Source organism: Lissotriton vulgaris, chromosome 3_1 (genome assembly GCF_964263255.1).
Source record: "Lissotriton vulgaris chromosome 3_1, aLisVul1.2, whole genome shotgun sequence".
NCBI lineage: Eukaryota > Metazoa > Chordata > Amphibia > Caudata > Salamandridae > Lissotriton > Lissotriton vulgaris.
Window position 1 is genome coordinate 276,616,124 of NC_141689.1, and position 72,089 is coordinate 276,688,212.

The window sequence follows — 72,089 nt, forward strand, 5'->3', positions numbered from 1 at the left end:
GTAGAATTGGGTAGGCTACATAATTTGAAAGATGTTTGGCGCATTAAACATCCTACCATAGCAGGATATACATATTATTCGGCCCCCCACAGAGTTTGCTCCAGAATCGATATGGTATGGGCAACAGATAGAATTGTGGATAATTGCAATATAGAACTCTGCCCGAGAGTCACATCAGACCATAATCCCATACTATTAGAATTCAAAACCCTTACCAAAGAGCAATCCCCCGACAGTTTACATTCCCTAGGTATCTATTTACAGACGCCGAATTTATCATGGGTATCAAAGGACATATAAATGAATTTATAACACTTAATATTCACTCAACCTCAGTTAATTTCGTGTGGGACGCATGTAAATGCAGCATCAGAGGCTATGTGCAACAATACATTCTAAGGAAAAATGCTGAAAGACGGAGGGCAGATAAGCTAACTTTATCTAATATTCTTTTAGCTGAACAACAATTGATCGATGCTGCTACAGAAGGGAGGACAAATATAGAAGAACTGAGATAAGGATTGGTCTCATTGAGGTCGGCATTAAAAAAGACTCTCAGGGAGAAATTTAGTTCTAAAATTCATAGATATAAACTAGCCCAATATGAAGGGGGCGATAGAATCGGTAAAATTTTGGCCTACAAGGTAGCTGATAAAAAAGCTAAAACAATTATAAAAACAATAAAAGGGTCAGACTCAACTGAATATAATAAGCCAGAGCAAATCTTAGAGCAATTTGCTAAATACTATAGTCACTTATATACTCCAGATCACCTACCCTCTCAAGAAGAAATTATAAACTATTTAAGTACATTTTTGCCCAATCGATTTCCAATGGAAACAATCGAGCAACTTGGTGTTAAGATCTCCACTACTGAAATAAAAGCTGCCATCCAAGCACTGCCCTCAGGCAAGGCGGCGGGAGAAGACTGTTTGCCTATAGAACTATACAAAATATGCGAGAAAGATCTTATACCGCTATTTCACTTGGTGATAGATTCTGTAGGTCAAACAGGAAGTGCTCCAATATCTTGGAGAACTGCTAAAATAATTTTTTTTCTAAAAAAAGGTAAACCACCAGATGACCGAGGTTCATACAGGCCCATCTCATTAATAAACACCGATGCCAAGATTTTTGCCAAAATTCTCGCTAATCGTCTAGCCCTTATTATGCCTGATTTAGTGAATTGCCAACAACATGGGTTTGTGGTGGGGAGAGACACCACTACTCACATTAATACTGCTGTGACTGCATTTGATGTAGCCTCGACTGCCCCCACCCCACTCGGAATGGTTATGCTAGACGCGGAGAAAGCGTTCAATTCCCCACAAAGGTAGTGTTTGATTGATTATATTGATACCCATGACCCCACTGAGATAGTGTGTGATTATAGACGTGTTCAAGTCCCCACAGAGATAGCATGTCTCCACAGTGATGTTTGTGATTATAGGTATTATGAAGACTTAAACAGATAGTCTTAGTCTGGTGGCTTAGAAAACTAATGTAGCCACTTCAACAGTGGCAGCTGCTCCGCTAAGGCATCATCGGCATCATAAATCTGAAGCACTGGTGCTAAGGTTAAGTGTCAGTAGTTCCACCTGGGGTTTCCATGAGAGGTTGGAAGATAGAGTATCACTTAAATAATTGATGACATCTACCCTCTCGAGTGGTAAACCCCACAGCTCTAATCTGCCTCTGAATGACTTATGTTTTTTAAAGGACAAATAAATAGTCTTAACAGAATTGATCTCTAGATATGAGCAGAGAAAAAATTCCTTGAAACTGAATAGTGTGTGCTGGAGTGTTTCAGAGATCAATAAGGTGGCAAATGGCAGTATAGCTGTCTTTGTACCAGCCAGAGAAGGGGCATCAATTTGTGAACTAGAAAGAAAAATTAACAATATCATTAAGAAATAGAGAAAACAAGGTGGCACCAGAACGCAGCCTTGCAGACTCTTTTATTAATGAGGAGCCAGTCAGATACTTGGCCCTGGCTACCCCTGGGCATAATTTTCCTCATGTATACGAATCAGTAAACTCAGGTGGTTCTTAGGAATACCCATGTCAGCCAGCACTTGCCATAGCTTTTGTGCGTGGGACCAAGTCAAAAGATGATTTAAGATCGACAAAAGCAACATAAATACTTCCCTCACCGATCTCCACAGTCCTCCAATACAGAAGGAGAAAGCAAAAAACCTGGTCCATCATGGATATTTTTTTCGAAAACCTGCCTCGAATTATGATGTCATTTTCTATAGTCCACTCCTGTATTTTGCCCAAAACTAACAAGCAAAAATATTTGTATGCAGTTGATCAGACTGATTGGCCTGTAATTATACTGGAGCGATCTATCACCTTTCTATTGGGATGACCTCCGCTTCTTTTCAGGAGTCAGGTATTGGGGCTCTGTGTGCAATAGAGATTGACAGAGAGAGGCTATACCAGCACCAGTTTGCTCTTTCCTGATGAAATTTGTCTGCAGGAATGCCATCTGGTCCTGCTTCTGGCAACTGCATCCAAAGCAAGGGAAACATCAGCTAGATCAAATCAAAGGTCAGATATGTCTGTACTCACAGTAAAAAACTAAAACTAAAGTAATGTTATTAACTCTAAAAACACTGAAATTCAAACTGAAATAGTTAACTAAAGAAACTGTAACTCACATTTCATCATGCAGAATTTTGGCACCAATTATGTCATTTCACATGTCATCCATCATTGATTTTATCAAGGATGTCACAGAACATTTCATAAGTGATATAATATGTGAGGTACGTAACACATGACGAGGGAACTATTAATTCCAAATTAAGTTGATAGCGATATGAGTTTTTTATATTGCTCTAAATTTAAAAAATATAAATAAATTTAATGTATATTAATTTCTAACATAAAGATATGTTATACATTTTTTTAAACCTTGATAAACTTTTTACATGTTCATTATATACTTTACCACAGGGAGAGCACCACCCCATTTCATCCTCAAACAAAAGTGATGCAGATGTGGTGCAAAGTGTTGTGTTGGAATTTACTTTCCAGTTCAAACCCAATTTCTGTTGAAAAGTTGCCAAAAGTAATGAAAATTAGCGCTCCCTGCCAATTTGCGCTACCTTGTGGTAAGGTAGCATTCCATGGGTGATATAGTGGCATTCCCATGGAACCACCCATGGGTTTTGGTGCAAATCCATATCTAATATCATTTGTAGATAGTGTTTCGGGTGTGTATGAGATAAACATGGACTTTTCCTGCATGTACTGTGAGAGACAGAGAGAAAAGCTTTCTCTGCTGAGTATAACTAAGCTTGCACTGCCACTGCCCAAGCTTTATATTTGTTTTGTGCGTGAAAGAAGTAACACTTCTTTAACCTGTGCTGTACATATTCTGTCTATACAAGAAAGAAGTTTGCAGTTCTACCAATGGTGGTACAACCTTTCAGTGTGTTTGGAGCATGCATTGGTGTAAACTGAATAGTACCTATTGTATATGTGTGAGAGAAATGTACAGTTTATTTACAATCCCCTGTTCTGTACACGAATATATGACATTACAATGCAAACAATTAAAACGCATGCTTTTACAACGCGGTTTTTACAGCAAAACTACCATTTCATCACATGATTGTACAATGCATGCCAATAAACGCATTTTTAAAACTACCATTACAATGAATTCCATTACAACGCATACCTTTACAACGCATACGGTTACAACGCATAATACTTTTAGGGCAACAGTAGGGTAAGTGTTGGATAGTGTGGGGGTAAAAATGTATATTCCCACTCCAGTGAGTGCAACAGTCGGGTAAGTGTTGGATAGTGTCAGGGTAAACATTGCTATTCCCACTCCAGAGTACAACAGTACTGAAAGTGTTAGATAGTGTAGGGGTAAATATTACAATTCCCATCTTCCCCAAAACCTATACCCACCCTAAAACAAAAAAAATCTCCATTACTTACCTTATATTGGGTTGTAATGCATGAGTTGTAGCGACATGCGTTGTAATGGATGTTTCCCGTGAGAGAATACTGCATTGTGTTGTACCTGTCCTGTAAGTGAAGTGACACTTGCAACACTAATGTCTAAAATGTTCTTTCTCTGTATTTTTGGAAGCTTGTTCTATACCTGTTAAAATAACTAAGATTATCTAGGACTCTTGATGATCTATGCTGCACCTATTGTATAGCCCTTAATATAGGTTCAGCAGTGAGGGTAAAATACTGTTCTACCTAATCGTAACTGGCCTCGTGTTCTCAGACTCAGATTTCCTTGCTGCAGGAACACAAGTATAGGAACACAAGACCCAAATGTACCCGTAGTGAATTAACCCACCAGAATGTCTGTCTGGTACAAAGAAAACTGAGGCTGAGCTGCAAGACTATCCTCACCTCACCCCTAAATCCCCACCCAAATTAGCACATCCTATTGTACTTAGGGGGAGCAGGTAATGTTGACAACATATTTGTTCCCTTTCCCTTGCCACATTCCCTTCCCGAATTCCTCACTGGCCCTGCATGCCGCATCAGAGCAGGTGCTAAATGTGAGTATTATTCCACATAGAACTTGAAATTCTATGCAGAATTCCCACCTGACCAAATGGGTTTACAAATTATTCGCCATACTGTAGTCATGAACTTGTAATTGCATGGTATTGGCAGCTTGTAGCTTCACTGTGCTTACAGGTGCAGAGTATCCACTCCATGAGTACAGTGCAATATGTAACCAGGCACTATGTGTTAAAGAAGATTCAGAAAACCCATATAATTCCTTTAAAAGCCAAGAAAACTCACTTTGTCAGTGTTGCATATCTTTGTTTGTACAACAGCATGTGCAGTGTTGAAGGTGGAAAAGACATAGGAACAAACATATTCCTACGAACTATCTATGCATTGGAAAAATATATGTTTATATTTGCATATTTTGTTGTTGTGGATATGCATGAAATTATAACAAAACCATGTGAAAATATCCAAAGTTTTGCATTATATTTTAGCATGTAATGCATCCTTCCATCAATTTTTGGACCAGGATAGATAGCATTTAAACATAAGCTCCGCAAACAACACCCAATTGTGTTCTGCTGTTCTTGTCCTTAGGTAATAGTTTTTTACAACAAATTGCGCCATTTGCAGTAAATGCTTACCACGAACGGTGTATAATTATGCAAAGTGGCTTTTGGCCGCCATAAGTGTGGCAGGGTATGCTCAGACGTGAGTCCCTTGCTCACTTTGCCCCTGGATTCAAGCAAGCCGGGGTGAAGACGGCTGGAATGCCAGAAACCGGTCCTCGGAAGCTTGTTTCCGGTCCATGGCTTGGCAGTTCGGGCTGGACTGTTCCCATGAGGCACAGGGTCAGACTGATTTGCATATAGCCATGTTTGAACTGGGGTGGCAGAGTTGGCTAAAGAACGGTGATGGATTAAACCCAGATCTTTTGACTGGGTGTGAGTGTTTGATTGGCTCAGATGCTCGGTCCATTACCACCCCCTTTTGTACCGCTTTTGGCCGCCATAAGTGTGGCATGGTATGCTCAGACGTGAGTCCCTTGCTCACTTTGCCACTGGATTCAAGCAAGCCGGGCTGAAGACGGCTGGAATGCCAGAGACCGGTCCTCGGAAGCTTGTTTCCGGTCCAGAGAAGGCATGGTTTGGCAGTTCGGGCTGGACTGTTCCCATGAGGCACAGGGTCAGACTGATTTGCATATAGCCATGTCTGAACTGGGGTGCCTGAGTGAGCTAAAGAACGGTGATGGATTAAACCCAGATCTTTTGACTGGGTGTGAGTGTTTGATTGGTTCAGATGCTCCGTCCATTACCACCCCCTTTTGTACCGCAAGTGGCGTAATGGCATCATTTTGGGAATCTCAAGCAAGAAATGTGGCCCGAAATTCCCAAATTTATGTGAATTATGCCAGTGTAATTTAAATTTCACCCTGGTGAATGCTTTATGGCAGAGTAGCTGCATCAAAAAGACACTGTTTTCTCTGTGGAAAAAAAATGGTTTTAGTAATGATAATATTCCTTACCATGACGTGCACAGCCCAAGTTAAACAGATCACGTTCAGGGGCCATCATTACCTAATTACATTGTACGGATCAGGATTTTACCCATCAGTGATCCCCCAGTGTAGTCTGGCTCTCAGCCTAGTAAGTTATCTTTTTGGCCTATCCCCACTGCAGGATAAAGCAAAGCATCATTTCAAACTAATTTGCCTCGTGCTTATATAGAGCTGGTGTTTTAGTTACTGTCATATTTGTGTGTGTGCTATTTTTTCACAGTGTGCCTTTTTGGGAGCTACACTATGCTAGTCCATGAATGAGATACAGACAGTGCTCTGCAGCGATACTCTAGTATCGTGGCCTGCAGACATCAAATAATTTGAATACGATGCACTTGTATCATAATTAAAGTTTTTGCCAGTTTCCCTAGACTTTGGCCCCCAGTGGAATGAATGTGTGCTCAGTGCACTTCATGGGGGTTGAAGGCTGCCCGAGTGCCCCAAACCATGGCGTTTTTTTATTGTCTTTAGATTCTTGTGGTTGTGTCACTTATTTCACACTAAGCACTGTCCCACCCGAACGGAATGCAGCATTCCCCCTTCTATCTCTTCCCGGCTAAAAAATGAGAAAGGCTTTAGCTGCCCAGATCAGAAAAACGTAAAGAAAACATTTCAGAATGTTAGGAACTCCCTCGTTTCTTATTTTGTCTGTAATACGACAAAAAACAAAGCTGTGAGACACGAAGGACAAACAAGTTATTTTTACTAAACAAGGACATAGGCAGGTCCTGCAAGTAGGCTTTTACAAAAGAAAGACATTCAAAGACACACTGCCATCAGTAGCTGTTGGAGCAGAAGCGCCGCATTAACAATACAAAGGTTTCTGTGGAAGCACCTCAAGTGACCGGCGTTCAGGTGTGAATGTATGCAGATTGCATCCTTTGACTTCTCGGCCTGGAGACAGAGGTCACATTCAAAGCGCTGAACTATGAGCTGTGGAATGAAAGGAGCACCTCTCCCCTCCCCCATCCCTTAAAAGCACGTTTTGGTTTTGGACTTGAAAGTGCAACGGAAAGGAACATTCAGCAAAAAAAAAAAAAGAAAGATGGGGTTCTACATATGTTTCACATTATGTCTGCACTGTATTTATTTCAGCGTCCACGGAATGTACATGTATGTGACAATTGTACACACCCAATGATCAGCCAAAACCTACGATTTCAAATTGCAAAGTGCTCATTTCATTGCAACCTGTAAATGAATACATGAAATATGTAACACATTCTACTACCGTTAATTATTGCCATTCTAAGTTGAATATTTTTAAACAAATAGGATTAGGGAAAGAAACCAAACGATTTGGTACAATTAACCAAATCATTTCTTTAAAGTATGTTCTATGAAGAGACACGGCACCAGCATATTACATGTTGCTACATATTTGGGGTGCACTGCAGCTACTTACCAGTGCAGGAAAAGGGTTTCTAGACCGGAATAAGTGTTTCTGATCTCTCTAGAAGAAAATGTAGTAGCTATAGGCAGATTCACACTTGCTGAATATGCTGGCTTGAACTTTACATTGAATATATATATTGGGAACGCAGTGTTTAAAGCAAAATAATTGAACCTTGAGTGTAATGAAGCCAGAAATGTAGTTTATGTTGGCAGTAGAAAGCTTTTTGGATTCTTAAAGAAACACACAGGACTTACTATCAATAATGCAGCAGGTGAAGTGACCTAATGGACCAGGGGCTTACTAGACTCATTGTTACTATTATTCTACCACCATTGCAATGATTGGCAGACCTATTTTCTCTGCTTACATTAGGGCTCAGCACAACCTTGCTACTTTAATTAAACACTATCACTGGTGGGGCCTACAGCTCAAAACAGCACGGAAATCAGGCTAGCTTTGGGCAAAAGTTAAATTACAGTGGCATAATTCCTGTAATTTCTGGATTTTCACATTATGCTTGTTGTGCAAATTTGCCAAAATGACACCATTATTTCACTTTGCATATTTAAACATCATATGTCTATGAATACACATATATATACAAACATATATTTGATGTTTAATAATGTACTTTTACAATGTATATGACTTTACCACACATGCATTTGCGATATAATGGCATTCGTGATATGATCATATGCGTTGTAAAAGTTTTAGAAATTATGTCTTTGCGGAGTAATAGTCCCGCGTTATAAAAATTGTGGAGTGATGGTATGCGGGATGTTGGTTTGCGGAATATCATCACATATTCCCGGGGGAGGGATAGTCCCTTTTTTGCCTTTTCTGTGGAGGCGGGCCTTGTGTACGGATGTGCGTGGCGCGAGGCCTGTGCGCAACAGAAGTGGAAAATCTCCAGTGTGCGCTTCAGGCGTCACCGGAAGCTAAGGCGAGATTACATTTCCTGCACAATGGCCCCTGTTTGTGCTCCTTCTGGCCCTTGGGAATAGCGCCATGCCTGACCTCCATACAGTAAAGCAGGTGCACATCACTGGGAGCGCGGGGAAAGCACATCCAGAGCTGGAATGTACAGAACCTGGGAAGAAAAAACAATATAATATTGGGCACAACGCTCGCTTTTTTTTTCTGTAATCCCGTGCCCCGCACACGCCCACGCCCCCAGCACACGCCCACAGCACACGATATAAGACATGGCATGAAGGGCGGAACGTACCCCACACGCCCCCAGCGTTTGTCACGCCCCCAGCACACGCCCACAGCACAACGCAGACACGCCCACAAGGGACTACTTTGCTGGCACGTTTTTTTTACCTTTTAAATGTATATGGTGGGCGTCTGCATAGCCTATGTCCTTCTGCTGCAACTGCCCTTTCCAACGCTGTATTGGGTGTTGTGATTAGTGCTGTGGTTCCTGAGATTACTTGCCTCAAAGGTTTGGACTCTCTCTTTATTATATTAGTATAGATATAGATAGATACCATACCTTATGTTCTGTTCCTCATCTCCAAACCTAAAACCAGGGCCAACTGACATTTGCATTACCTATCCTATCACAGAACATTTTTATTTTTAACTTCTGGAGCTCTATATAGCAAATGTGTGCAAATGGTTTGCATTTTCAAGTGATTCTTACGCATGTCTTAGTTTCACTTCTTGCACTCTGCTTTTGGAAAAACATTTTTGGTGCCATGTATTTCTAGAGCGCAGCATAGATAGACTGCGTTTGTGCGCTAAATATATTAAGCACTAGTGCAATGTGGAATTGTACTACTGACTAGTTTGTGTGCGGCTATTCCACATTATCTCTGTATGTTAGGGGCAATGGGTTGAATGCTAAATACAAAATAAGTAGTAAAATTGTGGTTCGCTTAGGACCTATGCTTTTAAAGGTTGTGTGTATTTTCTTTTCCTCTCAATGTTTCCGGCATTTTCATTCAAAGAGAATGTGCATCATTACAACAATTAAGAATATTTTCGTTATTTTCGACAGCTTATGGAGCCACAATTAGACATGAACTAGAACCCAGGTGGCCTCTGCGAATTAAAATAATTTCAAACACGGGGGACTGCAATATATCTGCTTAACTGCCATTTCAACGAAACCATCGATTAAACAAATATTTGTCTATAACACAAAGTCATTGCGACATACTGAAGGAGTCACTACGTTTTAAAATTATATTTGCATGATATACAGACCGCATTCCCTAGAGGATGTATATACACCTGCCAGACTTCCCTGTGAAACTCACTTTACACTGCTGCTCCGGAGAGGTCAAAGGCACAGCGCATCTTAAAGTCCTGCTAATGCTTGGAGATTCCAGCCGGGCCGAGGGGGATGGGAGCAGTTGCTCGGCAACTATAGATATGTAAATGAAAGCCTTTAACTCGTGTTTTGTGCTACTGTTGAAGGAAGGGTGTGCCCTGCAGCCTAGCCCAGGTGAAGAGAGGCGCTAATTACCGCTTTGTTAAGCATAGCTGCCTCACGCTGTGGCTCGGGCGCTCATCATCTTGGAGTCACTTTCAAACCAATTCAGTTTCAAGGAATCCTAGCATTTCAAACGTCGCAGCCTCCAAGAAAGGTCAAGCCCCTGCAGGAACATACCTGGGATGTGTAAACGAAATTAAACACATTTCTTTCTGCAGTATATTTCCCTTAAGGGATTAGAACATCTGAACAGCAAAAGATAAAAATAATTCCGTTTTATTTACAAAATATTTGTAAAATGGATTAACAGAATGTTTAACGGCCCCTCATGAAGTCATTCCATTAGTCTTTATATTTTAACTTTTCACAAGCAACAAATCCTGCCATTATAAAGTGGGAGTACCCCGAGGAAGGGAGGTAGCATAATTATATCACATTTCATTAGAAAACTACAGATCATTAAAAAAGTGATCCAATTTTTACCTGTTGAAATAGTGTGTACTGGGCCCTTTTGCAGTCCTATGCATTTATGGAAACCCACTGAACTGCTAACAAGAACAATTTAATTAATTTGACTTTTATCCTGCATCTAATTCTTTATATTGTATAAGCTGATAATCTAACTGAACTAGTGGAGCGTTTTAGATTTTTTCCGAAAAGCAATAAGCTGTATTGTATTTCCTGTTCTTTGTGTTATACTGCATAACACTGAGGTAGCTCTGTCCCTAAAATTACTGTAGCATATGGTATTGGCGATTACCAATATGGTTTTCCCACATAAATAAGAACGAGGGCCATGGTATTAAGTATTTCTGAAATGAGCCTATTTGATTGCATTACATTTGCATTGCTAGACATTTTAGTAGAACAATGAATCAACTGCTCCTTTTGACAAAATACCTTTATTCCCTTTGTCAAAATTGCTCAGTGAGTCAAACGCTAGATGCTGAAAAGTCTGCCAATCTGTGTGTAGGTCATGTATTGGAATCCCAATAAAACATACTCAACCTTCCATTCTCCTACGGTTTATAAACTGACCACCATTAAGGTGGGCAATAAAATCTCTTATTTTACAGATCTTAGATAAGGCAGATTTGCGCTCCGGAAAGAGTACTTATTATTATGCTACTTCTTTCACTGTCATTTTTTTTGGGCAAAAGACACACATTAGCTATGCAGAATCATTTTTTTCAACCTGAATTACAAAACTGGTAAAAAAGAATTTATGCTCGTATTTGCCCTCCCCCGATTACCATTCAAGTGCAAACTGGGCTCACTTGTATTTTGTGCTCGATTATACCACCTGTTTTTGCAGATTGTAACATGGCACATAAATGGTGAAGTGCAAAAACTGATTATATGCATATTAACTTGCACATCTGCTGTAAAGACACACTAAGCACCCAATACAAATGTTATTTGTTCAGGGTGTTTTTGCACCCACTGCTTACAATGAGGTATTATTGCTAGCTAAATTGAAATGTTCCAAATTCCCTCACTGTGAACATGCGCAGAGCAATTCCAATTGTGACAAGAGAGAGAGCAACGGTGCATACAGGCATGTCCCCACTCCCAGAGGGTTTTGTCGACCAGACCAGAACAATATGAAGGCTCAGTGAGCAACAGTGATCATACATACATCATCCTTGTTGTTCTTTTGTGGCATATTGGCGTGACAGCTGGTATTGTACAAATAGACTCCAAAAAAGTATTGGTCGGTTACAGGGCGGAAACAGTTCATTTAAATGTCCGAAAGCATATACTATACACCATATCTTTTTCCCACTCATCCACTGTAGGTAGGGGCCCTCGCATCCATTTCATTGCTAGTCTATGTTTAGCCAGAAGTAAACCAATGGCAATCAATTTGCGAACATTTTTGTGCAGAGGCTTCGTGTATCCCAGCAACGCCATCAGTGGATCTGGCGCGAGTATTAAACCCACAATCTCATTTAACATCTTGAAAATATGGTTCAAAAATTCCGCCACTGGTGGACACTGCCATGCTGGGTGGAAAAAGTCAACACCGGCATATCGCAGCGCTCACAGCTATCCGTATCACACAAACCATATCTATGTAGGCGTTCTGGTGCGTAATGAACCCTATTTAAGAACTTAAAATGTTCTAGGCTATGTTGGCCATTCAGAGAAACCTTTTGAGTGACCTGACAGCAGTAATACCAGATATCGTCCGTGAGTGGCATCCCAATATCTGCTTGCCAGGCCAGCCAAGCCTTTGTGTATGGGGCACCCTAGTCTGTAAAGCCAAGGCATATAGCCTAGAGACTAATTTAATAGGAGACTATGAGCGCAACAGTATGGACAGCGTCGGGATCTCCATGGGTTCAGCGTGCTTGCTCCAAGCACTGCCCGGAGAGCATGTCGAGTTCTAAAAAAGTGAAATTGTGTTAATGCAGAAGGCATCGCCCTTCCAGCCACCGCCCCAGTCCAAGATACCACTCTGCCATTTCTAAAGAGATCTCCCATCTCAGACATACCCAGGTCACTCAGTGAACAAAGTGTGCCTCGCTCTGAGCTAAGAGCAAACCATAGACACCAGTCTATGCGCATACAAGGCGATTACAATTGTGCTCCAGCAAACAGTCCAAGAAGGACGTGCCAAGCAAGGCTCTCCAGGATACCTTCAAGGCTGTTCAGGCACTGTTGGGCTACAGGTTTCGCAACCCAAAAATTATTTGCCAACCCCAACTGACAACTGCAGCAACTCCATCCTTTTCGCAATTCAAACAAGTTTCATCCACACAAATCTATGACCTCATTCTCACCATCAAATCAGGTTCCCCTCCATATCCTTGCCCAGCCTCGGTATCAAAACGTTTTGCCGATCAACTAACCCCTAAACTCACAGACATCTGTAATGCCATGTTCAACACCTGTATCTACTCAGCAACCTGGAAAAAGGCAACCAGCAAACCTCTGCTAAAGAAACAGCATTTCGACCCACCAGACACAAATAATTACAGACCCATCACGAGCCTCCCCTTCCCAGCAGAAACGTTTGAAAAAATAATGAACACACAGCTAGCTCACTTCATGGAAGAAAACAATCTCCTGGATGAAACACAGTTTGGCTTCAGGAAAGGCCAAGGCACAGAAACCGCCCTTATCAAAGCTGCAGACGAGATTAGAGCCACCCGAGACTAAGGTGGAACAGCAGTTCTGATACTGCTGGATTTGTCAGCAGCTTTTGACACGGTTGATCATGTAACCCTGATCGACAGTCTCAATATGGGCATTCAACTCAAAGCCAAAGATTTACTGGAGTCGTTCTTGGCCAACCGCACTCAGCTAATGAGGCTCGACGAATATAACTCCCAGTCTTTTACCCTCCCATGTGGTGTGCCACAAGGATCATCCTTGAGTTCGACATTGTTTAATATCTATGTGTGGGACCTGGCAAAGGTCATCAAAGCCCATGGTATAGGATCAACATCTTACCCTGATGACACACAGCTGGTGCACGCAATTAACAACGATGGAGGAGCAATTGCGGCGTTTTCAGTTTGGTATGCTCGCCATCAGTTCCTGGATGGCCAAAAACTGCCTAAAGTTAAACTCCGAAATAAACGAGGTTATGATCTTTGGCGATCTACACCCAACATGGTCCCCCACTTGGTGGCCTACCGCCCTGGGCCCTCTACCCCCCCCCCCAGTACCGAAAGAAAGAAACCTGGGCATCTGGTTTGATGATAAACTAACTTTCTCAGCTCATGTCAATGCCATCGTCTCATCCTCCTTCTACACTCTTAGAATGATCGAGAAACTGCTACCCTTCCTTCCACCAAGCACAGGAAAAACCCTGATTAGCACCCTTGTTATGTCCAAAATTGACTATTGCAACAGCCTGCTCCTGAATGTCCAGAAAAAGATCACTAACAAACTACAGATGGTACAGAATGCCGCTGCGAGGTTAATTACAGGTACCCCCAAGTACAAATCCATCTCCTTGGAGGTGCGAAACTTGCACTGGCTTCCAATCACAAGTCGCATAAAATTCAAGGCCCTATGCATTGCCTTCAAGGCCATTCTTAACACAGGTCCGGACTTTCTGAAGAAAGCCTTTTGCGCCCACTTACATAGCAGAAACCTACCATCCTCAACTGCCAATCTCATCACGATCCCCGCACAAACAAGGTCTCCTGGGGAGACAAACGATTCACTGTTGCCATGGCCAGACCGTGGAACACCCTCCCTCAGCAAATTAAATCATGTCCATCGCTGTCGGCTTTCAGGAAGCTAATAAATACCTGCCGGCTTTCAGGAAGCTAATAAATAGCAATGAGCAGCACACCACTTCACTACTGCCTCTTCCGTCTACAGCGCCAAGACACCCATGGGTATTTGCGCGCTCTACAAATTGCTTAAATAAATTAATAGATAAATATAAAACTTTATAAATAAATAAATGGTGAAGCAACAGAAGCCACTTCTCATATACTTCTGCAAATGCCTCATTCCCCTAGTGCTGTGCTTGTATCACTCCACTTTGAAGCACTTTACATGAGCACCAGTTAAGTCATGTACAATTTCTTTAGGCACAGGGAAATTAAGTGATTTGACCAGAATGACAGGATGTCAAGCTAACATCAAGAATTGAGTTTGAAGTTTGCAGCTCTAGCATAACGCCACATCCTCTCCACCCTTCTGACTTGAAGACTTTCTCACTCATAAGGCAGGTGGTTGAGCACAGCCTATGATACTGCAGTATGTTGTAGTTAAAGTAGTATGATCTTGGAAGGCAAACTATATTTAAATATGCAGGAAGAGCAAATTGAAGTGGACATCAACATGAAGGTGCCCATTTTACAGCAGAACTCTGCACCTTAGCTGAAGCACTAAGTCCAAACAGTAATAAGCGTGGGTGTCAATGCAGTAGTAAGGGCACTGTGAGCCCAAATGCAAGCCAGGGTTTTGGTCTCCTATCCACCTCCCCTTTTTTTGGCTTTTAAAACATACCCACTATTTAGGGTGAACCAGGACTCTGTGCCTCTGCACCTACTTCACTACGGTTGATATATATATCAGAGTCTGCATTTTATAATTGATTAAGGCTAACAAGGCTCTGACAACTTCTTTATGAACTTTGATCAATAGTGGCAGCGTCAGTGATTTTTCTTTTCCCTACCCACTCCGTTGATAGTGTTGACCCCTCACACGCCCCCACCCTACTGCCAGCAATAAAAAAAATGTCATGATGTGGTCTGTTTTGGCCGCATCATAGTGATTTAAACTTTTTGTATTTTAATGTCATCCATGAGGCAGAGCAGGCATGCTGCTGTACAACAGGGCAAAAAAACTCTGTCAAAGCCAGTAGCTGTCTCGTAGGTAACACCTGTTGGCTTTGCCAATGCTTGTTATATGACTGTTCTTCACCCATCTATGGAAATGAAGCTGATTTAATTTGTAAAAGCATTAGGAACAGTTTGAAAATCAAGCAATTCAATTAAATGCAATTTCAACTTATGGCAATATTTGAAGATATTTTTTAAGAATGTCACTAATGTTCTAAGAACATGCTTTTTCTGTTTAAAATTAAACTTCCCATTCCTGTGGGCATGACATTACTGCAGTTCAGCATCTGAGAGAGCATAGCTGTTAGCACAATGCAACTCTAGGCAGTCACTCATCTAGCCATCATCTTAAGAACGTATTCCAAAGTGCATATTAATATGTAATTAAATTTGTAAAAAACGATCAGATCAGTTTATATTGTATCATGTTTTAATGCACCATCATTCTTTAATTGCAGATAAGGATCATACCACAATAGTGGTGTAATCTGGGATTCAAATCGTATCCAAATTGCTTGTAACAATGTTTAACAATTTTTAAACTCAAATAGTCTGAATTCAAAATGTTCATGTAATTAAAGTTTTACTTTATTAAATGGGGAAAATGTTACTTTGCATGAAAATTATGTTTTAACCCCGGGTTTTGCTGCTATTCCTTTTAAATATCTGTCCTTTCTGCTGCTAATTTGTGTTCCTGGTGAACAAAGTGTGTTTAAATGCAAAGTGTGTTTAAGACTGCAGTACCGCCTCCTGTCTATGGGGGCAGAGGGAGCAAAAATATAAACACACTTTCTGAAACTCAGGTCCCCACAAGACAATTTTTTTAAAAGTTGTAAAAATTGACACAGATGTTCCTGAAGTCATTTTTTATCATTTAAAGGACATTACCTTGTGGGGACCTGAGTTCAGGTCCCCACAGTGCAATCAAGTCCCCACAGCGTGAGTGTGTTATCACACCCAAGTCCCCACAAGGATAGTAACACAAACCCACACACACACACACACACACACACACACACCCGCACACACACACACACACCCGCACACACACACACACACGCACACACACACACACACACCTTCCACATCCACCTGACAATAAGGTCTTCTGATGACAGAAACATTAGCAGAAGCACTCTGAATCTGATTCTCAATGTACAAAATCACACTCTCATCATTAAATTTAGAGGATCTAGAATCACCGACCATACCTACAACTTTGTATGCACTTTTTTTTTCTCCTTCCCCTGGGATTGGATAACTGAAACAATATCGATGTCAAAAATATCGAGATACCAAAATATCGAGTAAAAAATATAGACAGTCAAAATATCGACTTTTTTAAATAGTTAAAAGTAATTTAACATTAATAAAATAATAAATATAACTAAGTAAAAAATACTTAAAATACTTAAATGACATCAAAACTAATAGATAATTAATATATTTAAATCATTAAAAAAACATATATATATATATATATAAACATAGTATTAATAAAAAAAATACAATATATTTACCATAGGATAGCGAGAGGGTTAAATTTACTATTACTACTCCAGTGAGTGCAACAGTAGAAAAAACATTGGATAGCATAGCAGAAAACATTACTATTCCCACTCCAGTGAGTGCAACAGTAGGGAAAACGTTGGATAGCGGGAGGGTAAGAATGACTATTCCCACTTCAGTTAGTGCAACAGTAGGGAAAGCGTTGGATAGCGTAGGGGTAAAAATTACTATTCCCACTCCAGAGAGTGCAACAGTAGGGAAAACGTTGGATAGCGTAGGGGTAAAACTGACTATTCCCACTCCAGTGATTGCAACAGTAAGGAAAGCATTGGATAGTGTAGGGGTAAAAAATTACTGTTCCCACTCCAGAGAGTGCAACAGTAGGGAAAGCGCTGGATAGCGTAGGGGTAAAAATTACTATTCCCACTCCAGTGAGTGCAACAGTAGGAAAAGCGTTGGATAGCGGGAGGGAAGAAATTACTATTCCCATTCCAGTGAGTGCAATAGTAGGGAAAGTGTTGGATAGCATTGGGGTGTAAATTACTATTCCCACTCCAGTGAGTGCAACAGTAGGGACAGCGTTGTATAACGTAGGGGTAAAAATTACTATTCCCACTCCAGAGAGTGCAACAGTAGGGAAAGCGTTGGATAGCGTAGAGGTTTAAATTACTATTCCCACTCCAGTAAGTGCAACAGTAGGGAAAGCGTTGGATAGCGGGAGGGTTCAAATTACTATTCCCACTCCACTGAGTGCAACAGTAGGGAAAGCGTTGGATAGCGGGAGGGTAAAAATTACTATTCCAACTCCAGAGAGTGCAACAGTAGGTAAAACGTTGGCTAGCGTAGGGGTAAAAATTACTATTCCCACTCCAGTGAGTGCAACAGTAGGGAAAGTGTTGGATAGCGTTGGGGTGTAAATTACTATTCCCACTCCAGAGAGTGCAACAGTAGGGAAAGCTTTGGATAGCGTAGGTGTAAAAATTACTATTCCCACTCCAAAGAGTGCAACAGTAGGGAAAGTGTTGGATAGCGTAGGGGTTAAAATTACTATTCTCACTCCAGTAAGTGCAACAGTAGGGAAAGCATTGGATAGTGGGAGGGTAAAAATTACTATTCCCACTCCAGTGAGTGCAACAGTAGGGAAACTAAATACTTCATATACAAATAAAAATAACATAAATATTAATACCAATTACAAATTAATTTAAATAATTAACAATATTATATAATATATCAATTAATCAATTAAAAAAACAAATACAAATTAATTATTATTAATAATTACCTACTAATACACATTATTTACCAATTAACAATAAATTAATTAACAATTTAAAATTAATACAAAATTAGATAAAAAAATAAAAAATTTAAAAATGTAATTACTTACAATTAAATTACTTCCCACCCTATTCCCCTATAAACCCACAACCAGCTACAGAAAATAAATTACAAAAATTTACATATTTATCAATTAATCAATTAAAATTAATTACCAATTATATTTGAATTAATTACCAATTAATTAACAATTTATTCAAAATAAATACCAATAAATAAATTAATATATTTAATTAATTATAATTAAATAACTTCCCACCCTAATCCCCTATAAACCACAACCCGCTACAGAAAATAAATTACTAAAATTAACATATTTATCAATTAATCAATTAAAAATAATTGCAATTATATTTTAATTAATTACCAATTATTAATTAATTAACAGTTAATTAAAAATAAATACCAATAAATAAAATAACATATTTAATTAATTATAATTAAATTACTTCCCACCCTATTCCCCTATAAACCCACAACGCGCTACAGAATTATATTACACAAATATTAAAAATAATATTAACTTACTTACCTCAAATTCGATATTTTTGTTGTCTATATTCTGTCCATTCGATATTTTGTTAATTCTATATTTTTGATTCGACATTTGTGCTATTCTATTCGATATTAATACTATTCTATTCGATATTTTGGTAGTCTATATTCTGTCTATTCGATATTATGCCTATTCTATATTTTTTACTCGATATTATTGCTACTCGATATTAAAAATTTGATATTTATATGTCCTTTCTTTTTACAAATGACACACACCTTATTAATTGAAGGACAAAAACTTGCATTTCCTAAATGATAGACACTCCCACACCTGTAACATCTAAAATCTTAAATTTGACTTTGTTCTTCTTGAGTTTTAGTCTCCGACTCAGCCACAACCTCTTTATGGAAAGATTTGGACACAGGCATTTGCATCATGTAGGACTCACGCACCCTCAGCTAACTCAATGGTGTTATATCATGGTCAAATTGTGAACAGTTAACAACATTTCTTGAACTTTCCTGTTATGTGTGCTCCTTAACTTGATCTCTAATCAATTCATCTTCAAAAGTCTTGTAATTACATATTGCTTCTAAAGTTCTTAGAGCGCCCGCATAACTTTGCACAGATCAGCCAGGTAACTGATAATGTCTGTATAATTTATGCCTCTCCATGACTACCTTTTTATGGGGTTTAAATGGACATCCAACATCTTAAGCACAGATGCGTATTCATCCACTGCATCTCCTTCACCCATCACTGTCTGATGGGGAAGGTGCTGTAATATTTTCCTAGCTTCCAGATCTAGACAATGTTTTAAATGCTCAAACCTTTTCTTGTGCGTAAAATCATCCCCATTGATTGCATCCAAATATGACTCAAAACATTCTTCCTTTCACTAATCCCATACAGTACATGTTCCTATGCATAGCACTTTCCCAATCCCTGAGCCTGGATGCTCAACAACTACAACCCGCCCAGCTCTGCTAGTGTATTTCACACAACCCTGCCTTTCCATCTGATGTATACTTCTCCTGGAGCCATCACAGACAGCCACCTTAGCCTGCCCAACCGGCTCTGCACCTCAGGGTCTCAGCAGCCCCGTACCTTGATTTTATTCTGCACATTACTTTGAAAGTTGTCCAATACTGCACTGAAAATTCTCAGCAGCTCAGCATCTTGAACTCCCAACAGTCATGCAGTATAAATATGTGCCGCGGCCCAACGCCTTGATTCATCAGAATTTCTGTAATGAGGATTGTCAGTGATCCTGCACTTTGCATTGCCAGTTGCTCAACAACCTGGCTTCAAATCAACCTTGTCAGTCAGTCAGTCAAATAACTTTATTCAGTTAATTAAAACCATAAAAGCGATACATAGATCATAATACAATAAAATACAATTAAACAAGTTTTAGACATGATTGCAAATCCTAAGTAAATCCATTAAAAGATATATAAAAGGGAAAAGAAAATTAAAGATAAAAACAGATTTTTAAAAAAAGGTAGATATAGGGAATACACTTTCCAATAGTTTTGGGCGTTCCCCCCCGAATATGTTTTTTACAGAAAGTGTCAGGTTTGGTGATGATTTATAGCAAGAGGTTTTGTTTTGTTTTGTCTGACGGCTGCAACCAAAAAACAAGCTACGCCATATGTAACCTGCACCGAGTTCAACATCTGTAGGTATAGGAGGGCCGGTCGTACCTGGGCAAATTTTAAGTCTTTCAAAATTGGGAAGAGGAATTTTTTGCGGGCCGCCAGGTAATGTTCACAAAGCATGACTAGATGGAGAGTATCCTGTGTGGAAAAGCAGTCACAGGTGCAGGGTGGGGTGTTTTCTGGAGTCCCCCACTTTGTGTATGAGCCAAGTACAAGATGTATCAGGTTGAACCTGAACCTTATTAATAGAAAACGATGGTATGGTTTAGTTACATATTTGAGATAAGGTTCCATAGCCATGGACGATGAAAGTTGGTATAATGACCTTACCATTGGCTTGCAGAGCTCAACCGCTTCCCTCTCTGTCTCCAGCAGATTTCGAAAATGTTGCTTGACCCACTTTACATCCTCTTTCTTGAGGCTCTGCGGTAAAGAGTACATGTCCGGACGCCCCAGCCTGGCACATGCCGCTCTAACATATGCCAGCCAGGGTATGCTATCTGCTTTATCCAGAGCCAAACAGTCTTTGAGAATGCAGTGATTCAATGTGATCTCCTCATTTGTCCATGTTTTAATCCAACATAACAGTGGGGACATTTTTAGGAGATCAGAAACATATCCCAAACCTAATTCATTATGGCTGGAATATATAGGAGCTGATTTCGGAAGTGACAACAAGGCTCTAATAAAGTTATTTTCTACAATTTGAATTCCTGGGGCTGAAACATAGCCTCAAATGTCTGCCCCGTAAGAAGCAATTGCCACACATTTGGATCTATAGATGCGGGTCATGGCCTCCATGGGTCTCGAGCCAAGTCTTTTAGAGAAATGCATGAGGGCTGCGGTAGATCTACTAACTCCATTCTCCTTTAGTTTCAGTTGAGCACCCCAAGTACCTTTTTCGTCAAAGGTGACGCCTAAATAGCAAAAGAAAGGTACCCTCGAGATTGTAGAGTTATTACAACTGAAAGACCTGAGCTTCATGTTTTTCTTCCGTGAGCCTGTAACCATGACATGGGATTTGGCTGTGTTAATCTTTAGGTCCAGGGCTTCCATAAAACCACCAAAGTGATCCAAAAGTCTTTGCAGGCCCGTACCTGTACGAGCTATAAGGACAGCGTTGTCCGGGTATAGGAGGACCGGGATGGGTGACCCCCCCATACGCGGCGTGTCCAAAGTAGCTGAGTTCAGGGATTTCCCCAGGGAGTTCATGTACAGTGTGAAAAGGAGAGGGGCCAGAATACAGCCTTGTCTGACCCCTCTCCCTGACCTAAACTTCGTCGTACATCTTCCTTCCCTTGTTACCCTGACAGAGGCGAACAAATTTAGATGGAGATCGTGCAAAAAATTAACCAAGGTAGTGTCCAGACCCAAGTCTCGTAAAATAATCCACAGTTTTGAACGGTTAACCAAGTCGAAAGCAGAAGATAAATCCATAAAGCCCAAATAAAGTAGCCCCCCCTTCACCACAGTGTATTTGCTGATAATAAGGTGAAGGTTTAAGCATTGATCCATGGTCCCCCGATGTGCTCTAAAACCATACTGCAAATCAGAAAGGATCTCGCTCTCCTCAAGCCAATCCCCAAGTCTCTGCAAGATGACTCTGCCCAAGATTTTAACAGCAGAGTCCAGCAAGGAGATTGGCCTATAGCAGGCAGGGTCCCCCCTGTTCCCCTGCTTGAAAATGGGAACAATAATAGAGGTGGACCAGGAAGAAGGGAAGCCAGCTGTAGGTATCGCATTAAAGACATTAGTTAATATAGTAGACCAAAATTGCGGATACTGGATGTAGAGATCAGCGGGGACCCCATCAGGTCCAGGGGCTTTGTGTTTACTTGTGTTTTTAATCGCCCTTTCTACCTCAATGATGTTGAATTCCATAGCCAGATTGGACAGACCATGGGCACTGACTAGCGAGGTTGATGCCGTGGATTCATAAATATGTTTGAAGTGGGAAAGCCATTTATCATCTTCGATCACACAGTCCGTGTTATTTTTCCCATCCTCAGTGAAAAAAGGCTGATTCACGATGGCCCAAAACTTTTTGCTGTCTCTCAATACATCAATGGCTAATAAACTGTCCCAGGCTTCCTCCTTAATTTGGGTCTTGCGTTTGATAACCGCAGTTTTATATTCTTTTCTTAGGTTAGCCACTAATACCCTGTCTCTAGGTTTATGTTTTAGTGCTTTCAACAGGGCACTGTGTTTTGACGAGCATTCCTTGTTGAACCATTTGTGGGTTTTCTTACAGTCTTGCGCGCCAGTCCTTACCTCCAGGTTCTTAGAGATCCTTGCGCATATATCCACATAGGCGGCCACTACGTCTGCGCCCGAGGCGGTTGGATCTAAGCAAACTGCCATGTTAGCCTCCGACTCTTGTGCTAATGTTTGGAAGAACTGATCAGGGATAATCCTCTCCCATTTTAAACGCCTTCCCTGGTCCTTAGACGTCAGATCTCTTGGGGCTGCCACGCCTGTCGTTCTACCATTCCGGAAGCAGTCTAAGTCCAGCATTAGGAGGACAGGGTGATGGTCACTATGACTAGCGGTTACCACCCTATACTCGTAAGCCTTTTCCAAGACCCCGGTTGATACAAAGATATAGTCTATAACGGTGTTGGCGTCTCTCCTGATAAAAGTAGGCGCTCTAGGCTCGTGTTTGCCCTGGTCTGGTTCAAATAAATTTAAATTCGCAAGGAGAGTCTCCAGACCCTCGCCCTCCTTCGTGTGTTCAAAGTGGGGAATGCCCTCTGTCAGTAGTCCCCCATATCTATTGTTGTAGCAATCCCCCTCACAGGGGTGAATATTAAAATCACCCAGGATAACCATCTCTGGGACGGAAATGCAGTCTTGTCTATAAACTGACAGAAAGTCTGACAGAGAGGTCAGATGCTCATTCACGCAGGAACCCTATTTGGAGTTGTAAAAATTAATAAGCAGAAAAATATGTGAATCCGGTAAGGTCCACTCCACAACTAGCGTATTCGTGGGTGCTGAATCTAGTCTTTTGAAAACCCCCACCAAGTTCAGAGAGCACAATGTAAGTAGGCCACCTTTGGCTCTTCCTCTTACTCCCGAAATAGCTGGGGTAGAAAAACTACAGAAGCCATCCAGAGAAAAGCTCTTAGTAGTATCCCACGTTTCTTGGAGTGCCAGGATATTGTGTTGTTTTACGAACCCTTGCCATATGGGGTCGGAGGCCTTTGCAGATAGACCCGCCACGTTCCAGGTAATAATTTTGCAATATAGTAGTTCATGGTTAGGCGGGGTAAGCGTTCCCCGAATCTCACCAACAGCAAGGCTTTTGTCGTGCGTTGGAGGTGAATTTAATTTTTCCAGGGTCATCATAGTGGAGTCCCTTCTTGGTTGAGTAGGAGTAATCTGGTGGCTCTGTCCGGTTGGGGGGTCCTGTGTTTGTCAGTCAACCCAGTCTGTGGTTGTTAGGCATTCGAAGAGATTGGCCATAGGAAAATGGAGAGGATTGTCTAACCCATTTACAAACTGATGGTAATATTGAGGTTGGATATAATGTGGCCCAACGAAGGGACCGCCTTGACGCGGTCTACCTCTTCGTCTCCTTACCAGGTTCCATCCCGCATCCCCCCCCTCCTCCCAACCATGGGGTTGTCTTTCCCATGGGGGGGTGAATCTCTGTCTAGGTTTGGAATCATGTGGTCCCTTTAGCCAACTCCAACGATTATCAACTTGGTTTTCTGGTATATAGAAGTAGGAAAGAGGTCTAGCAGTCACAGAGCTTTCCTGAAATCTAGGGGGTCCACTGTTACATATGAAGTCTACAACCTCCGTATTCTCGAAGGTGACCACTACGCAGTCCCCTGATAGGTTCTTTCTATTACCTCCCACCCACGGAGTTCTTTCTACCATTAGGATGTTACTCGGTATGTTTGGCGGGATGGGATAGTTTTTGGATAGCCAGTGGCATACTTTATTTTTTAGAGCCTGGTACGATTCTAGTTCTGATGGAGATGTTTCGTTAACACCGGTAAGAATGACCACATAGGGACAGGCGTCAGGAGGAAGATGGATATTTCTGCGAGTCGTGCCCTTGGCTCTGACGGGTGCATCGAGATTTAAGGATTGTGATATGCCATCGCTCGATGTGGCCTGTAGAGTTGGGTTAGTTTTTGTTGATTTCGGAATTTGGTCAGTTTTCTGAATTTGGTCTGTTACAGAGGTCTTAGTTTTAGAGCCGTCCTGTATTGGGGTGTTGCTTAATTTCTTAGAGGCAGCACTTTTAATCTCTGGAGCTCTGTTAGCAACCACAGAGGGCTTGTTGGCCATTTTAGGTGGATTGGTGACCTGGGCTGTCTTGTTATTCAGGGTGAAACTGGGAGCACTTATTTCCTTATGTATGTTCTTTAGAATAGTTTCCAGGCAGCGTAACCTACCCTCTATAGGTTCAAGCAGTGCTTTTAGCATATTAAGAATAGTAGTATTGTCTGTACTTAAACCAATTCCTTCCTGTGATGATATTGCTGGATTGCCAGCTTCCACACTCAACTCCAGAATTTCCTCCAGACTTTGATCGATAATGGTATCGTCTGGTAGGCTCAAGGGTAGGCCATTCTTGGTGGATTGCAAACCCCCTGTAGGAATGGATAAGACTACTAGTGGATTATCCCTAATGGCGGGATCGGAAATAACCTTTTGGTCATTAGGGACAGTTTGCGCCTTCCTCCCTTTAGGAATGGATGATTTATTAACCTTTCGTTTTTGTTTATGGATTGCCCCTTCTGTCCGTCCCCTTTTATTTATAGCAGTTGTCGTGTTAGGGGAGTTTGACTCACTTAGTTGCGCTCCACTCTCGGTTAAGAGTTTAAGGTTAGGAGAGGCCTCCAGGTCCTGTTGGGTGTTTAAGTCATCCGGGTCTCCAGTCGCCTCGGTGCTATGTAGCAAGGCCTAAATGTTTGACCGAGATTCGGTGATGGCAGTCTGTGCCTGGGCGATTAGGCCCAGAGAGAAACGCTTGGCCATGGCCAGGTCTTGGGAAACTCTCCTGTCCATGAGTATTATTCCCTCATCAATTAATGCATGGGTGCGGGTGATAAAGTCATCCAGAGTACCAGTAAGTTTTTTAGCTCCTGCGGCGGCCATACTTCTGGTTTCCCTACAGTTCATAACCAGTGTTTCCTAACCGTGGTAGATGAGGGGAGCTAAGGGAATCCGGCCAGGGTTTGTGGCCCAGGCCAGGCTCCTCAGGCCTCTGAGGGCCACAGAGGGCCCGCCCTTTGCCCGGGCTTCGCTCGGCGTCCCGCCGTTGTTTTTATACCGAGCGTTGCGACCGGGGGGCGTGTCTTGCTGGGGGCGCGGCCGTGCACACCTGTACAGCGCAGGGACTCCTGGTCTTGAGAGTCCCTGCAGCTCGCGCCCTCAGTAGCTCAGATGTTACCTCCTCTCTCCTCCTTCCGCAGCTGTTCACAGTCCGCCGGCCTCAACCCCACGCCTCAACCTTGTAATTTCACATTACATCAGATGTCACCCTAGATTTTCATCATTCGTGTATCTTAAAATCCAACAAACCTCACATATTGGCATGCCAGCAACCCTCCACCTTGGAATCTACCTCTACCCTGAAATCTTGACAAACTTGCTGGTTGGATGCCCAGCAGTCCTGCATTTTGAATTCTCATGAGTACCATTGAGTTGGGTAACAATAAACATCTGTTATTCAGCGCCAAGATACCCCTGGGTGAATGTGCACTTTACAAATACATGTTATGTTTATGTTAATGTACAGCAGATTCACAAAATCAAAATTCTCTGGTGTATAACTTTAATTGTTTGCTGCCCAGCAGCACCGGATCTAAGCTGCTATGTGCCTTAATTTCTGAGCAGCTTTGTTGTTACATTAGCAGCACTGATCCTAGTGCTCTCAGCTTCTCCAAATACATCATTTCCCAGCAGCCCTTTATGCTGCAGTTCTATCACTTGAACTACTAGTATCTTAAAATGTTAGATTCATAGCAGCCCTTCAACACAGATTTCCAGCATTCCTGAACTGTAAATTCTAGGCATGTTTGTACTTAAATCCTTATTGCTATATGCATTGGATACTCAGCAGCACCACCACTTTACATCTCAAAAAGCATGCAGCATGATCTCTCATCAGCCCATCCTTGTATTTTCACTAGGCCTGTACCATGTTTCATATTAGTCTTCTACAAAGGATCCTCAGCAGTCAACCATGTTGGATTGACATGATCCCTGCAACCTTGCTTCTATATAGCCTTGTCCCCCTTTTTCCGTATCATTTTTTCTCAGAGACCCATGGATTCTGAACAACCCTGTATATAGAAACTTCCTTCATTCCTGTTGTTACTCCACCTTGTTAAAGGACATACATAAATATGTGTAGGCACAGTGTACATGTTTTGCAGTCAATTCTAAATGCATCCTCTACCTCATCCGTCCAGACGTGTAATTTCCATGGATTTTATTTTGAGACTCCTCAAGTACTAGTGCTTTAATACTGTCCTTGTAGCCACGAATCACATCGGGGCAGCAATTCATAGAGAAGGTTGGTCTAAAGTATTTGTATAACATCCTGCCTTCCACAATATCTGGCATCTGGAGCACCAGACTTGGACAGCACCTCTAGTGTTTCCTCCGATAGGTAGGGTCAATGCCAATGTGAATGCTCCAAATGTATCCACTGAGCTATCCCTGTTCTTATGTTGTTTTATTTTGTTTTTTTTGTTTTTTTGTTGTTTTTATTTGTTTTTTTTTTTGTTTTATTGGGTTCCCTAATAATGTAATGAAAGTCACGTTTGATGCCGTTAATGAATTAAAAACACTGCCCACAAAAAACGTACAGATATGGAACCCAACAAAGTTTCATCCGAGTTGTATAAATCCATTTCAAATTTTGGGCAATCCTAATCTAGTAAAGAGTGTTTGAAATTGCCACTCAATCTGAGAATGTAACTTGAAATTCACATTTAATTGCTTATATTGCTAACCTATCACATTGGCCAACTTAATCTACCTCCTCCTGACTTCAATGATGAATTTGAGATGAACAAAATACATATGAAGACATTTTCACTATATGGATCATTGAAACTGTTATTGTCTACAGGACGGCTTGTGGGAACCAGCCAGAAAGGTCCACAGTACTGTCCTCTATAATAGATTTTACATTAAACGCATTAAAACATGGCTGCTAGGAAGCGGGTAAATTAGGATGTACCAGCAGATATGGGCTGGGTTAGGACGTTCAGAACTGTCAAGGCAGGGCACAGATGATGGGCATGTGTAAATGGCATTTAACGAAAGACTGGTCAGGCCAAGTGCTGCCCTGAAAAATATGGGAACCGCCAACACAACATGGGCAGAGCCATGTGTGTTCGAACATCGCAAGCGCTACCACGCTTGCCTTGACCACACATATGTGTAGTTAAGGAAGTGCGCGGTCTAGCTGCTGCCTGGAATGGGCGGAAGCAGGAAGGATCGGGAGAGGAGGCAGGACGCAGTGAGGTAAGTGGGGCTGGGGCCGGGTTTTGGGGGGTAGGAGTAGTTTTTAATGATTTGGGTCGTTTTCAGGGCTGGGGGGTTGGACGTTTTTAGTACTTGAGGGAGGGGATTGGGTTTCAGGAGGAAGAGGGGTAGTTTTAGGTCTCAGGGCAGGGTGCTGGGTGGCCCCTTCAGGACTAGGGGGGGGGGCACGGATCGGGATACTTTTTAGGGCGTGGGGGGCAGGATAGATTCTAGGGCTCAGGAGGGGTCAGTGGTTTTTAGGGCGTTGGGGAGGACAGAGTAGTTTTTAGGGTTTAGAGGGGCAGGGACGTTTTTAGGACTCGAGGGGGAAGGGGGTGGGTTTTCAGGAGGGAGGGGGCTAGTTTTAAGTCTCAGGGGTAGCAGGGGTCGGGGTATTACTTATTTGAAAAATCTTAACCGCGCATATGTCTTTGTCATACATGCCTTAACAACGCATATTTTGTTGTAAAGGCATGTGTGATAAAAGTCATATGCATGATTAAGACTTGTGTGGATAAGACAGCATGGAACAGGCATGCATGGTAAATGCATGCATGGTTCCGACACACAACTGAAAAATATGTGCACGCAAATTCTAAAGTTTGGGTGCGTTTGGAAACGTAGCCTAAGGTTCACATGGAGGGCCATCAGACTCCATTACAGTAACCCTCGAACACATGTCCTCCATGGTAGGGAGTCTCAGTCCACAGAAACTCCTGCTTTGGGCCTCTGCACAACTCATTCTGGATGGGAGCAGACTCTGCCCCCACCAGTGCTTGATGGCGACCTGAGATGGGAATACCATTTGCAGCATTCAAGGTTGAGCACAATTTGGTCACACAATAGACAGTGTAAGAATGGGCACTAGTGACCATTCCAATGTAAGAAGAGAACTGCAAATTATTAATTTTTGTGAATATTTGAACATTTAAATCTTTATGCAGTATGAATGTCCCTTATAGTTCATTTAGGACTAATAAGGATAAACCTAGGTTAGCAGTGGTTTGCTCTTATGAGCACCATTATGGGCATGAATAATACTTTTTAAAAACGTGTTATTGACTGTTACTATAATAAAATAAATGCTGGCCCAAGAGAGGGTAGAGCAGCAGCCTGAGGCTAGTGCATAAGCATAGAAGCACTTGTGCCAGGCATCAGAAAGATTGTCCAGGGCAAGAGAATTCCCAAACCTGGTATCAAGGGCTGGGCATAACCATGCGCCAGGTCCCATTTGCGATGCACTTCAGTGTCACTGGTACAGGTAGCCCTGGACACATTAGGCCAGCAGTGCCCGGGGCGATCCATCAATATGACTTCTGCCTCCTTCTTTCTCATCTTGTCCCAAGCTGGGGTAGGGTCAGGAGCCTCATTGACTCAATCCTGCCCTGTAATGAGACAGGAGAGGGTAAGTTACAAAAACATGAGACTGAAAGCTAAAACCCGGACAATACATGGTGTATGTCATGCACAGCTTCAGTTTAATGTTTCTTGCATGAGATGGGAGGTTTAGTGAGTTTATCCGACAAGTTCTGATGGCAAACTGTCTCAATCCACACAGTGTGTCAGAGGGAGAGAGAGAGAGAGAGAGAGAGAGAGAGAGAGAGAGAGAGAGAGAGAGAGAGAACAGAGGTCTTCTTTGACACATCTCTCTTGGCATTTAACAGGTATGCACAGTGCCTCTTTGGTGACAGAACCACACACTGATCGGGGAAGGCATTGTTTTAGTATTAATGATCAGTTAATAATATTTGGATTAAACATGTAATAAGCATGTTTACTCACCGGCTTCGGAAATGCAGGTGACAGTGAACCTACGTCAAGTGAGAGCGAAACTGTTAAGTTCCAAAACTCAGCAAAACTGATCAGAGCTCATCAGAGCAAGGAAGGGGAAAGGCGGAAACACAGCAACATGACAATGCCAAACACTGTTCGAAGAGCAAGGGCAGCATAGCAGTCAAAAATAAAAGGTTGAGGAACCATAAAGGGGAGACACAGTAAATTGCCAAAGCCAAAACGGAAGCCAAATAGCAAGGTCAGAGTACCAGGCACAGAGGTCAGGATACAGAGGAACCCTAGAACGAGAAAATAACATAGGTGAGGGATGGGAAAATGTGAAGGAACCAGCGGCAAGCGAAGAGCCTAAACAACACGAAAGTTGCCAGGCAGCGTCCTAAAGTCTTTGTGGGGTTAAAATGATGCTGCTGCATGTCTTGTCCCAGAAGTCCCCCCTTTGACCAAGCCTAGATTGCTACTCATGGTGTCCCAGCCACCATAGGCTAGTCCGCCACAGCCTTACAAGTGCTCTCTTAGCCATCCTCAAATCCCTGATAATTTGCTGATTACTGACAGGGATCTGTGTGCTTGTTCCCAGAGTCCATGTGCCAGCAAGTGAGGAGCTCAAGAGGACTGGTGCAGGCAAATGAACCTAAGTAGAAAAAAATCTTTCAAATTCCCTATGTGTAGGTGAACGAAAATGAGAGCTCATATGGGTGTGTGTGTATGGTTGAGCATGCGAGTGTGTGTGTATGTGTGAGCATGTGAGTGAAAGGAACTGAGTGAAAATTAGAGAATCACAGGGAGTCAGAATAAGTAAGGCTGAATGATAGTCAAGTTTACAGTTTGGAGTATTCAAAGTTGAGCACAAACTAAGTAAGTAAGAGTGATTGCAATTTAGGGTGAGTGAGTGTGACAGTGAGAGTGAGAGCGAGAATTAACGAATGCCTGTGAAAGTGTGTTAGTGAGAATGAGTGGAAGTGAGAGTGAAGGTGTGTTAGTGAGCAAGTGAATGAGTGAGTACATATAAGTGGGCATTAGTATGTACAAGTTTATTGAACTTTCAGGTTTTCTGCTGGCACTGGTATATTTGAGGTAATTCTTTGCATATGGGGTTCCCATAGCAAAATGGTGGAGCAGACATATTGAATGTACTTCTTGATATAAGGGGCACACATGTCAAAATGCATTCCACCTCACGACGTATACCGCGTACACAAAGCCGGCTGGCACTAGAAACTTTGGCTATCGCGTCGGGACATCCACGTCGTGAGACTCTTTTGAATAAGGTAAGATATAGGTCATTATGTAGGTGCCTTAAGCGCATACATTAAAACACAGACTGAGCATCCGTCTTATAACATTACTTAAAGTATACTTTTGGTTTTTCCGTCTTTAGGAATCAAACCAACCATAGCACATGAGGTACATGAATCATCATTTCTATTATGCACAGCATATTGAGCACGCTGGCTTTTTGAAACATCTCATTGCCCGGCATTAATCATTACCATGTTTTTAACAGATATTGACATTGTGTCCATCGCCCACAGGTATGATGAGGCTTTTTTTGCTACCATTCTTGCAGAAGTTTATAGGTTCATTTCAGCAGTAACCTAGAATCGTGTTTAATTTTTCTTGACAGTTTTGCTACTAAATATTTGTGAACGCAACGTGAAGGAACTAGGTATGGATCATTTAGTAAAGTTAGTGTTCCGTGTTTTTTGAAATGTGGTTATTAATTGAATTTGGTTTCTTATCAGATTTTTCTTGATCATTGTAGATAGTTAAGCGCCACATCACCACATAAAGGTACGATTGTTTGGATTTATCACAGAATATTACATTACATTGAGATATTGATACTGACAATCATGGGCACTAAACACAAATATCATTTATTAGTTTCCACAGATTATCCCCTGAGGAAGGTACTGGTCTGGTACCGAAATGCATTGGGCATGGAGCAAATATGTGTTGTTTTGATGTTAAATTTTCATGGTGAATAATGAGCAACATTGAATGTTATGATTTGTGATCAATAAGTTTATGAAATTAAGTACAGAATTGATTGTGTATACTATCAATCATTGTGATGCATATATGTTGGCTTAGAAATACAAGATTGGAACTTGATAAATTGTGTTAAAGTTTGATTAAGTTGTTCAGGTGTGAAGTAACACCGAGTGAACAGTGCGCGACTGCAACAAGTTCCATTGCTTGTTTCATTTATAGTCACAGTAACCAGGGGGTGACAACCCGTGTCAGCCGCAGCACCAATTAAAGCTAAATCAGAATAAACTGATAACTTTGAATAAACAAGAGTGCTCCCCATATCCCCAATATTTTCAACAAAATGCAGGCGTTGGCATGCTAGAGTTAATTCTCAATGCTGGTGCTACAATATTGGAAATATTTCTCGGCAGAATGGTCACTCATGACAAAATGCTGGTGCGGGCATATTGGATGTAATTCTTGGCATATGAGGGTACCAATTACAAAATTATGGTGCCTTCATATTAAATGTAGTTATTGGCATAAGGGGCAGTATGGGCGGTATGCTGGTGCCGGCACAATAGAGTTCATTCTTGGCATAAAGATTCAGTATATTAACTGATATCGAAGAGGTAACATTGGATGTTCTTAATTTGGAGGCCAAACTTCTATTGTTTGGCTGTTCTGTAAACATGTATGATGCTCCAACATCTTGCACGAAGGTGAGCTATGTACATTAGTCTCTGTAGGGAAGATTCGGGGTCAGAAATAGAATACTGTCAATGTATAACAAGACTCAGTAGGCTGTTATGCTTGTAGGCTTGTTTTTATAATCTGAAACGTTAAAATTACAAATAGAGTGATATTTAATGTAGGAAAAAAATCAAGGGAACATCAGACATTTACTTTAATCTCTATAAAACCTCATTTTATATATCACAACCGCTACTTTTTTTAAAGCATAGCCCATGCAATCTAACAATGTTATCTGTAAATTCGACCAATCATTTATGCTATTCCCCACTAACGATTACATATAACATCAATCAATTTGATCACCCACACAGAAACTGGACCAGATGCATGGAGTGGGTTCTTTAAGAGCACATGATTAATCCCAAAAACCAACAGTACAAAGTGTCCACTGGATTATCCACTGACGTTGGGTTCCAGGGCAGTATGCTGCCGGGGGTAAAGCACTTCAACATCTCAACAGTGGTAGTAAGAGCTATATAAATACAAGTGCAATTACATAAGGGCTACTCATGGCAAAATGTTGGCGTGTATATTACAGGTAATTGTTGGCATATTGCACACCCATGGCAAAATGCTAACATATTAGGGGGCTTATTTACAAGCCCCTTGCGCCGCCGGTGCGTCACTTTATTTAACACACTTGCAGCTCAGTGTGTTGGCCCATATTTACAAGGCCATGCAAAGCCACCCTGCAAGGCTTCTCACGGCTTTCTAAATCCGACCCTTTTTCATGCATCACATTGCGGGAAAAGGGCGTGTCATTGGTGTTGCTGTGGGTGTTCTGCCACATTCCCAGATTTACAACATTACTTAAACCTAGGAATGCGTAAGAATCCCATGCCTCCACCTGGGAGGCATAAGGAGGTGCAATGAGGAGAAATATGTTTATTTCTCCTTTTTTTTCCCTCTTCCTATGCATGATGCATTTTGCAGCACGCATAAAAAGAAGAAAGCACCATCAATGATTATTTTTGTGCAGAAAGGTTACCCTTCCTGCACAAAAGCAATCATCCCCGCAACTCAGGCACCCTTGCACCATGGTGCAAGGGTGCCTTCATTGGCACATGGCAGCCAATTGTACACCAGCGCAGTAAAAAGCACAGGGATGTGCAAAAATAGTTTGTAAATATGAAGCATCCCTGTGCTTTTAAAATGACACAGCTCGGTCCAGCAAAATGGCTTGCAGCGCCGCGCCATTTTGTCGTAAATGTGGTCCTGGAGGTATTTCTTGGCAAACTTAGTGGTCCAGTGAACAACTCAGACAGGAATGGGGAATTCCCATAACCATAAAGAGCACACATTCATCCTTCCATATATCAGCTCAAAAATGATCTTTCTAGATAATTCTATTCGTTATTTTATAATTTTGGTTCAATTTGTTTCATTCCTATAAAGATCTTCCTAATGTATTGCTTGCTAGTAAACAGGTTGGACGGTTGGAAGGAACCAAAGAGGAATTTAGTTTTTTGCTGCTTTTGTTTGTTTTTCATTACTGACCCTTTAAGCAAAGTGACAAAGTAATAAAGTTCAGTATAAAATGGGAAATTTTGAGTCAATGTTTTCTCGTTTCAGATCTTCTGTGCTTCCTGCTTTCAGTTATTACTTTTTACCCTTACATATACAATTAGTCATGTCTGTTGGCAAGAGAAAGAGCGAATGCTTAAACTAATGTAATTCCTTGTATTAAAAAGCGTGTGAATTCAATAAATCAGAACTGAAAACAGAACACTGTGTTCATCACTTAAACACAGTTGTTCCTTCCAAATGTGTGCACTAATGAAGACTTCAAAACTCAAATGTATTTTACAGCGGGTTTCCCCAAAGGATATAGACTAAGTGGCTATCTATGTGGCATTAGAATCTAGTTAACGTTAAAAACAGATGTAGCACTATCCAGAAGTCCAGCTGCCTCTGAATCTTTTTTTTAAGTTCAAGTTATTTGATACCAAAACATATAATAAAAAACATAATACAGTACACTTAAACAATAAAAGGCATATGAAAAATAACAAAAATATAATTTGAGAGAGTGCAATAAAACGGAATCAATAAACACCTATACCTAAATCATGGAAAGGGAGACAATGGGGGGAAGAGAGCAAAACAAAACAAAAAGAAGCTAAATATTGCAAATTTGTAGAGTGAGACATTGTATGCAAATAGTAAAATGAGGCAAAATAGTGGAAAATAGACAGCAAAAATCAAATAATTATAAAACTAAATAAATCAAAGGAAAAAGACAAATGAGAAAAATCATGGCGGTTTGTGAACATCATCAGATGGATTTTGGTGAGGAACAGGAGTAGCGGTGCGAGGGGAAGAGAGCTTGGAAAGGTAAGTAGTAAGAGGATTCCATAATAAATCCCTCTTTACAGCTAAAAAAATGGGGGTCACATAATTGGTATCAAGTCTATAATGGAAGCAAATAGCATTCCACCAAGCTGAATAACTGATTTTTGTGGAGACTTTCCAATTAGAGGTAATCAGGTGAAAGGCTATAGCCAAAAATAAATCAAACAACTTAAAGTGAGAAGGAGAACGAGACAAATCAGGAGATAAGGAACCCAAAAGAACATTGGAGAGGGAGAAAGGGAGTGTGAAACCAAATATATTTTGCATGCGGGACCAAACTAATTGCCAAAAGGAAGCGATAGTGGGACAATGAAACAACATATGGAGTAAATCTGCCGTCTGGCAAGGACAGGACCAACATTTAGGTGAAAGGTCATGGGAAAATGATGCCAGTTTCTGCGGGGTTAGTAATAAACGTTGGTATACGAAGTAAAGAGTTTGGGTAGTGTTAGCAGCTCTGGACGTTTTATGTATTTTTAACCACAGCTTGTCCCATAAAGAGACAGGCCAAGATAGTGACAAATCCCTTTCCCAGGCCAATTTAGTCTTTGATTTGAGTCGCTCAGAAGGAGTTATAAGACATTTGTAAATGCGAGAAGCGGTTGGAGAGGCCTCCAAAAGCGGGCCAATAGTAGAGTAAGAGAAGGGTACCTCAGAGGAAGAGGGAAGAGTTTGAAGATATTGGTGAAGAACAGATATTAAAAGGCCAGATTGATTTCGAAAGTGGGAATAAGAAATTGAGTTTGAAGATCTGCAAAAGGCAGAGGAACGTTATTGAGCAGGAGTTGGGAAATCCAAGATAAACCCCTGGATTTCCAAGATTTCCAGTAAAAAGAACTGTTTTTAATGCGAAGTAATTTATTATGCCAGATGGGTTGGTGGGACAAGGAAGCAAGAGAGGGATAAGAGGAGGGTAAGAGGGGGGTTAAAAGATGACGGGTATGAGCAATGACAGATTTCAAGAAAGAAGCATTAGCAGAAAAGGCAAGAGTCTCCTGAAAATCAAACGGTGAAATAAGAGATTTCTCCAAAGATAACCAAACTTGAGGGTAAGTGGGAGCTTCTGAGGAAAGCCAACGAGAGGCTTGTTTGAGGATCAAAGAATAATGGTATGATTTGTAGTCCGGAAATTTAGGACCTCCAAACATTTTATCTTTTCTAGGGGAAGGCAAGGCGATCCGTAGAGGCTTATTTCTCCAGAGAAATTTCATTAAGAGTGAGTCTAACCGTTTAAAATAATAACAAGGTATGCGATCAGGAATCATGGAAAGTGAGTATAGGATGATAGGAGCTAACATCATTTTGATGGAATCTAATCGGCCCCACCATGAAAGAAACAGGGGATGCCATCTGGTAATAGAATGAGTTAATTTCTTTGTAATATATTCAAAATTAGCCTTCAAAGTGTCTAAGATAGAAGGGGAAAACCATAAATCTAAGTATTTTACCTTAGTCGACTGCCAGGAGAAACCAGTGTGGTCGAAGTAATGACGTTGACATAAGACATTAAGTGGTAAGACCTCACATTTATCATGATTGAGGCGATAGCCCGAGCTGCCTCTGAATCTATCTGAAAACAAATACTTCCATACACGCCAAACTCCACCAAAAGATGGAAACCATTCACCCCAGTCCCCAATGCAGACTTTGATGAGACAATTCAAGAAAGTAAAGAACTGAGAAGAAGACCTTCCCCTTTTGGGGATATCTCAGCCTTTTTTGTTGTAGTGCAACCAAAGATTTTGTGATTGAGTACAAAATCAAAAAACTGCATTCGTTTGTTTGGGTCAGGCCCTCTTCAGCCGTTGCTGGGTGACAGTGTTGTTCATGCTCGGATCAGCCCATCACAATGTTAATTCTTCTCTTTAAGTGACAAATTAGCCTATGGAGAGCTTCCATTGTGAAGTATGGGTAATGATGCAAAACAAAGGAACCCAAAAGTTATAATCTATGTCTCTGCATAGCATGTGAGCACTGCCCACAAGCCTTGAACCTCCATTCAGAGGCTATGACAGAGCACATGTACTCTATCCAGGCTGCCAGCTGTGTGAGGTGTAAAATGCTTCAGTAGTGGAGAGGAGAGTATTTTATACTCTGCAGTGCTACAGGGAGCTTGGCTTTGCGTTTTTCCCTCTCCCTGTCTCCTTTGCTGTGTCCATTCTAACCGGCTGGCAACACGCCAGGAGTTCCAGAGTGCAATTTTCTAATCAATCACTTCTTTGAAATATATAGGTTTTCAAATAGGAGCCCTTTATTTTTTTTAGCCGCCCAAGGTTCGATTTAAATTATGTTAAGTGTGCTATAAGTATGCAGGGAACTTGACTAATACATTTGTATAAAATTTTAAACTGTTCAATGGAAGCTGTTCAATACGTGCACATACTTGAGGGTGAAGTCAGACAATGCATGACTAAGATCTTTCTTTCAGTTTTATAGGCCCTGCATCTATGGCTTCCAGAGTAAATAGACATATCTAGGACTTCTAAATTGCTCATGCAGTGGCTTGACTAATCAGAGAGTGCCCATAAAGCCCTGCAGGATAGCACCATATCCCCCTCTTAACTTCAGGTGAAGGCCAAATGGTGTCGTCCATGCAGCGGATTCAAATCTGTTCATCAGCCCGACAGTTTTCATTAGGCATGGCATTTAGAACAAACAAAAACATGATATATATATTACCTACTGGCGGTCGCCAGTAGGTAGTTATAGTTAGGATTGTTTTCCATAGGAAATCCTCAACATTCTATTTGGAATAACTTTGGCCCTGGTTGAAGAATCTTAGCGAATTTCTCAAAGAAGATGGCTCGGTCCGCTGCGCTCCTTCCCTGAAAGTTTGGGGGGGATTGGTCAAGTGGGGGCTGAGATATAAGGGGGGTCCCAAAACTGGTTTTCTGCATGTTATTTTCCATAGGACCTTTAGACTCGGCTACAGGTCGAACGGCTGAATGGATTTATACGAAATTTGGCAAAACTGTAGAGTCCGGTTCGCAGATTACGCTTTTTTTGGAATGGTGTAAATCCGTTCAGTAGTTGTTGAGAAAATTAAAGTTAAAGTCAATTATATATCTATAGGCGCGCACGCGTGCGCGCACTCAAGCGGCTGGCGTGAGCGGAATTATTTTTTGCTGCGTGACGTCTATTAACGTTCGATTCGAAGGAAATCAGGAAGTTTTGTTCACCATTTTGTCACTGCGAGTAAATATATTGTTCATTTCAAAGCGTTGAAACATGGAAAGGGGAGAAGTTAGAGATTGTTTTGCTGCGTAGCTTTTCTCGGGGTGTGCAGTAATGCCCTTAAACGCGAAAAGATATAATTTTTTCCCGAAAAAAAAATACGGGGTGCGCGCACCCAGTCGCGCACACCTATTTACAAGAGTGTGAAAATGGAGATAAATCAGAAGTTTGAGTGCTTAGATATAAGGTGGCTCTGAAAAGAGCCCTTGTGTTAATTGAGTGTTTTCTGCATTTATAAGTAAGTACCGATGCAGAGCCTGATGTTGCAGAGGAAGATTCTGTTTCCCTCATTGGTGAAATGAACACCGTCTCTCCTATAGACGTCTTGCATGTGGTATCGCAAGTTGTTGTGGTAAATAGAACCCATGCTATAATCTCTGAGGAACGCAGAAACAGATTTATTTACATGTCTCCTTGCTTTCTCAAATTGTGCACAATGTTGATTGGACCAATTCCATTTCTGTCTTTGGCATATATTGGAATATACCAAGGCAGATCGAGGAAAAAGTGTCATCAATTGTCGAAAGGTGTCTTTTAGAAGCATTTCCAGACCTACCCCAGTGATTGTGCCTAGATCGTTCCCACCACAGTGCACAATTATAAGGTCTGGTTCTGGGAGATGCATAAAAGTTTTCACCAATGGAATCAATTGATGACATTTCAATCCTCTTTTGGCAATCCATGTTATGTGTACATTTGGTAAGCCGAGGTTGCAAATTCGTCTGCTTACTGCATATTTTTCACTCCAGTGAATATAACTGTGTCCTATAAGCCAGACCTTCATTTTCAAGGGATTTGTAGTCGTCCTCCGATCGGTTCTGGAGTGGAATGGTAGTTAGAAGTTGAAATTCTAAATAAAGAAAAAGGAAGAGGCTGGGTGTGGTTAAAAAAATAAAAATGATTGGTTGATTGTAATAAGTGGACATTGAACAGTACGTTGCATGTTAATGTTTATGTTAAACGAGAAGTACTATTGGGTGTGAAAAAACAAGACATGTAACAGAGCTGTGGATTGGCAGGTGTTTCTGGAGGGAAAACAGTCTTCTTAGTTTGCTGTAGAACGTTGAGACATGAACTTTTGACCTGTGCCTTCAGCAAGGTGCAGAATGAGGTGTAACCATGGAAACAGCCGGAGATGGCAGTTGGTGATGGGTTCACTCTTTGGTGCCTCTGTGTCTGACTCTGTTGTGTGGTGGCAGGCGGACAACTGTTTGTTATTGTAGAGATGAAAGGGTGATAAGGAGAGAAATACGACATAGCGTTTGGCCTGTAGTAGCGTGGGAGCAGTGATTAACTCTGAGTGAAGCGGAACTGTGGCGGTGTTTGGTAACAATAAAAAAAAATTTTGAACAGTGGTATAACTGTCTGTACGGTGCGCGGCCTACTAAGAAAAAGTTCACGGGCCGTAATTGTCTTGCAGGTTCTAGTATCAGTAAGTGAGGTCGAGAAAAGAAAACATTCAGGACTTTATTTATGAAGGCCTTGCGCCACCGGTGCGTCACTGTTTCCCATTTTAAAAAATGAGGCACCGCCGGCGGAAGGTCTTCATAAATAAGGTCCTCAGTGACTACAGTTAAGGTTATGTGGAACCCATGAATAGTTTTTCAATATGAAATCATTTCAGTTGAGATTATGGATTAAAAGAGAAAACGTGAATATTTGAAATGTTTATTTAGAAATGTACTGTTTTAAAGGCAAATCATTATGTAATATGAGTATAGAAATTGCAAAAAACACAGTAATTGGTATTGTCAGTAGTACATGGAATGCAAACACTATAGTTGAAGAAAAATGAATATAGTTGGAAAAAAACATTGTACACTCTTATAAGGAAGTATATTATATTTTAATAAATGGAAGAAGGTCTTTGGCCTTTCAGTTTAGAAACGATATATGAAAATGCAAGTGGTTATACATCATTACTTTATCAATCAGCTGTCTACATGTGAAGCACTATCAAGTTTGTGTTATGTTACTGTGTACGGGGAAAAAAAGGCGCCAAAAGTGACAAAATGGCGAGAGGTGCATGTATGTAATCTGTTGGATGCTGCGGAAATCACTATTGAGGAGAACTACTGTATTGAGATATCTCTTGAAGGTTGCAGTATTGCATTTGAAATACAGCACAAGTAACAATGGAAATATTGTTGAAAGAACATATTTTTCTGTAAAGTATTTTAAATTAATAATTTTATAGAAAATTAAAGGAGCAGAGGCGTGTGAGGTGGAAATAAGCAGTTGAGATGCGAAATGGCGTTTACAGTTATAAAAAACTCGTTTATAATTTACACATTAATTAGGGTACATGTAGCATATATTAGCGAGTTTTGCATCGAGTACGTTTGAAATAACCTTAGATAAGATATGCAATAGAATTGTTGAGATTATACTGTAAATAAAAAAAGTTGAAAATCGAGTAGCTGAAGAAACAAATGTAGTCCACATAAAAGACCAAAATTTAAACAGCACGAAATCATAATGTCCACTGTTAGTAAAGCCAATAGGTCTGTTCTTCAAAAGAAAATATGGAAAAGAACGTGAAGAATATAGGGAAGCAAAAGGAAATGAGGACGTCAATGGCTTGTATAAGAGTTATTGAAGCATTGTTTAGGCAAAATAGGTAGCTTCTGCTTCTAACAGGAAATCACTTTTATGATTTGAAAGTATGTCAGCTATCCAATGGAAAAGAGTAAAGCAGTACTCATGATCTGTTAAAATCGGAGCCTCTTTTATTATCAGAGGGCAGCTCGGTGGGTTTTCGATGTAGTTCTTTGTTAGGAAAGAGTTAACCGTCCATTGTGTAGGCAAAGTATGCAGCAAGTGCTTCTAACAGGAAATCATTGTTATCATCTGAAAACATGTCAGCCATCCAATTGAGAAGATGAAAGGAGCATTCATGATCTGTCATTATTGGAGCGTCTTTTACCATCATAGGACAGCTCGGTGGGTTTTCGATGTAGCTCTCTGTTAAGAAAACTTGCGCCGCTGCGAATATATTCCAATGACCCAGAACTCCTTGTATCGCTGCAAAGGCCATAAACCCTCCGTTGTAACAAAGCTGTTCATGATCAAGTAACGGATTCATGAGGTGATTGTAATTCGGTTCAGGAGGTACCAAATTGCAGAGACATAAATCCAGGGCCCATGTGAAATCACAGCTCAGGCAATGAAATACAGGCTGCACACAGGTGAAATACGAATATCGAAATGATAATCGATATGAAGTATTCAAAGTTGAGAGTGGTAAGGTGCCGTAGTACAGAAGCATTCTCTGTCGAAATAGTTCTAAGTAGTCCGGTTCGTTTGCGAAGGCAGGAGGGACATCCATTTTGAATTTCCCAAGATGGTACAGGAAACGGCGCAGCACTGCCGGTTGTATAGCAACTCCACAGAATTAGGTCGCCGGCTATGCAGTGGAGAGGAGCAGAATGATTTGATAAATTTTTTAGGAGTCTAGTCACTTATATATTGCTTAGTAGTTATCAAAAAAGTACCTTTTCTTGAAGTGGAGGATGCGTTAAAAAATAAGGGAGTTATTTGACCAAGTTGTAAAGCAAGGTCAATTTTTTTTTACATCAATGCTGTTTTCTGTGAATGTTAGCTAAGTGAAAGATATGTGTGTGAGCAGATGCAACGTTCAGTTTTAAATGTGACAATGGAGGTCTTGTTCATGTCTTCCGATTCAAGGTCGGTATTCGCTGCCAAAAACAAAGATCAAGAAACGCATGCGTGGGGTAGATAGTCTGCATTCTTAAAGGAAAGGAAATGAAGGGTTATTTTTACCGCGTTAGCATTGTCGTTTAAAAAGTTACAGTGATTTTCATTATATGTTAAGAAAGTGTCACTGATGAAGACTGAAAATAAATCCTTATAAATAATAGGGACTGGTGTATTTTAGAAAAGGTGTGTAACATTACATGAATTGTAAAAAAAATAATAATGTAATTGAAAGTGTATGGTTTGAAAATGAAAAGTAGAGGTTTATAGTACACGTTTTGAAAGCGGTTCTAGAGGGTCAGATGCATGATAGATTTATAAAAAATAGAACATGTTTTTCAATAGTATTATGGAAAAAATATGAGCCTTTATGTACTATTTAGATTATCTGCCTGTTGCCTATTCTTTGAGTTTTAGTAATCCTGTGTCTTATAAGTTTTGCAGGGGCGGTTTGAGGTTCATGGTGGGTTTGGGCAGGGAGGGTAGTTTGGGAGTGTTTGTAATAGGGGGTCCGGGTGGGGTGGAGTGTGGAGTTTAGTGAAGAGTGAGGGGGCGGGAGGTTAGGGTGTTTGGTAATGAAGCAGAGTCAGAGGACGCCAAATTTCTTTTATGGGGTGCCACGGAAATATGTATTTATTCTCAGAGGTTTATTATATTAAGGATATATATTAACATGGTTGCTCTTGTGGTTTTGTACATGTGTATAATGCTGGCCCTGTAGTTTTTGTCTATGGACCTCATTATGACACAGGGGAGCCACGTTGCACAGTGTGAGATCAGAGACTTAGGAAATAAAACTTTATAATTGTAAGGCTCTAATTGATACAAATCGCCCGTTCTCGGTGTAAAAAATATCACCGCTATTGGTGGTATTTTCTACGGTGTTAGTGCTCGAAGGAGAATAGTAACATATATGTGAAATAAAATTATGTAACAGGCTCAGCATTTCACATTATCGCGTGAAAACAAAAGTTGTTCTCACATAGCAATAAGTCTCTTATAATTAAGGGACGGAGTGTATATAGTGCTATTTACAACTCTGCTATGTGAACGATGTTGAATATTTCATAAGAGGAGTTTTAAAAGGTTTTCGATAAACTGGTTTTCCAGGGAAGTGGGTGGAGTGTTCCGTGTAAATTGCAGAATAGAAACTAGTAAGAACCAATTGGAAGTGTTGTTTTAAAGTCACATGACTTTACATGCGTGTCTCGACGCCTGTACGCGATAGGTGGGTGCGCGCACCCGGTCGCGCACTAAATGTAAGCGGTGAAAAAACATCCTATAATATGCTCTTGGAGCACGTTTTGGTAGAAAGAGGTAGTTCTGAAAAGAACTTTTTTTTTTTTTTTTTGGAAACAAGTGTTATGATGCTTTTGATTTCTTAAAGTTGCTACAACATTTTTTAGTATGTCATACTATCCATATAAAGTGAAGAAATTTAACTTTTCTAGGAGCATTTATGACTCTCAATTTTGTGTTTAATTAGAGTAAAGCTTTGCTCTCCGTATACAAGAAGTTTTCCACAGTTCCTGCATTTCATGTGCACGTTCGCCAGATATGGTTTCAAGTCCATTTCAGCACTCGATGGAGATACAGGTCGTCCACAGGAAGATGTGCTGATTACTTCTGATGGTAATAGCGTGGCCTCCGTTTTTCTTGTCAAAGGTGGTCGCTCATTTCCTTCAGATTCCGAAGATGAATGCGGAACGGTAGCCATTGCAGCGAAGTCTTCGGGAAGATGTTCAATGTTGTTCTCTCTTGAGAGTAGAAAAGAAAGTGATGGAAGTGGGTGGAGTGCTGCGTGTGAATTCCAGAATAGAAACTACCAAGAACCAATTAGAAGTGTTGTTTTGAAGTCACATGACTTCACATGCAAGTGTCAGGTCCTGTACGCGATAGGAGGGTGCGCGCACCCGGTCTCGCACTAAAATAAAGCGGCGAAAAAACATGTCATGATATACTCTTGGAGCACGTTTTGGTAGAAAGAGGTAGTTCTGAAAAGAACTTTTTTTTTTTGGAAACAAGTGTTATGATGCTTTTGATTTCTTAAAGTTGCTACGACATTTTTTAGTATGTCATACTATCCATATAAAGTGAAGAAATTTAACTTTTCTAGGAGCATTTATGACTCTCAATTTTGTGTTTAATTAGAGTAAAGCTTTGCTCTCCGTATACAAGAAGTTTTCCACAGTTCGTGCATTTCATGTGCACGTTCGCCAGATATAGTTTCAAGTCCATTTCAGCACTCGATGGAGATACAGGTCGTCCACCGGAAGATGTGCTGATTACTTCTGATGGTAATAGTGTGGCCTCCGTATGTCTTGTCAAAGGTGGTCGCTCATTTCCTTCAGATTCGGAAGATGAATGCGGAACGGTAGCCATTGCAGCAAAGTCTTCGGGAAGATGTTCAACGTTGTTCTCTCTTGAGAGTAGAAAAGAAAGTGATGGAAGTGGGTGGAGTGCTGCGTGTAAATTCCAGAATAGAAACTACCAAGAACCAATTAGAAGTGTTGTTTTGAAGTCACATGACTTCACATGCAAGTGTCAGGTCCTGTACGCAATAGGAGGGTGCGCGCACCCGGTCTCGCACTAAAATAAAGCGGCGAAAAAACATCTCATAATATGCTCTTGGAGCACGTTTTGGTAGAAAGAGGTAGTTCTGAAAAGAACTTTTTTTTTGTTTTTGTTTTTTTTGGAAACAAGTGTTATGATGCTTTCGATTTTTTAAAGTTGCTACTACATTTTTCAGTATGTAATACTATGAAAATGAAGTAAAGAAATTTATTTTTTCTTGGGGCATTTATGACTTTCAATTTTGAGTTGAATAAGAACGAGGCTCTGCTCTCCGTACAAAAGAATTTCTCCACACTCGTTGCATTTCATGTGCACCTTCGCAAGATATGGTCTCAAGTCTATCTCAGCACTCGATGGAGATACAGGTCGTCCACCAGAAGATGTGTTGGCCACCTCTGATGGTAATAGCGTGGCCAGGGCTCTTGTCGATGCTTTTGCATAATGCTCAGGGTGCCTTTGTTTAACATGCCGCTGCATGGTGTGTATAGAAAAGGAATATTTTTTATTTGGATTTCCCCTTGAGAGCTCCGAATTGCATATCGTGCAGGTTACTTTTGGCGCATTCACTTTCTTTTGATCTTTAGGATAAGTAAAAAATTGCCAAATGAAAGATTCCTTTTTTCTTCTTAACGGTGGTCGCTCATTTCCTTCAGATTCGGAAGATGAATGCGAAAGGGCAGCCATTTCAGCAAAGTTTTCCGGAAGATGCTTGATGTTGTTGTCTCTTTAGAGTAGAAAAGATTGTGAGGAAAGTGGGTGGAGTGCTTCGTGTAAATTCCAGAACAGAAACTACTAAGAACCAATTGGAAGTCTTGTTTTCAAGTCACATGACTTTACATGCGCTTCTCAGGACGTGTAGGCGGTGACACTATCTAGTTACGAACGTGATTACATACTTAGGAACTAGCATTGAAATAAACTATGAAATTCACTGAAAAAACCATAGGTTTTACACACGTTATAGTTAGGAGATAGCATTTGAAAAACCTATGAAATTCACTGAAAAAACCATAGGTTTGACACCAGTTATAGTTAGCTGGAAATTTTACTGACATAAAACCAATGAAATTCCACGTTATAGTTAGTTGGACTCACTATAACTTGCGCGTTTAATGCACTGCTGATGACATCACATATTACATTACTCATGACATGGTCAGTGACGTCACTAATGAGATCACTGATGATACCATCCTTGTGACAGAGAGACTAACCTACTTGCACTCTAAAGTAACCCTTAAAACACATTTTGAAAAAAAAAACTAACATATAAAAAAAAGTGGACATACCTATACCAGTTACAACAACCAATTCAGTAATTCCAACATTTATATACACATCCAATAATTCACTAACACTTCTATATAGTCACTGGTATATATACTCACTGATTATATATAGTGATACAGCTATACATCCTGTTATATACCGACAGACATCCAAAAGTAAATCACACACATATTCACACTTGCAAATAAACTAATAAACATTCATTTATTTACATAGACAGATATACACACACTAGCACCTTACTTCTAAGTAAACTTACAGTTACTTACTCTTTTAAACAATCACTTATAGAAACACATACTTATTTAAACAGGAACTCTTTCAATCTCTCACTGTCACATATACTGACTTATATATATCAATACTTACATAAACTAGATTAAAACATATATCGTTACTGATAAACACACTAGTGAGGCAGGCATTCACTCACTAACACACACATATACACACTCAGCCATCCATACAGTCCTCCACATCTATTAAGACACTTATTTAAACATTTATTTTTCCAACGACCTCTACATATACATATATAAAACATATTTATTTTTTAAAAAGACAGACATTCACTAGATAGTGTTATCAGTGATCTCATGAGTGATGTAATATGTGATGTCATCAGCAGTGCATTACACGCGCAAGTTATAGTGAGTCCAACTAACTATAACGTGGAATTTCATTGGTTTTATGTCAGTAAAATTTCCAGCTAACTATAACTGGTGTCAAACCTATGGTTTTTTCAGTGAATATATATATATATATATATATATATATATATATATATATATATATATATATATATTACCTACTGGCGGTCGCCAGTAGGTAGTTATAGTTAGGATTTTTTTCAATGTTAAATCTCAAAATTCTATTTGGAATAACTTTGGCACCGGTTGACGAATTTGCCTGAAAATTTCCTGAAAATGGCCTCGTTGAGCTCCGGTTCTTCCTTGAAAGTTTGGGGGGGATACGTCAAGCGGGGGCCGAGATAAAAGGGGGGGTCCCAAAACGCGTTTTCCCCATGTTAATTTCCATAGGGCGGTCGATTTCACTTTTAGCTCGAACGGCTGAATGGATATACACCAAACTTGGCAAAATTGTAGGGACTGGTAGCCCGATGTGCCTTTGCTATGTCTCAAGATATGTGCTCCAGTGGATTTTGAGTAATTTAGGTTCAAAAAAATATATATATCTATTCAGGATGAATGGCCCGTACTGCTTAGTGACCCTGTACTAGGACCCCTGCTACCGCAGAGGGTGTCCATTACATACTGTAGGGCTCCTTCAATGAGAGATTGCTTAGTTGTATCTGACCCGGAAATTATAAGCAAACCAGTTTGGTATCAGAATCTGAAAGGCTTTAAGAAATGCACATCGTGCAAAGCCTGTACACACGGGAACAATACTAAAACATACCTCAGCCCATTCAAGACTAAACCGTATACTATAAATAAAATGTTAAATTGTAAGACTGAATTTTCTGTATATGTGCTTACCTGCCCATGTGGATTAATCTACGTAGGGTCCACCAAACTTCAAGCACACGTCCGAATACTCCAGCATCTCCGAGCTATAGCAAATACAGACAACACATATCCGTGGCCCGACATTTCAAGGCATGCCATGGATCGAATAATAAAGGGTTGTCATACTATCTTATAGATGCAATTTCTCCCAATAGACGAGGAGGAGATAGGGAGAACAAACTAAGGAAGCTGGAGACCAGATACATTTTATTGTTAGATTCTAAATATCCGAATGGATTGAACCTAACGGAAGATTTATATACTTGTCTCGTATAGGGATTTCTGAGGCAATGGGCCTTAATTTATTAATAAGATTACCAGTTGAAAATGAAATATACATGCACTTGCTTGCACCTTTCACAAAACATAAACGACATGTACATTACATCTGAAAACTTGATTACGTTGTAAATATTTTACATATTTATATGAAGAATTTTTGATACCTATGATTTTAAATATTTGTAAATATCTTAGGATGTTTTGTGCATTCTATACAATGCCTAGGTAATGTATAGAATGCCTGAAAATGCCTGAAAATCGAACGTCAAAGTATGAAATGATTGATATTTTATACATTGCCTAGGCATTGTATACTTTGCCGGATTGTCTGCCGGCAAAGTGTATAATACACCTAATCCGGCCTTTCTTAGTGTAACAAGTACTTCAATCTCAGTTCTGCTTTCATTGTTTTCCGGTAAGAATATCCTGTGTTTTATTTTGTAGTTTTGTTCTTTCAGTTTCAAATGCGTATTAATTAATAAAGGCTTCTCATCTTGTGCCCTTTTAACACTTTGCATAAATGGTACTGGTCATTCTGTATAATGCCTAGGAATTGTGTAGAATGCCTAAGAAAACTATGTAACATTTTCACAAAAAACGTATATTTCCTAGATCGCCTCTAAACCATCAGGCATTCTATACATACCAGGATTTCACACTTTGCCTAATGCCTAGGAATCTCATCTTGTGGCCTTTTAACACTTTGCATAAATGGTACTGGTCATTCTGCATAATGCCTAGGAATTGTATTGAATGCCTAGGAAAAGTATGTAACATTTTCACAAAAAACGTATATTTCATAGTTTGCCGAAAACCATCAGGCATTCTATACATTACCTAGGCATTCTATAGAATACCGGGATTTCACACTTTGACTGTAACATATATATATATATATATATATATATAGTTAGGACCTAGTTCCCATAGGAAATCCGCAACATTCTATTTGGAATAACTTTAACGCCGGTCGAAGAATTTTCGTGAAATTCTCCTAGAAGATGGGGCACTCAGCTCCTATCCTGAAAGTTTAGGGGTGATTCGTCAAGCGGGGGCTTAAAAAAAAGGGGGGTCCCAAACGTGTTTTCCCCATGCAATTTTCCATAGGGACCTTTAGACACGGCTACAGCCCGAACTGCTGAAAGGAATTACACCAAATTTGGCAAAAAGGTAGAGTTTGGTTCGCAGATCACGCTTTTTGTTAAATGGTGTTAATCCGTTCAATAGTTCCTGAGAAAATCAAAAGTAAAATCATAGATATATCTATAGACGAAGTATGGTACGCTTACAGTATGAGTACCCTCCCGAGCACAAGCTTTATGCTAATTGGCTGTCAACACTCCAAACCAGGAAGTGTTGGCAGCCATCTTGTGCCTCGGTAGAACCGAGGCACAAGAAAACAGAAAAAGAAATGTGAAAAACGCGAAAAGGGGGCAGGGTAGGAACACCCTACCCCCTAGGCCTCCTCAGGGGGTCCCAAAAGGAACCCCAAGGCAAAAAGATTTTTAAATTTTTTTTAAATCGCTGGATATACGTAGGTATGCGTAAATGTAAATGTAAATGTGCTGGACTTGTAAAGCGCACAGCTGCCCGTAAGCGTCCCGGCGCTTGCTTAGGGAACCCGTCCTGGTATTCCCCTGTGAGAAACCACGGCAGGGTGTCCACAAGGTGAAAGCCAGGCATCCCGTCGCGAGGGGCCGTAGTGGAGATTAAGCAAGCTATTGCCCAGAGTCGCAGAGTGTGACCCCGTGAGTTGAGTATGCACCAGAGCGAGAATTGTCGAGTCCGTGGAATTTTGAGCCCGAGTCCCACCGAGGCGGGGAATCAAACCCTGGTCCACGGTCGATCTCAGCTTCCGGGTCTGCCGCCTCTAACCACTGAGCCACGCTTCTCCGGCAAAAAACAAACAAACCCTGAAGCCGCTTTTTTGGTAATTAGCCCCCGGTGTGCCAAATCCCAGGGGCATTTTAGTTTATTATAATGGGGGGCCCAGAGGCGCCCCCCAGCCCTGGGGGCCACCACCCCCAGGGCTTTCACGTTACATATGCGAGGAGCTCACAGCCCCCCTGCAGCCCCAGGGACCACCACCCCGGGGCTTTAATATTATGTATGCGGGGGGCTCACGGTCCCCCCGCAGCACCGGGGACCAGAGGCTTCTTTTAAAAAAAATTAAAATTTAAAAAACCTGTGTGGGGACTCAAGCCCCCCCACATGCCCCGGGGACTGCCACCTCCCCGGAGCTCCCTGTTGGGAGCGTTGCCGCGTGACCCCCCCTCCTGGAGCCTTTTGGTGGCCCTGGGGACCGCCACCCCCCAGGGCCGCCTCCTGCAGTGTCCGGGGTGCCTACTCTTGGGACACTGCTGTTTGCCATGGTAGGGCAGGAGCCGGGAGGCTCCCGCCCTACCATAGCAAACTGCTTTGGTTTTTGAAAGAGAGAGCAGGAAACCTGCTCTCTCTTTCAAAAACCAAAGACGATTGCTTTTCTGCATGGGGAGCAGCATGTTAGCTGCTCCCCATGCAAAAAAGCAATGCTGGCTCCCGCAGGATGGGGGGAGCCAGCATGGACCGTGGGGGGCTTGGTGTCACTGACCATGTCATGAGTGATGTAATATGTGACATCATCAGCAGTGCATTGCGGGTGCGAGTTATAGTTAGCTGAACTAACTATAACGGGGAAATTTCAATGGTTTTGTATGAGTGAAATGTCCAGCTAACTATAACATGTGGATAGAATGATTTGCACCGCGTAGGCTAAAAAGTGCCGTGAGGAAGCCTATCCGGTCAGTTGCTTCCAGAAGCCACTACTACAGCAATCACAGCGTGGGGACGGACTCTGACTCATTTAATCCAGAGCAAACTACCTAACCGAGAAGCATTGGCAAGATAACGCCACTATACCTTCTAATACGTAAGGGAACCTTTTAAAATTACTGAGGACCCCCTTTTTTCAAATCCGTGGCTTCTGGAAGCGACTGACTGGACAGGCTTCCTCACGGCAACTTTTAGCCTACGCGGTGCAAATCATTCTATCCGCCCAGGACACCTGTTGGCGCCCAGAAGGTAATTTCACGGCAAAACGTTAGCCATTCCACCGGCAGCAGCGCTAGGCAATCGAGTCTCTGATCCGGGCGCTTCTATAAACGAGGGTACTCAAGATATGAAATCCATGTCCTGAGGATGGTCTCTCACAAGAAAGAATAGAGACCGAAACGTCGACTGTGGCTTTATCTACCATTGAATGTTTAACTAATTCTGTGATAGGTAGAAAAGCTTGAGCAATTGATGCAGTAAGGGCTGTGTAGATTAATGTATTTACCCTTCTGTGTTATTGTTGTTCATCTTTTACCCAACATTTTAACTTGATTTGATAAAAGATTAAATACTTTTTTCTCTTTACACCCGTCTTTTTATCCCTTTTTGCTCTCTCCTTTTACTGATCGCTAACAAGTGACAGTCTTGAATACATATAAATCTCAGTTGTTGCATAACCAGCATTAGTGGGCTCAAATCACTAAACCCACATGATTTCATTCCTTAAAGTGATTTCAAAATTCTCTTTTTTTACTAAAATCTCTTGAAGGTATCTTCACCCTATCATACTTTTTGCCCAAACCCTCAAGGGTGTACTGGGTTGCCCACTATTAACTCTCGTTGCTTTATTTAAGGCAGAGACAATTGTACTGTGTCCTCAGATTCTGTTAACTGTGACAAAATATCATTCATCGATCTTGGTGTCGACTACTGCCTTCAAACTACACTGCGTACAACAGGGTTCACAACTTGAATTCAGGTTTGCATCAACACTACAAACAGCATTGAATCCAACCTTGCTTTATATAAGGCAGAGACAATTGTACTGTGTCCTCAGATTCTGTGACAAAATAGCATGCTTCGATCTTTGTGTCGACTACTGCCTTAAATCTACACTGCGTACAACAGGGTTCACAACTTGAATTCAGCTTTCCATCTACACTACGGGAAGCATTCAAGATATCCTTGATTTATGTAAGGCAAAGATTATGTTTTTTAAAGGATGCTACAAACAACATTCCTCAATGACTGTAGTGAGTTCTGTTTTTAAATGTATACTGCGATCAAAAGAGTCTACCGCTTGATACCAGTGGCGCATAAGCACTACAGACAACATAAAATTCAGTCTCGATTTATTTAAGGCAGAAAAATAGTACTGTGTCGTCAGACTTTGTTAAAGTATGTAACAAACAAAGCATTCCTTGATGTGTGTGTCAACTACAGCCTTTGATGTACTCTGCAGACAGCAGGGTTCACAACTTGTCACCTTTGCATGTATACTTTGGACAATAAGGAATTCAACCTTGATTAATTTAATGCAGAGACAATTGTATTGTATTGTATGTGTTTAGATTTTTTCAGATAGAATGACAATTGTACATCACGCATTCCAGTAGACAAGAGACCACTGCGACCCCCCCCCCGAAGCATGAATCATCACAGGGTACACACACGCTGACTTCTTTCGGTACCACTAAATCAATGCACCACTAGTCATTTCCCCGTATACTTATTAAAGCAGAATTCACCAGGCAAAAAACATTGCTCCCTGTACAGCCCCCCTGCATTACGCATAATCGCAGGGTACGTAGATGCTCAGCGCCAAAGATACCACTAACTCAGTGCACCATAAATCATTGGAAAGAAAAGTGAACAGTTTTATAACAGCAATGAGGCATACTATCACTTTTAAGTGGAATTCATGCAGAATCCAATCGACAAAAGACATTACTCCAATTACTGTGCCCCCTCCCCCAGACCACGCATCATCACAGAATATGTACACGCTAAGCACCAAAGATACTAGTAACTCAGTGCACCAAATATGATTATCACGTGGCCTTACCAAGGCACCATTCACAACACAAAAAACATTACTATCAGTACAGCCTGCCCAGACCACTCATCAACGCAGGCTCCACAGAACCCTCTTGCTTTAGATACCACTAACTCAGTAGAAACCAAACTAAGTATAACACCTTTCAAACCCTACACAATATCTCTTTACTATGCTTCCTTGAAAAACTTACTTTATATTACTTATACATTTAGTTGAATAATAAAATAAGCCCTGCATACATGTTCGATCTTCCACTTCCACTATAATTACTGATGATGCACTACACCCTACGTTCTACAATGCAGACAGCAGGGTATACAACTTGAATTCACCTTTGCATCTACAGCATAGACACTAGGAAATTCAACCTTGATTTATTTAATGCAGAGACAATTATACTGTATGTATTCAGATTTTGTTAAAATAAGTGAAAAAAAAACATTGTTCTATAACTGTACTGAATACTAGCTTCTATGTACACTGTGCACAGTAGGGTTCTCAAATTGAATTTACTTTTTCATCTACACTACGGACAGTATTAAATTCAGCCTCGATTTATTTAAAGCAGAGAAAAAAATTGTGCTGTTGCACTGCTAGTATGTGCAAGCACCTTCAAACAATGTACAAGATTGCGCCAAAATGAACCACCACCACCAGCAATACCAAGTACCTCTGGGACATCACCTTCAACATCGCCACCAGACATACGTCCCCAATTTGTCAAAGTTATAATCCACTGTGTGAAGAGCAATCGTGTAATTTGCTATGAGGAGCAATCAGTACACCTAGTTTTCACAGCAATTGATAACCATCGATGCTATTTTTTTCCCCCTCAAAGTACATATACTCCAGTATGCAGCAGAGAATAATTTCAATGCAGCCCGTTCAGAACACGCATCATCGCAGGGTGAGCACACGATAAACACCAGACGTACCACTAACTTAGTACACCATAAATAGGAGCCACATGCTCTTGTTAAGGCAAAATTCAATAGTCAAAACACATTTTTACCAGTGCAGTCTGCCTGGACCATGCATCATCACAGGCTTCACACAAACCGCCTCTACCTCAGTCCACCACAACTCATGAACTCTTTACAATAGAATCTTCTGTGTATTATTTGACATACAATGCTCCTACCTTTGTACAGCGGAAGTTATAAACCATTTACGAGTGAATATCTACGTATGATATCCTGATTACTATTGTACTTATTCCCAACAACGTAATAGAATGTGGTCGAGCACATGTGCCGGTACCCACTTCAGCTATTTATCTGTGTCTGTGTATTAATTGTGTTTGTAAAATGCTGCTCCATTGCCCGACCACATTATGTTGTACTATAAATAGCGTATGCAACCATCTTACCTGTGATAGTAAGTGTGGGCTATTCCTCCCTTTTTTTTAGTATATTTACATAGCGCAAAATCAAACCAAAACAAATATATTTTCAGGCCAGCGTACATTACGTCATTACTCTACAATAACAGGATGTGGACGCAACTCCGAGGCTCGAACACTGATTTCCAGCACCAAGTTCTACAGTGTACCTGAATAACCACATACGTATATATATATATTAGCTGCCCTTCATGTGCCAAAAACTGCAACTTAAACCTTTCACAGCCCTGTATTACTACAGATACAGCACACCACTGAATGTACAACAAAGATTCATAATCGCAGAAATGCGTCATGTCCACCATCTTTTATGTATGCAACTATGAACGAATATAGAGTCAGTGATACCCCATACCTTTCATGTTTGCCAAGTTGTGGGACTTTATAGATATAATGACACATTTCTTTTTAAGACCCGGGTGACTACAAAACGGACACCCGAATCACTTGATTTCTCATATAGCTCATGACGGGACCATGTCCAGAGCTCCAGAATCATGGTTCAGAGCCTCGCGCAGCACTGGCATACATCAGGCCAGCCCACTCCACCTACGCTTCCAGTAAAACATAACAACGAAACATTGCCCAGATTTAATTGTAGTGATTTCTTACTTCCAGGTCTAGTTGTCAGAACAGTATATACACACTCCCTCATGGCTGGTATACACCCACACCCATCCAGCACCTGCGTCACAACACACGTGACCCTACCAATAAAAAAGACAGGGCGCACATGCTCTACGCCATTGTAGAGTTGCTCCCATCCCAAGTGCTGTGATGGCCCGGCCTAGTGAATTAAATGCCTCATGTAGGCCCAACCACCGAGTAAAGGACCCACCACTATGTGTGTGGCCTCTTTGGTCACTTAGTTAGAGGTATCAGAAGCACTGAGCAGGTGAGGAACCTGCGATGATGATGGGAGGACGAGTATGTCGTTAGCCATACCGATATCAAGACTCAGCACCATATATGAGACTTCTTAGTGGTAGATCAGGACTACCTGATGCTGAAAGTCTCCTGTCCATGAAAAGGTGAGTAGTGAGGCCTGTGTGCGCATCGGAAGAAGTCGATAGGCTACAGCAGATAGGCTGCAGCAGACTGGATACAAAAAAGCGACGCATCGATTTAGACAAATGCAGTCCTATATAGTGTATCAAATTATATGTTCATTTTTTTTTCCAATAGCATTTTTCTTTCCAATAGCATGAACGTTTTTATAATCGCTCAAACGTCCGGAATATAAACTATACAAATAGTTATTTTAAATGTGAGATGGAACATGTATGAAAGGCCGATGTTATTCAACTCCACATTAAGATAGTAACAATTACCAAACATAATATCTTTCTTTTACTATCTTTTAGATGTAGAGCTTCAGGGTGCATTATGTCCCAGCACATAGTAAAAAAACACACTGATGACAGAAAGTTGAGCTGCAAATATTCTTTGCAGTCACTCTCTCACTTCCTTTCTCCTTTGATAAAAAATTACACACAATGTTAACTTCCTTTTTATCTTACAGGTTGTGTTTCACAAATTGGCATCCCCCAAATCCTCTAAAACTCAATGTTTGAGAATTCTGAGATGATGCGTGGCCATCCTAACAACGTTTGAGAAGGCTGCTATGACACGTGGTGCACCCTCTTTGAATCACGCCAGTGGCACAAGGTGAGCAAAAAAGCTTCTTTCCGAAACAATGACAAGTCATCTGTGAAAGGAGAGAGTGGGTAGTGTGAAGCAGCTTTACCGCGTGGGAATGTACAATTACTTCCGAGCAGTGACAATAGATAGATTACAACAGTCTGAGAGGCAAATCTGCAAGCCCCTTACGCCACTTTTGTATGTACTATACTATGACTAACTCTATATACTATATTTCAGATCACTAAACTGGTGGGTGCACTATGAACCAGCACATACTTGGACACACAACCAAAGCAAAAGGTGAGCTACGAGTATTTTCTCCACTATTAACTGCTTCATCTATAACTTTCACTCTCTCACAGTTTTAATGTTGTTTTCTCTCTCTTTCTCTCTCTCCCTCTCACATCATTTCTCTTTCTCTTTCAAATTTATGGACGCTGCTGTCCACTCTGCTGTGACCAACCAAAGCTGAGTTCAATGTGTGAACTCTGTTGGCCACAGTGGGTGCACAAGGTAAGCAGAGCGACCTAGATATACAATGCCTCCAATTAAATACATTAGAAATGAAAGCACTTATTTACAAGCCCCTTGCGCCACTTTTGCATCACTTTCAACATAGGAAAAGTAACACAAAACTGGCACAAGAATATTGAAAATAAGCCCTATAGAATATTATCCTGCATAATGACTTGATCTCTCACCTAATTCTGTCTCATCTTTGAATCATTCTAAAGACCTGTTGATCTGTTAGGTAAATCTGATGCAGTAGGCTCTTCCATACAGACATCGCTTGAATGCAAGCCTATAAGACAAGTGACATGTATCAGGCACACTGCACACGTTAAAAGAAGGAAATATCTTCAACTGTTAATTTGACTTGTAATGTTTTACCTCATTTAGTCACATCAATCTAATTTTAAACACTCATTTTCTTTTTTGTTCTGCATATTAACTACCATACTTCTATTGGACAACATATCACATTTTGTTTATTATATTGTTTTGTTAAAGTTATGTTTCTAGTTATTTATTGTATTGTTATATTTAAGTTACATTTCGAGTTATTTATTGTTTTAATAAAAGTTAATAAAAAAAAGTATATACGATTATTTTTCGGGGGGAGGGTAAGCGGCCCCCAATAGAAATGATAATTACAATTTTAAGTATAATTCTGAGGCTAACTCTGCCAGATCTTTACCAGAGTCTATACCTACGACTAACGGTTCCTATGGAAAAGTTTGAAAACTCCAGCACAGTAACTTTTTTCCATTACTAACATAGTGTGGTGAACTTCTAACCTCTGTGCTCATTAAGTGTTCCTTGTACTGTTACTATGGTAACAGGCAGAAAGCCGTTTGGTGGTAGGGTTGAAAGGTACTGGCTGTACAAAAGCCGTTATATAAGCCCTGGATCCTCTACAAGACCAAAAAGGAAAGCAAACTAAAACAAAACACTGTGTACCACATTTACAACCCCAGTGCACCCCTTACGCATCCAAGGCCCCCCTACAAAATTAGAAGTGTGTGGGCCTCAACAACGCCCCTCAATCCCCGGGAACCACCACCCCCGGAAATTTGTGTATTGTGAGAGACAGACTGCGTGACCCTAATCCTACAGCCCTCGAGAGCCCTGGAGCCCGCAACGCCGACGGCCGGCTCATGCAGTGTCCCAGGGGGCCTACCCCAGGACACTGCTGTTTGCTTTGAGAGGGCGGGATTGTCATGGCTCCCGCCCTCCCATAGCAGACTTAGTTTGCATTTTGAAAGACAGAGCAGAGAAATCTGATCTCACTTTCAAAATAAAAAGCAGATTGCCTTTCCACATACAAGTTAGCATCTCCCCATACGGAAAAGCAATGCCGACTCCCGGAGAACGCGGGAAGCCGGCGGGACCGTGGGGGTATTGTAGCTCCCCTCACGGTCCCCAACATTTTTTATAAGACCCGGGGGATAGGGTCCCCGGAGATATTAGAAATTACTGATAGGGGCTATTTTTTACAGTAAAATTACAAATCGCGCACCCAGAGCAGTGCTCAGTGTGGCCCTCTGATGGGCATGCGCTGAATGCACGACTCATAATCTGTAGGGTGCGCGACTCCAGCACCTTTGATGCACAACTTCTACGCGTTTGGGACTCGGCATTACTTTTCAACATCACGAGCTACTGTCACGAACTAGGCAGGATGACTAACCTTAATATACAGATGCAGCAGGAGCGATGTCGTAGCCGAATTCCTTCCTCCCTAGGAGCGGTTCCCCAGACGAGCCATAGGTATAATACTCCTCTAGGAAGACCTCCCCCAGGGAAGGGGAAAAAATGGAGAATGAAAATATAACAGGCTGGCAGCCAGAAACCATCTACAGCAGGCGAAGACAGGTTAGGTGTTCCTCTCTAATTCTGCTTGCTGAGCCTGCATGGAAACACAAGAAGACACTTGTAAATACTCACCCCCTCGCCCTTAATGAAACTAAGAGCAGTAGAAATATAGATACAAGGTGAATACTCACTAGTCTGAACTGCCACAAACATCCAAGAGGAAGATTGATAAAGAAAAATAAATAAAAGAACACAAGTTCAAAGAGTTACAGCTCCAGAGAGAAAGAAATACTCTTAGTCTCGAATGCACATCTAGGAAGCTAATGTGCTCTCTCTATGAAGTCTCGTATTTCAAATTAGCCTGTTCCAATTCTCCGTGGCAAGTAATATACACTAGTTCATGCCTTTTCCGATCCACTGGAGATAAAGCTCCAACTTAGTCAAACAATATCCAAGCCGATAAACATATGGGCGGTGCTCAAAAGAGAAGAGTCACGGAGCTCCAGGAAAGAATGTTAATCAGAAGCGTCCACTGCTATTCACCGTACGGAGAGGAGGTGCTGTACAATTGGCGTTCCGTGGCTCAGCCCGTGTACAGTCAAGCCCAACAATGCTCACGTACCCGAAAAAGCAGCAGGCGCAGGCTCCTTCTATCAGCGCGGCTCCAGGTCTCTCAGCGCGGCTCCAGGTCAAAGGGCACAGACGAGCTGTGCAGCGGGAAAGTCTTACAGCACGGCTTTTCGCTCGGTCTCCGCTCACTCCGAGCAAACAAATGTTACACAAGTAAATAACCAGGGGCCTGCAAGGCTTAGACAAACTCCTAAGTTCAGGGTAGATAGGCTTTGCAGGTGACAAGCACCGGAAGGAAGGGGGACAGAAAAGATATAGCAAAAGAAAGAACTAAGCATAGACACAAACAACAGACTACTCTGGGAGATGCAGTTCTCATATCAAGGGCCTAAAACGTGACAGAACCCCCTCTCAAGGACCGACGTCTCGGCGGTCCACCAGGCTTAGACGGGTACATAGCGTGAAAACGCCGCAAAAGGCTAGGGCAGTGGAGATTAGAACGAGGCTCCCAAGAGCGCTCCTCATGCCCATAACCTTTCCAGTCAACCAGGTACTGCAAATCACCCCTTACTCTCCTGGACTCGAGTACAGCTCGCGCTTCATATTCAGTGTCCCCATCTATATCCACAGGCTGTGGCCTCCCCATTGCTCTGGTACCTGGCACATACGGCTTCAAAAGAGACACATGGAACACTGGATGTATGTGCCATGTAGGGGAAAGACGAAGCTTCATGGCCACCGGATTGATAACAGCAAGAATGGGATAGGGGCCAACAAATTTGGGTTGCGGCCTTGTGTTCCCCTTCAATTTCAAGTACTTCGTACTCAACCATACCTTGTCCCCTATAGTATACTCAGGTTCAGGGGTTCTTTTTCTATCACCCTTTTTTTTGTCATGGTCCCTGGCTGCCACCAACTGCTCTCTGGCCTCCTGCGCTATAGAGATAAGGTGAGGATGGTGTTCCTGTATAGAAGGAAGGGAGGAAACACCAGGGTGATCACAAGGCAAAAAATTGGGATGAAAGCCATGAAGACAATAGAAGGGCGAACATCCCAAAGATGAATGGGTAGCGCTATTGTAGGCGAACTCCGCCATCCACAACAATGTTCTCCATTCCTCACTTTGTTGCAGAGTAAAACACCTCAGATATTGTTCGAGTGTTTGATTGAGTCTTTCAGTTTTCCCGTCTGTCTGGGGATGATAGCTTGTTGATAGACGGGCATCGATATTCAGGATGTCACACAATGCCTTCCAAAACTTAGAGGTAAACTGTGTTCCCCTATCCGTGATAAGAACAGAGGGGACCCCATGTAACCTAACCACGTTTTGCAAGAAGACTAAGGCCAATTCCCCAGAGGTAGGAAGTTTAGTTAGGGCTATAAAATGACCCATTGTGGTTAAATGATCAATAACCACTAAGATGGTGTTGTTGCCGTGACTGAGAGGCATCTCCACGATAAAGTCCATAGAGACGGTGTGCCATGGCGCCGGGGGTATCGGTATAGGGCGTAACAAACCGCTACTTCTTTGATGCTGTGCCTTAGCCTGAGTACATACAGGACACTTAGCCACATAGTCTGCAATGTCCTTCCTCATGTTCTCCCACCAAAAGTACCTGATGACAGTTTGCAAGGTTTTCTGAACACCCAAATGACCACCTAATGTAGAATCATGAGTCCATTTCAGAACTTGATTTTGTAGTTCTGTCTTAAGCACATACAACTGTCTATCCCTGAAAAGAAGTCAGTTTCGAAGTGTTCTCTGCTGTGGTTCCACAGCTATCCAGGTCTGCGCATCAATCAGTTTGACTTCCTTTTCCACTTGCTTCAAGAAATCAAGGGAGCCTGAAATAGCTGAAGCCGAAGGAGAGAAGGATGCCTCCTGGAGAATGACTGGTGGATCCTCAGGGTCCCGAGAAAGGTCCCTCACTGCTGATTCTGGTCTTGAAAGCGCATCGGCTTTACCATTTTGAGGACCCGGATGGTATTTAATCACGAAATCAAAATCCGAGAAAAACAAAGACCACCTTAATTGGCGTGGTGTTAACGCTCGTGCGTTTTTCAAGAAAAGGAGATTCCGATGATCGGTGAAGATTTCCACTGTGTGTCTGGCCCCCATAAGATGGTGTCTCCACTCCTCACAAGCCCTCTTAATGGCTAGCAATTCCTTATCAGTGATGCTGTAGTTGATTTCACAGGAGGATAATATATGGGAGTAATATGCCACCGGATGTAGTTGTCCAGTATCTGGGTTTCTCGGTGAAAGAATACCTCCTATGGCATATTATGATGCATCCATCTCCATTATGTAGGGTTGGCTAGCATCTGGATGTTGGAGAATGGGAGCAGTCACAAGACATGTCTTCAGAGTTCGGAAGGCACATTCCGCATGATCAGCCCACTTGAAATTAGCTCCTTTTTTCAGCAAATAGGTTAGTGGTTGTATGATCCTAGAGAAGTCTTTAATAAACCTTCTGTAAAAGTTTGCGAAACCCAAAAAGCTCTGCAAAGCTTTTACGGACGAGGGAGATTCCCACTGGATAATAGCTTGTGTTTTCTTTTTATCCATCTGGATACCATTCGGGCCGATGACATAACCCAGGAACTCCACTTCTCTCGTGTGAAACAAACACTTCTCTAGCTTGGCGTACAACTCATGTTGTTGCAATCGTTCCAGAACTTCCATCACATGCTGCACGTGTTCCTCTCCAGTAGAGGAATAAATCAAGATGTCGTCTATATAGACAATGGATGAAACATCCAATAAGCCCCTCAACACCTCGTCCATAAAGAATTGAAATGCCGCGGGGGCATTACATAGGCCAAACGGCATCACTTGATATTCGTACAGCCCGTATCGGGTGCGAAAGGCAGTCTTCCACTCATCTCCTCTACGGACACGCACCAGATGATATGCACCCCGCAGATCCAGCTTGGTGAATATCCTAGCATCTTTTAACTGATCCAACAAGACTGGAATCAGAGGCAGCGGGTACCTGTTCTTCCTGGTAACTCTGTTAATCGCCCTGTAGTCTATACACGTTCTTAAGCCCCTTCCTTCTTAGGGATGAAAAATAGGGGCGACGAAGCAGGAGACGTAGACGGACGGATGAATCCAGATTCCAACAATTTCTTCAGATATTGTTGCAGGTAAGTGTTTTCAGCTTCAGTTAGAGCATATACCCTGCTACACAGAATATTTGCTCCGGGTTCCAACTCTATGACACAGTCATACTCCCTGTGTGGGGGTAGGTGACTGGCTTCTCTTTCACTGAAGACATCTTGATACTTTTAAAATACATCCGGAAGAGTAGTGATTGCGTTAACCCCCAACGCTCTTCCTCCAGAAGCCAAAGTACTAGCTGGTTTTTCCATTCTGATTTCCTCATGAGGATGCGTTGGAGTGCAATGTTCTGTACAATATACAGAGCTCAGTGTGATAGAACAAGCAGCCCACGTAACAACTGGGTCGTGTTGGGTTAACCAAGGCATACCCAAGATCAATCTAAACTGAGGAGCGTCGATTAAATCAAAGGATATGTGTTCGTAATGTTCTTGTCCTACTTGCATCACCAATGGACAGGTATGATGACACACTGGTCCCGATGTCAAATCCGATCCATCTACAGCTTTCACTGCTTCAGGTACTTCTTTTTCGATGCAAGGAATTCCCAATCTCCTAGCATATTGTACATCAATGCAGTTACCCATAGCTCCTGAATCAAGCATGGCGTGTACCATCATGGGTAATTCTCCAGGCCATGTAAGGGTAACACACAAATTCATGTGGGGCACAGAAGGTTGCATGGTATTAGCTATTGCATGAGAGACCTCTTTCACCTCGTCATAGCTCAAACCAAGGGCCTCTGGTTTGGTTGAGCTTTCTCGTTTCCTGAATCCTGTGAAGGATATTCAACAGCAGGTATGTTTCTGATGCTCTTTGTTTTAGCTTTGCAGTCTCTGATAAAGTGTCCGGGCTTTCCGCAATACATGCAAAGCTTTTGGTTGCGTCGGCGCGTTCTTTCTTCAGGACTCAAAGGACCTCTGACTCCCCCTATTTGCATAGGTTCCGAAATGTCTGTAGTAGATACACCCTCCGACGCCCCTCTAGGTTTCGTTACGGAAAAACGCAACTCATAGCGGTGCTTATCGCCCTTACGTTCCTGTAATCGGTGATCTAGCTGTATAGTGAGATCTATCAATTCTTCACAAGAAGTGGGAATGGTCACCACCTGGGTCTGAACATCCTTCAGCTCCCCTCTCAATCCTTGATAAAACAAGGAAACTCGTTTGGCAGATGGCCAATCAGTCTCGACAACAAGACGGTTGAAATGGGTGATATAGGTTAATAAATCCAGTGATCCCTGTTTAAGCGTTATAAGTTCCTGATCCAAGGACAACATATGAGCCTTGCGGTCAAACAACTTACGCATTTCTTCACAAAAATCGTCAAAACTAGCTAACACAGGGTCGTTTTTATCAATTAAAGGAAAGGACCAACTCGCAGCGTTGCCTCCCAAGTAAGACACCATAAAGGCGGTCTTAGAATGGTCATCAGGGAAAACAGAGGGTTTGCACATGAAGTGCAGCTTACACTGCCCTAAAAAGGTGCTAAATTTCCTAGGATCCCCAAAGAACCTTTCAGGCGGTGCCAATGGTAGTTGAACAGGTTGTATAACCTGAATGGTGGATGGACCCTGCACTCCTGGGGCTAAATGGGAAGGTGTTTGGACAGGGGGGGGTAAAGTGGCCTCCCTAATATACTGCTTTCCTGTAGTCCTAGCTTGGGCCAATCCCTCAACATCACGTCTAAGAGCACCCATCTCATTCCGCATATCATGGTTCTCCTCTCTCACTGCATCTACCTCTTCCCGTAAAGCAGTTAAAGATTCCAACACGGTTTGCAATACAGTGTTGGTATCCATCGCTCGGGCCGCAAGAGGACGTGGGCTTGTCACTCTGTCACGAACTAGGCAGGATGACTAACCTTAATATACAGATGCAGCAGGAGCGATGTCGTAGCCTAATTCCTTCCTCCCTAGGAGCGGTTCCCCAGACGAGCCATAGGTATAACATTCCTCTAGGAAGACCTCACCCAGGGAAGGGGAAAAAAATGGAGAAAGAAAATATAACAGGCTGGCAGCCAGAAACCATCTACAGCAGGCGAAGACAGGTTAGGTGTTCCTCTCTAATTCTGCTTGCTGAGTCTTCATGGAAACACAAGAAGACACTTGTAAATACTCACCCCTCCCCCTTAATGAAACCAAGAGCAGTAGAGATATAGATAAAAGGTGAATACTCACTAGTCTGAACTGCCACAAACATCCAAGAGGAAGATTGATAAAGAAAAATAAATAAAAGAAAACAAGTTCAAAGAGTTACAGCTCCAGAGAGAAAGCAATACTCTTAGTCTCGAATGCACATCTAGGAAGCTAATGTGCTCTCTCTATGAAGTCTCGTATTTCAAATTAGCCTGTTCCAATTCTCCGTGGCAAGTAATATACACTAGTTCATGCTTTTTCCGATCCACTGGAGATAAAGCTCCAACTTAGTCAAACAATATCCAAGCCGATAAACATATGGGCGGTGCTCAAAAGGGAAGAGTCACGGAGCTCCAAGAAAGAATGTTAATCAGAAGTGTCCACTGCTATTCACCGTACGGAGAGGAGGCGCTGTACAATTGGCGTTCCGTGGCTCAGCCCGTGTACAGTCAAGCCCAACAATGCTCACGTACCCGAAAAAGCAGCAGGCGCAGGCTCCTTCTATCAGCGCAGCTCCAGGTCTCTCAGCGCGGCTCCAGGTCAAAGGGCACAGACGAGCCGTGCAGCCGGAAAGCCTTACAGCACGGCTTTTCGCTCGGTCTCCGCTCACTCCGAGCAAAAAAATTTTACACAAGTAAATAACCAGGGGCCCCGCAAGGCTTAGACAAACGCCTAAGTTCAGGGTAGATAGGCTTTGCAGGTGACAAACACCGGAAGGAAGGGGGACAGAAAAGATATAGCAAAAGAAAGAACTAAGCATAGACACAAACAACAGACTACTCAGCAGGCACTCTGGGAGATGCAGTTCTCATATCAAGGGCCTAAAACGTGACAGCTACTAACATACAACTCCCCATGTGGAAAAGCAATCTGATTTTGATTTTCAAAGAGAGAACAGATTTCCTTGCTATGGGAGGGTGGGATGGACACCACGGAACACAGCAGGAACTGGCCCTCCCACAATACATAAAGCCCCGGGGAGTGGCGGTACCCGGGGCTTTGGAGACCTTACAGCCCCCCCTCCCTAGCCATACTTTTTTTGTAAACCCCGACGGGGGATGGCCCCCATGGCTTTCAGGACCTTCGACCCCTCCCCCCACCATTTTTTTTCTTTTTAGCCCCGGGTGCTGACGATCCCCAAAGCTGGGTGTCCCTCTGGGCCCCACATAAAATGTAATAATTTTGCCACCGGAATTTAACCCCACGGAGACTAATTATTTAAAAAAAACTCCTTTTTATTTTATTTATTTTACGGCACAGTCCACACACTCCACACACATCCCGGTTTACGAAAAAGAAATGTGGGCCCTGAGGGTCCTTCTAGGACCCCAAAGCAGGTCTACAGGGTAAAATTATTCCTACCCTTCCCCTTTTCTCTGTTTTGAACACATATTCCACCTCGCTTCTACTGAGTCACAAAATGGCTGCCAACAGTTCTTGATTTCAAATGTTTACAACCGCTTGACAGCCAATTAGCATTGAGCGTGTGATCAAGACGGTGCGCTTATGCTACGATGCCAATCCTCGCACAATCCGCTGATCCACCCCGCCCATAGATATATAAATGACTTTAACGGTAATTTTCTCAGGAACTACTGAAAAGATTGACACCATATCAGCAAAAGGCATAGGTCGGAATTGAGGACTACCTCTCTGCCAAATTTGGTGTAATTCCATTCAGCCGCTCGGGCTGTTGCCGTGGCTAAAGGTCCTATGGGAAATTGCATGGGGAAAACACGTTTTGGGACCCCCTTTTTTCTCGGCCCTCGCTTGACCAATCACCCCCAAACTTTCAGGAAAGGAGCAGAACTGAGCTGGCCAAACATTTGGAAGACTTTAAGAAGATTCATCAATCAACGCCAAAGGTATTGCCAATAGAATGTTGCAGTTTTCCTATGGATAATGTCAGGCTCCACCACGTGAATCCTCAGGGTTGTGTTGATGCTCTATAAGGAGCCCACCTCTAGACAACCCCAAGTCTGGTTTAGGAAACAACTCAGACTTTTGGGGTAATCAAGCGGGGGAAGGAAAGGGTAGGGACTGCAGGGAGGGAGATCTGAGGAAGAGTGAACACAGGATAAGCACAATGCCCACAGATGATTGTAGAATACAACAATAGTGACCATGGTGTGTAACTGCCTCCTAAACCTCACCTGAAAAGCACGATAAGTGGAGCCTAGACCATAGAAGAGGGTAGAGGGCAGTGGCAAGATCACATCAACATTCTATGGTTGCAAGACAAAAGGAATAATGCACATCATGTAAAGAATAACTATAGCAATTACAACCTCAAGGCATACATTTGTTATATTCCTATGACACCTACCAATGTGGTTGAAATGAGGTGTTGGTGCCCAGCCAACAGTGGCGACATACCCTCTCTGACCTCTCTTCTAGAGCAAAATAAAACAACAAATAGACAATCGCTATGAGATGTAAGCCAGGAACAATAACCTCTTGTTCCTAGAGCTGTCTCAAGTGGAGAAATATCGTAAGTAAATCAAAAGGTCATCTTTTTCCTTCTTTGCAAATATTACATCCAAAAGTCTGTTTTCCTAGAAGGACACTTGAGATGACATAAATAATAATATATACCAGCGATAGTCTCCTCAATATCGGATGCAAAAGAGACTCCTCTGCAAGAGATCCTTAAGCAACAGACCTCGACCAATAGAGGAGTATAGGAGCCAAAAGTAAGAGGAAAACAACCAAAGGCACTTTACATGAGACCATAAAGCGATAGTCTATTCCAGCTGGTAAATGCCAATACCAAGGGAGCAAACTATAAGGACTCCTCTGCGCAAGACCCCCGGATAGGTCTTAGCCAACAGAGGAGTTACTGGCCAAAGAAAACAAGGACTAGGCAGGGTTGATCCCGTGGAGACCGGGGAGAAATCACTGGTCTTCAGACACCCAATCGCTAGGAACAAAGGACGACTTCATGCTCGTCCAGGCAGTAATGTAAGCACTCTGGAGGAACGGGGCATGTGCACTCTTACCGCCATACAGGAAACAAAGAAATACCAAAGGAGCCAGCCGTAGCATCAGAACAGGAATTATCAGCGCTGCAGCTTCTCTGCAGTCACCTCTAATACTGTTCTGGGTTTGCGTAGTGTCACGTGCGGCGTGACCTGCACGTCCTGCCGGGAATTGTAATTCATGTTATCGATCTTCCCGGACACCGCTTGCCGCAACAAAGGCAGGCAGTGATTTACCAGCGGCCGGGAGACCATGACAGATAATAGGTCCTAACTATAACTACCTACTGGCAACCGCCAGTAGGCAAAATATATATATATATATATATATATATATATATGTATATATATATATATATATATATATATATATATATATATATATATATATATATATATATATATATATATATATTCACAAAAAAAAATAGGTTTCACATTTGTTATAGTTAGGAATTAGCATTTAAAAAACCTTTGACATTTACTGAAAAAAACATAGGTTTAACACTAGTTATAGTTAGGTGGACATTTTACTCAAACAAAATCATTGAAATTCCCACGTTATAGTTAGTTGGACTCACTCCACTGCTGATGATGGCACATATTACATCATTCATGACATGGTCAGTGACATCACTGATGACATCATTGATGACATCTCAAATGACATCACTGATGACATCACTGATGACATCATCCATGTGATAATACGATGCATCTCCTCACACTCTAATCTAATCTTTGATACATACAGTGTTAAATACAAACTACCATTCCTGAAATTATTGACACACCAATACCAGTAACTACATACACACTCACTGATTTCTAAGTCTACACACACATCCACTCATTCACCCATACAATCAATCATACATACGGTCACTCATCAATAGAACATTATCATATCCAGTCATATACCTATACAGACACTTATACACTGACACTCATTCACAGAGTTACTCAAACACCTAGTCAGTTATGCAGAGAATCAATCACACTCCCATTTCCTCAACTACAAAGTTATAGACACTAAACCTTACTTATTCAAATATATAGTAACGCACACTTACTCTCTTTTACAATCACTGAAACAAGTACACATTGAACCATACAGTCACTTATGCAATCACAGGCTCTCATGTATAGTCATTTATATATGGCAACTCTCACATGCACTGTGTTTTACATATGTACCTACTTTGACATGTAGCACTGAGATAGCCATTCACTCACCAACACATTCATGCAGACAGTCAACCCCCAATACAGCTCTTTCCACATGCACTCTTGAACCCATATACCAAAAGAATCAACTGCTCACAAATAATAATAATCACTCACTCATACAGTCAGTCACGCACCTACTAAATCCTTCATCCAGACACTCAATATGTCAATTATTAACTTTAACTCAATTGTATTTTTTATTTTTCAGAAAACATAGACACTGGATGATGTCATCAGTGATGTCGTCAGTGATGTCATTTGAGATGTCATCAGTGATGTCACTGACCATGTCATGAATGATGTAATATGTGACATCATCAGCAGTGGATTGCAGGCGCGCGAGTTATAGTGAGTCCAACTAACTATAACGTGGGAATTTCAATGGCTTTGTATGAGTAAAATGACCCGCTAACTATAACTAGTGTTAAACCTATTTTTTTTTCAGTGAATTTCAAAGGTTTTTTAAATGCTAATTCCTAACTATAACAAATGTGAAACCTATGTTTTTTTAGTGAATTTCAATAGTTTTTTAAATGCTAATTCCTAACTATAACAATTGTGAAACCTCTGTTTTTTTCACTGAATTTCTTAGGTTTTTTAAAAGCTAATTCCTTTCTATATCGAGTTTGTAACCTATGATTTTTTTTTTATTTGCTGTTTTGTGTAAGTATTAATTATTAATAATTTATTTTTTAAATAATATTTTTCCATTTATTTTTGTAATCATTTTTTCCTGGGGCACTCAGGGTGCGCGCACCGGTAAGCTCTCCCGAGAGTGCACCGTGAGCGCTATTTCTGCGTTCGTTAAAAAAAAAGTATGAAAAGTAAATAATAACGCAAGACATTTAGTACCATACTTATTAAAGCAGTATTTCTGATTTACGATATGAAAATGATTTTGCATTTCCGTGAAGCTATCGAAATGTCACTTAGGCGCGCCGCGTAAGCGCCCCCGGAAGCGCCTACGTTTGCGCCGGGTAAACGCCCCCGGAAGCGCCTACCTTCGCGCCACGTAAGCGCCCCCGGAAGCGCTTCGGTGCGCGCAGCGTAAGCACGTCAAGTCATGTGACCTTAAAATAACTCTTTTCATTGGTTGCTAACATTTTTTTTTACAAAGAATGAAATCCCCACCCATTTCCTTCACTTCTTCTTTCACTTTTGTGACTGCAAGACCTGCCTTTTTGCTGTCGGATCTTTGTTGGAATAATATCTTGGATTACCATGGCTGCCAGACCATCCAGCAGTGAAGATGACTCCAATGAATTTCTTGATGAAGAGGTTCCTCAGCCGAAAGTAAAAGAACACTTCATATGGAAGTTTTTTTCCATTCCTAATGACCAGAAAAAAGTAAATGCTCCAAAAGTGGAGTGCAGGATTTGTCACACTGTCCTGTCACGGGGTGACCCCACCAAGAAATATTCTTTTGGAAACTCCACAATGATTCGCCATGTGGAGAGGAGGCACCCCCAGAATTTTGCCCGGGAGAGTGTCAGGGCTCTGGCACGAGAGGTTCCCAGTGATGGGGCCTCTACTTCAACCGGGGGAACAACTACTTCAGTGAGGGGGCGATCACAAGAGCTGATTCCTAACATTCAGCCTGCTTTTAATAAAGGCGTTCTTAAATGCAGAGACTGTGATTAGCTACTTTGCTATGGGGAACAAAGTGTTCTGTTCATGGTTCGAGCATTGGAGAACCATTGCTGCCGTTCCCAGCCCTAAATGTGTTTTTTTTTGCTCCTGTTGAGCAGTTTCCATTCCCTCTTTTTGTTTTTGTTCTAAAAAAGGAACAAAGAAGAAAAAAAGTTCTTTTCAGAACTACCTCCAATTCTCATCAAAGACCTATGTTCTTAACAAAATGAAAAAGAGTAAGTGAAGTGGAGTGCATTGATAAAGGAGAGAAAATGAGTAAGAAAGCACAGAAAGGGACGAGAGGAGAAAGGAAGTGAAGTAGGGGACTGAAAGAAGGTGAGTGTGGGGAAGGAGAGTGAGGAGAAGGAGAGTGAACATGGAGAATGTGGATATTCGAAGAAAATGTAGTAAAGGAACGGGGGTGTGGAAGGGTAAGAAAAGAGCAGTTATGTTTTGGAAAGAGTGGAGATACAGACTGGATAAAGACAAGTAAGTGTGAGACCAGGTAAGTAAGGCAGTGAAGAAACAGAGAAAGTGGAAGAAAAAATAAGAGTAGAAGACTGAAGGCCTCATTTTTGCACCTGCCTCACAGCAGGCGTAACACTGACGCAGGTCCTTTAACATGGGACTTGCCCCATGTGAAAGGATGCATTGCTGGAGTTGTGTCACTTTTGTGACACACTCCAGCAATGCATCACTTTTGCGCATACAGATACGTCTGAAATACTGATGTATCTGTAAGTACTTGCGACATAATGCGTCATATATTTAATATGACGCATGAGTAGAAGACTGAAGGCCTCATTTATGAGGCCATGTGTCACTTTTACGCCACCGGTACGTCACTTTTTGTGACGCACCAGTGCTGTAAAAAATGCACCTTATTGAGTCATATTTACAAAGTGACGCATCTAAGTAGATTGGTCACTTTGTAAACCCCTGCGCCACATTATACCTACGTCAGGTGTAATGTATACAAAAGGGGTGTATTGACGCAAGAAAGGGTCGTAGAGGTGACGCAGTGAAATCTAAGAGATATCACTGCGTTACTTTTATGACTCTATTGCGTCCAAATCTTGCGCCTACTTAACAGCAGCCGTAAGACTAACGCAGGCCCTTTCACATGGGACTGGCCCATGTGAAAGGATGCATTGCTGGAGTTGCATCATTTTTGTGACCCACTCCAGCAATGCATCACTTTCCTCTAAACAATAAACATTTTTTTTTTTACTCTATTTTTTTACACTTTTTTTCCCTGTGGTGCATTCACGGTGCGCGTACCAGAGAGCGTACCGGAGAGCGCCGCCAGCGCTTACCCGGCGAAAAAAAAAAAAAAAGGTTTTTAGCCCTTCAAGGTCCTTCTAGGCCCCCCTCAGAAAACCTAGGGGATCAGGGGGTGTCTACTCTGCCCCCTTTTAATTATATCCCCCTTTCTTTTTTCACCTCTTGTGTCTCGATTCTACCGAGACACAAGATGGCGGACTCTCCGGACTGTTTAGAATGTTGACAGACACCCGACAGCCAATCAGCTTTCCGCTCGCGCACTCCCTTAGCGCGCCGTGGGTGCTCCCCGGTACGCGCGCCGGAGAGCGCCCGCAGCGCGCCTATAGATATATATGTGTTTTTGAAGGTAATTTTCATAAAAACCACTGGAGCAATTATCACCAAACATAGCAAAGGCACATCTGCGTACCAGTCCCTACAATTTTGCCAAGTTTGGCGTAATTCCGTTCAGCGGTTTGGGCTGTAGACTTGTCAGACCATCCTATGGAAATTAACATGGAGAAAACACATTTTGGTACCCCCCTTTTTTCTCAGCCCCCACTTCACGAATCCCCAAGAAACTTTCAGTGAAGGAGCGGAGCGCAGCGAGACCATTTTAAGGAAAATTACAGGCAGATCCCTCAATCGGCGCCAAAGTTATTCCCAATAGAATGTTCGGAATTTCCTATGGTAGCCAATCCTAACTATAACTACCTACTGGCGACCGCCAGTAGGTAATATATATATATATATATGTCATGTGATCAAGGGTCGAGGAAGACCCGAAACGCGTCATGGCTATGGTGCAGGGGCGCTTTTGCACATAATAAAGATTGCACCTGAAAATTCCTGGGTCCGCTGTCATCCTTCTACAGAACGTGAGGCTGACTTCCTGAGTAATATATATATATATATATATATGTATATATATATATATATATAACTGGGCGACGCGTCCTGCAGGATTTCAGAACAATGATTGACCTGGATAAGACTGATGGAATTGACCATATAATAGCGATTCAAACCATATGGATACAAACTCTAATAGTTGTGTGAAAACATCTATTTGTAGAGCCCTCCTTGCCGTTTTTTTGATAATATATGTATTGATATGTATAATGGATAGTGGACAAGCCTGCAAAAAGCTTCACTGTATATATACATCTTTGAATGCAATATTTGTTAGCATTTACTCACTTTTTTGTATAGCACTTAGCACTTTTCTGATACAGGAATTGGAGTGTGCTCTTCATGACAACTGAGACCAGTTGTCAATAACCAACATGAATGAATCTAGTAATTCTTTGCACATGGATGTATGAAAATTGATATTCTTGCACAGATGGCTTATTTGCACATATGCGACTGCATTTGGCAGGAAATTTGCACAATAGGAAGTACCAAGCAGATTACAATACGGTACAATATGAAAGGAGAGTAATCAAGTTTACAGAATGGCATAATTTTGCACATGTATATCTAGCATTCATGCTGTAAGAATTAATAATTATTTTTGATATGTGTACATTTATTTAACAAACAGTTTTATAGACTTTTATATGGATATATATATTTTTCTATATAGTTTTTTAATGTGTACATTGTAAATAGTTTTAAAATTCATTTTAAATTATTTAAAATGCAATAATGTATGCCACATCAATTAATTTATTCTTGTAAATTTGCACAAATTCAATCCATG